A 60,948-nucleotide genomic window follows, 5' to 3' on the forward strand; every position below is an offset into this window, starting at 1 on the left:
TATAGAATATTATACAGACACGTTGCTGTTAAGCGAGTATGTAGTTTATTATCGTGCATCAATCAAATATATGGGAAAACAACAAGTTCTGAAATGACATAAAGCCCCGTGACAAAAATAATATGAATATGGTGCCAATACGGTCTGAGCTCCAGAATTATATATAATATTATATTTTGTTGTGTCGCTCGTGTCCGGTGCAATAATAATAAATAATAGTGCATCAGATCTGAACATATGAAAGTAATCTACTCTATTGTAATTCTGCTCTGTAGTCTACCGGAAGTTAAGTTTGGGCCACAAATCCTGTTTGTTTATGATGATGCCAAAGAAAATCATCTTTATTTATTGCTGTTTCGTTCAACACGTTTGTGTGTGTAATCTTATTCTGGGTGCAGCAAATAATGTAAAACACACACATTCTTATGCCTCGTTTGTTTCATCATCAAATGAGTGAAAGTAATGTGAATGCAAATATGTATATTTGGTTTGTAAATGGAATTTTGCAGTTTACTAATTACTTCTTTTTATGTTTTCTTTATTGCAGAATATGTGGATCCTGTCAGTTGTATTGTCTTTGCTAGAGAGCAGTTGGGAGGGAAGCAGAAAAGGGACCAAACACAATTAGCTCCTATTTGTCCTTTAGGACAAACTATATAAATGAGAATTTTAACATAATCATTACTTGAGGCATTCAAAAGACAAGTTTAGATGAAACAACATACATGATCTTTTCCCTTGGACCTTTCAATGACATATTCATTAACTAAAAGAGAATAAAACTAAGCAAAGCTAATTTATCCATCTACATTTGTCAATGCCAGAGTATCGTCAGTTTGAATTGGATCAGGTGGAAAGTCCATGTCTCGATCTCCAACAGATGTGTGCTCTCGTCTCTTCTCTGTGAAATAGGTTTCCACCCGCTACACCGCTTAGAATGTTCGAACGACGTGCACCGGAGTGATTTTCTTCTCTGTGTCTTAATAACAGGATATTCAGGATGATTCATGTAAACAGAACTAAACTTTAAGTGAACCTTCACCCTCCTTGACGTATATCGGTGCTCAGAGTGCAGGCACTGCCCTTTCGCACTCGTCCCACCTCACCGAGGTTTAGGAACACTACCAGTCTAGGCTGTTTGCGGGTAACCCGTGATTGCGGGTAACCCAGTCCCTCACTTAACTGGACAGAATTTTTAGCATTTTTCTGATTAAACGGAATGCCTCTCCCAACATTGTTTGTTGCACATACAATACAGCGTTCACAAAAATATTTTGGGAGTAATTAGTAAAGCCTATAACATGCCAATGTTTCCTATTTCTGTTACCATCCCTCCTTTTTTGTCAACAGTTTGTGTAAATGGTTTCATTGGGTCAGGGATGCCTAGTGTGGGTGTGGTCTGTAATGTCTGTTCCAGTCGTTCAAATGCAGCATTTGCAGTCTCAAGCAGCCTTTCCACTGCACACGACATACGGTAAGGTCAGTACGGTAAAGTGACAGAATGTGCAATATGACGTCAACATGGGAGAGAAGCTAATTCTCACGGTCTTGGAAAACCCAATACTGTAGGATACATCTCTAGAATCATACAGAGATGTTAACAGAAAAAAATGAAGCATGGAAGCAAGTTGGCGAGATTGTCGTCTTTCAGGTGTGTTGTATTTGCAAAATGTGCTAAATGTTTGCAAACTTAATTAGCATCTAGCCTAGTTTTTCCATGCAGTTGCATTATTCCCATATTTTAAAAACAATGACCATTTACATTAATTTTGAAATTTAAAGATCACATGTACGTTTAGTAGTATGAAATGACATCAGTTCCCTTCTGAAAATTAACCATGGTGGTATTGTGGTAAAAGTGTAGTAGCCATGGTGTTATTGTGGTAAAAGTGTAGTAGCCATAGTGTTATTGTGGTAAAAGTGTAGTAGCCATGGTGTTATTGTGGTAACCATGGTGTTATTGTGGTAAAAGTGTAGTAGCCATGGTGTTATTGTGGTAAAAGTGTAGTAGCCATGGTGGTATTGTGGTAAAAGTGTAGTAGCCATGGTGGTATTGTGGTAAAAGTGTAGTAGCCATGGTGGTATTGTGGTAAAAGTGTAGTAGCCATGGTGGTATTGTGGTAAAAGTGTAGTAGCCATGGTGATATTGTGGTAAAAGTGTAGTAGCCATGGTGTTATTGTGGTAAAAGTGTAGTAGCCATGGTGTTATTGTGGTAAAAGTGTAGTAGCCATGGTGTTATTGTGGTAAAAGTGTAGTAGCCATGGTGTTATTGTGGTAAAAGTGTAGTAACCATGGTGTTGTGGTAAAAGTGTAGTAGCCATGGTGTTATTGTGGTAAAAGTGTAGTAGCCATGGTGTTATTGTGGTAAAAGTGTAGTAGCCATGGTGTTATTGTGGTAAAAGTGTAGTAACCATGGTGTTATTGTGGTAAAAGTGTAGTAGCCATGGTGGTATTGTGGTAAAAGTGTAGTAGCCATGGTGTTATTGTGGTAAAAGTGTAGTAGCCATGGTGTTATTGTGGTAAAAGTGTAGTAACCATGGTGGTATTGTGGTAAAAGTGTAGTAGCCATGGTGGTATTGTGGTAAAAGTGTAGTAACCATGGTGGTATTGTGGTAAAAGTGTAGTAACCATGGTGGTATTGTGGTAAAAGTGTAGAGAGCAAAAGCAAGAGCCTGTATTCTCTCTCCATTTATCATGGTGAATGAATGAATGAATGAATGAATGAAGGAGTAAATATAAACAATCAATACAACAATAAATCCAGAAAGACCGCGAATAATTTTTGAGGAAACATGGACACAACATTAAAAAATAATACAATATAAATATGAATAATTTAATACTTTTTTTTATCAATAACAATGTATTTAAAACAAAGATTGTTTTTGATAAAGTTTAAAAATTACTAAAGTTAAGAATTTTTGAAAAGTATTATTATCACCTCATGCACACGAACCTGATTGGACAACATTGGAATACATCACATCTGGTCGGCATATCGGATGCGGTGTAGTCACACAAGTTAAAAATTTTTAACGGATCCGAAAATTACGGATCCGCAGATGGTGGGCACCACACGCAGCACCTTTGCAACTCTCCATAGGAAATGACTTCCGGTTTATCACCCATTGTTTGTCGTGTGCAGTGGAAAGGCGGCTTCAGTCCACGTCAATTTGCTGTGTGCTTGTAGGCCTTGTCCGTGAGCAATTGCGCTCAGCGGTGCCTTTAAAACAGCATAATCGGGTAAGAACATCCTACAGTATGAACACATGCACAAAAAAAAAATGTTTTTTTTTGTAACTGATCTTGGAATTTTCTGAATTGCCTCTATTCTACTTGACTCGAGTCGTTAACCTTCTGCGGAAATTAAATATCCTAGGAACTTCACTTGTTGAACCAATTTCAGATTTGATAGGTGTATTTTCTTTACTGGAAATAATAGGGTTCACACAGTAGACATCTCACATGGTACGATAACTCCAGCTTTAATTAGGGAGTTGAACACCGGTGTTATACCTGCTAGCGCTTTTGATTTTAGGGATTGTTGAGCCTTTATTTTTTATTTAAATAGATTTTTAACAGGTTTCTAGAGTAATGGTCAATGAAGGGCAATTTTTAATCGGGACTACATTATATTTTCCATCTGCCCACAACTCTTGGCACCTTTTGTAATCATGTATCTGAAGATTCTAATTTACACAGGGTCCAGTCTGTAATTATGGCCCTGCACCAACACATTGCTTCAATTTTACACCATGGTTTGGGATCTGATAAGTCATCAGGACAATCTGTGCTCACTCCATATCAAACGTTTCAACATCAGTACATCTGGTTTATCTAACTTCTATAACACTCCTTCTCATAGCTCTCATCTGGTTCACATCTGTGTATGTGTTCAGTGCAGTGTAAAGTTTCTGGTTTTATGTGGTCTGTGTGAGAAGAAGAGATGAGAATTTTTGCTCTTCCTACAAGAGTGTGTGTGACGTCAGTAAAAGAAAAATCACAGTTTCCATTTGTATCATAGAGCAGAGATCTGGGATAATGTTTTAAAAAAAAGCAGGAGTCATCTCCCCATTCTATCTTAAGGCCTAGTGATGTGCTGATTAGGTTTAAGTTTAATTTGGACATCAAATTTCGACCCAACAGATTTATTTTTAATGCTCAGAAATCAAAAAAGAGAATTCAAATTGTTTGTGTAGTTATGGTTTTGCACCTTCAGGGCACTGAGAATGTCTCATTGACTGACATTCCTGATGTTCCCGTAGTAAACAGAGCGATTGCTCATTCTAGGTGAAATAGAAAATTCACACAATCGTATCACAGAGTGTCCTGCTCCCGAGTCAACTAGAAACTGTATCGGTATTTGTTCGACATTTCTTTAAACCTGGCCTCATTATATTTAGCATAACTTTCATTCACAGGTGTAGTAGAAAACTCAGATTCTTTGCTAGACATTGCATTAGTAAAAGGTGGAAATGGAAAAGATAGCTTAAGCTTTTCTTCCTTGCATTGCATAAAAGCGTCAGACTTACCCTGGGTGCTCACCCATCCCAAACCCGTCCAAACCTCAGGCCTCTTGATACTTAAAACTTCTAGAGTTAGAGTGAATGGTCTGAAAGTAACACTAATAATATTGGAAAACTGACAAGAATATGTTAAGAAAATTTTATCAGTATTTGCTAATATTTACTGATGGGTCTAAAGACTCAAATAACAATCATGTGGGAGTGGGAGTGTATATACCAGAGTTTAATGAAAATATATGTAAATAAATTAATGACAGGCTATCTATGTGCACTGAAGTTGTAGCTATAATTCTAGGTTTACAGTGTGTAGAAGAAGTAAAAAATCAGAGTAATTATATGTTCTGACTCTAAGGCAGCACTTTATAGCTTGAAGTCAACTGAAACAGCAAGAGATGACCTATTAAACGAAATACTCGTGATAATACTAAGAATAGAAAGACTTGGAATTGATGTACAATTTTGTTGGGCCCTGGCTCATGTTGGTGTAGAGGGCAATGAGATAGCAGATCTAACTGCTTTAATACCCTAAAAACAAAGAATGAGGAAAATTTCATTTGGGAAAGGTGAGGCCGTCATTAATAAAAACAGCAATACAGGAAACATGGCAGAAAAAATGGGATATAGATAACAAAGAGAGACTATTATAATATACAAAATGCAATCAAGCTCAAGGCAATTAAAGGGAAATGTAGAAGAGAAGAAGCGATTCTACAAAGATTAAGACTAGGACACACAGGATTAAAATCAACCATATTTTTAATGGGAAAATGCACAGCATTTTTTGCAGTCAGATCTGCTATCTAAATAAATGTTAAGCATGCAAGGTTCCAGAAAATGTGGAACCTGCCATAATGATGTGTAAAAAAATATAACCTAAAAAGGGAAATATTTAAAGATATATTAAATTGGGAAAAGAATGGAGTTTGAAAGGGATATTAGGGATGGGTGAAAAATGTGACAATGTAATAAATAATTGTTTATTTTTCTAAAAGAATCAGGAATATACCATTGAATATAGATTTTTTTTATGTTGTAAGTACATGAAGCCCTGATGTTACATATCCTGGTACAGTAGGTGACGGTATGAACCTAAATTAGTTGGTTGTGACCCGCCAATAAACCGAGAAAGAAGAAGAAAGAAGAAGACTTTTATACAGCATAGATATGTTATACAACAGCTTTAATCATTTGATTGCAGGACCGGTTTGGTGAACAACTTCTGCTTACGTATTTTGAAGGCTTGGCCGGTGAGATTGTGTTTCTATTATATGCGACTGGCTTGTTGTGTAGTGCTGTATTTTATTTTTATTTTAAAAGCGTTTGTTTATATTCGGTAAGGTAACATGGACACAAAAACCGCGACGCTTCTCGTCGGACTTGAGGTCAAAATTAGCGGAGTGACGGTAAAAAAAGGGACGAGTAATTTCACTGCAAACTGAATACCACCTGACAGATGCAAAAAGCATTTCACTGCATGTCATACTTTGTATGTATTTGTATGTGACATACAATTTGATTTGATTTTAATCATATTAATGGTGTGATTTGTTAATGCTGCTTGCTATTCACGTTTTCATGAGTTTTTGTTGGCTGAATCATTGGTGAAGGTGTGTGTGTGTGTGTGTGTGTGTGTGTGTGTGTGTGTGTGTGTGTGTGTGTGTGTGTGTGTGTGTGTGTGTGTGTGTGTGTGTGTGTGCAGGGAGAGTTCGCAGTGCAACAGTGAAAACTATCAATGCTACCAAGTCGACAGTACATGTGGAGTGGACTAGAGGAAAAGAGGTTGGTCAATGACATCGGCTACATCATCACATCATCACTGCTGTTTGTTTGTTGTGTGCACCTGCTTTGGAAAGAGTTGTGCTTGTGGTCTTCATGGTGGTTGTGTGTGCGCACTAGGTTAACTTCAGTGACATCATTCATCTAAATGCTGACCTCCTCGAAAAGCTAAAGATATCAGAACAAGCAGGACCTTCCAACCTTGCACTGTCACCTAAAGCAGAACGAGTGGGTTTTTGTTTTTTTTTGCTTGATTTCATACCACTGATGACACTATTTTCACTGCAGTGGATGCAAAATGTCTACATCCCCTTGTTAAAATTGCAGACTATTGTCATGTACTATTATTTTTGACTTTTAAAGTGTTTTAGCAACCAACGAAATGGGGCAAAAAGGCAGAAACTGCACAAGTGTGCACAATATTTAATGTATTATGTGACTTGTTCATTCTGAGTACAAACACATCTGGTCGTCTTTTCAAAAGTAATCATCATGCACCTGTCATCAGTGAAGTGATTCTAATTGGCCCTACATAAGGATCAGTCATGAGTTCCCTCCAACATGCTGAAGTGATGAAATTTCACTCTAGAGTGGATATGGGTACAAAAGAACTTCCAGAACATTAGATTTGCTCAGGAATTACCCAAAGGCTGTCTTTTACAAGTTAAGTGAGAAAATTCCATAACACTGTGACATCACCCAAGCACAGGACATGAGGAGAAGAAAACTTCATTGAAGTTGCAAAGAGGCTTATAGCAACATTAAAGGAGCTGCAGGAAATCTTTCAAGTACTGGTCAGATGTCGCAAAATGTTTTCTGTACTGATGAGACCAAGGTAGACCCTTGTGGGCATATTTGGGCTATTAAAGAAAGAAAGAAAATGTCTAATTATTCAAATAATGGTATTCTTGATGAAGCCTGGTGGTGGCAGTAATGGGAGCCTGTGGAGAAAGTTCCATTTTCTTTAAGTGAGCCTGTAAGTACTTTAGCAGAGCATGATACCAAAATACCATTCACTATTAGGACCACCAATGCGTTCATGTTTTTCATAAGAATTTGTTTGTTTAAGGTTGAGCTCCCCAGAAGCTGTGTGTGTTCGCAAGCAGCAGCGGGCGGTTCTTTCCTCACGACTGTGTAGGCTACGTTCAGATAAGTGATTGGCACTTTAATGTCATATAATTGAAATATGCAGCATTGTGTGTCAATATTGCATGTTATTAAGCGTTATTAGTTTAATTGAGGAAGGGGTCAAATTAGCTAATATTTTCCCCAATTTAACAATACAGTTTAATGTAGCCTCATAGGGGTCCGCTGGTTTGCCGTTTTAAATTCTGATGTTTCTGCCTATAAATCAACAGTATGAACACAAAGTATTGTATGTCGTGTAATATTGTGGATTCAGGCGACGCAGTCTGACGTCGGTGTTAAGGTTTGTCAAAAAACCCTAATTTGTGTAACTTACACAATCATTTAACTAATCATAGTAATAATAATTACTAAGAATTACTACATTATATTAATATGTGTGGATTATTGCATGTATATTTTTATTTAAATCTGAAATGATATTCAATCAAGACTTTTCCCTTTTTAAAATTAAATTGTAAGCATTCGGCTATTGAAAGTGTTGTCACGATACCAAAATTATGACTTTCGATATGATACATGAAAATACCTTGTTAACATGACCTTATAATGAACTGCACTTCCACAGCATATTAATGTGTTAATGTTCATTTCAACATTTACTAATAAGATACACCCTGTTCACACTGCAGGTAAAAGTGGTCCAAATCTGATTTTTTTGGTGTCAAGTAACCAGGTCAGACTTCTTCAGGAGTAGTGTGAACACTCAAATCTTGCCCAGATCTGATTTTTTAAAATCAGATTTAGACCACTTCCATATGTGGTTATGAATCAGAACCAAATCAGATTTTTTTCCGCAGTGTGAACAACCAAGGCGGATTTGATGCGACTTTTACGTCAATCTACATCGACATTTGTCACAAGTATGCGCCGGCAAGTACGCACACAAACGTGACTACAAATACAAAATGTTGAAGAGTGATGGAGCAAGTCAGTAGAGGGAGAGTGAGGTGTTAGACCTAATTAGTATATGGGGAGAAACTTAAATACAGGCAAAACTAGAAGGATCATACCGTAACCGCTATGTGTATGAAAAGATAGCAAACGAAATGGAAGAACAAGGAAGGACACAGAGAACGGGGCTGCAGTGCCAAAGGAAGGTGAAGAGCCTTAAAGCCAAATTTAAAGAAGTGAATGATTCCAATAACCAAAGCGGTCGTGGTCGCATCACCTGCCCATTTTATAACGAGCTTAGCCATGTTATGGCTGATAAACCCAGCTGTCAGCCGTTGGAGCTGCTGGATAGCTACAAAGCAGACAAAGAGGAGCCTGAAACTCTGAGGAGTTCGGCGGATAGCCTGGATATTGATGGCGTGACAGGTAAGTTTTCAGTCTTAGTCTAAAGTTACCCATATAGAAAATTTTGAGTGGAAACACACTTTAATCTAAAATAAATGTTAGAAATGTCGCAAAGAAGTTTTACATCTGGAGACTTAAAGTTGGCATGTTTATTTAGCGGAAAATTACGTTAACAGAATAAACGAGCCAGTCAGCTATAGCTGCTCCCGCTTTTCTTTCAAATTCAGATACGAACCCCAACCTGTCATAACCTGTGGGTGCTATGACCGAATTCTTATTTCATGATTTGAGTAATTTAATAGTTGTTTTAAATACAATTGTATGAGCACAATATAGTTTATAGTTTATTTTGTCTTTGTTATTAAAATAAGCAAAGATGCAAATAATAAGCAATATGACAATTACTATAACAAGAAAAATACAAATCAAATAAACAGTGCTTCAAATTTTTCATACTTTTATGTTAAGTTAGTTTAGCCATGACGAAACAAAGTGAACTAAACCTGTCTCTTCACTGTATGTTATATGATGTGCTTATAATTTATATAATTTTAATTATATAATATTTGAAATTATGCCTGATATCATTATGTAGGCTGCCTGCTTTTAACCCTGCTTCCTTTTTTTTTTTTTACAACAGATTGCTTTTGTTTTTTTTTCTTACAGATTTATTCGGTGAGACTTTTCCCTTCAAATTATCATCATGGATATTGCAAGTAAATGTAAACCAAATAACCTTAGAAGGAGGGCAGTTAAAAGAGTAACTGACTTATTTGTCTCCCTTGGTTGCATTCAAGATCGTGAAGACTAATTACACTCAGATCATTTATCTACCAGGCATGTGTCAGATTCTTAAGAGCCATGTGCCGAGTCATCATCAGAGGTGGATTCTGATGATAACCAATCTGATGATGGGAATTTAGTGAGTGATGATTTGGTTGCTTCACTGGCAGGCTGGGCTGTAAATTTTGGAATCTCTCTGATTGCTTTGTCTGCCCTTTTGACCATACTTAGGGTGCATCTCCCTTTCCTTCCTAAAGATGGTAGAACTCTGCTTAGAACAAAAACCTCTTACAAGACTCAAAGTATAGCTGGTGGAGATTTTCATTACTTTTTTTTTATTATTAAATTCACTAAAGACAGCATTTGAAAACATGTGGTCCAAAGTTCCTGACCAACACATTTTTAGACTGCAGTTAAACTTTGATGGCATTCCACTATTTAATAGCAACTCTGTACAGTTTTTGGCCAATACTTGGTATTCTTCAAGACTGTAAAGTAAAGAGGCCCTTCGTTTGTTCTGTGGTAGCTCTAAACCAAAATCTTTGAACGATTTTTTTTTCTGTGATTTTTATTACACTGAGTTGAACCTAACATTAATATATGCTTTAAAACATGAATTTTGGTGTAAAAAAATAAAAAGTCTAAGACTCTTTGAATGGGGGGCATGGTGGCTTAGTGGTTAGCACGTTCACCTCACACCTCCAGGGTCGGGGTTCGATTCCCGCTTCCGCCCTAGTGTGTGAGTGTGTGAGTGAATGAGAGAGTGTGTGTGTGCCCTGCAGTGGGTTGGCACTCCGTACAGGGTGTATCCTGCCTCGATGCCCGATGACACCCGAGATAGGCACAGGCTCCCCGTGACCCGAGAAGTTCGGATAAGCGGTAGAAAATGAGTGAATGAGTGAGACTCTTTGAATGTTATTTGTATTATTAATATTTCTTCTTAATGTTTTCAACTGAATTCCACTTAAATTATTAAGTATAACTGAGTAACTATAATTATTTATTCTGAAATGTATTCTTTAATGTTTACTCTTAAAGCTGTAATTAGTTAAACACTTGTCGAAAGTAAATTGTTTTGATTACATTTGTTGTTGAGTGTTTCACCTTTGAGTTAATAAGACACTTACATGTGGGGCACATATGGGCCGTTTTATTTTAACGGAACTCAACCATGCTAAAATTGCATATAAGGCTCACATATGGGCCACATTAAATTGTATTATTTGGCTCATGTTTGGTGGAGTTATGGCATTCCTTTGGTTCAGTTCTGGCAAAAAAAGAGGTGTGCCATATTTGGGCCACATAAAATTACATTTGGCTCATGCTTGGTGTACTTATGGCACTGCTTTGGTTCAGTTTTGGCAAAGGAGATGTAGGCCATATTTGGGCTGGCAAACACGAACTAATCTGGGCCAAAGCTCAGCTGTTTATCTGGCCCAAACCTGGCCCAAAGGAAATTTGCTGACTGGGGAGGAACACCCGTGCAGACAAAACCAAGTTCAAACAGTCCCAGAAACACCAAAAACAGTTTCCAGATGCTCGAGTTACAGATTGTGGTTAACAGTGTCAAAAGGACACAGGAGGATCAGAATAGAAAGAGAACCAGAGACAACCATTATCTGAGGCTAATAACCGATCATTGGTGAGCTTGACCAAGGCTGTCTCAGTACCATGAGATTTTCTAAAACCAGACTGAAGAGGTTTGAAAAGATTATTTACTGTGAGATGACTATGTAGCTGCAAAGCCACAAGACGTTCCAGAATTTTGGAATTCTGTTCCAGAATTTTGGAATTCTGTCTTCTTAGAACGCAGGTCATCATTGTACCAAGAGGCAGAACAAGCAAAAGAGACACTGCGAGACTTTAAGGGAGCAAAAAGGTCCAAATTAGATGCCAGAAGAGTGTTCAGTTTTAGGATCTTATCTTCAAGAAGAGCCAAATGAAGATCACTAAGAGAGGGAACAACAGAGCTAGCAAAATCTGCCAGATTTATCGATTTCCATTTATGGAAATTAACAGTATGTGAAGGTGACGTACTAAGAAGATGCAGTTCCAAATTAAAGAAAATTGAAATTTAGCAGCAGGTGGAGGAGAGGTTTTATGAAAATCTGCAGGTGTGTAGTTTCACACTGCTTACTCCATGCACATACATTCACCAGCTGTTTTGTTGTACACCACATACACCTTAGAGGTGTGTAACAACTTTCCACGTTTTGGTTTATGTACCTGTCATATACCATTCGCTGCCTTTCTGGGCAGCAGTAAAATTTGCCAGAGCAATGGAGCACAAATCATATGATGTTATAAGTGGTCTACCGGGCATACATGGAGAGACGTCTTCATACGTCTTTTTGGGCTCTCAAGTTTTGAGGACAGGCAAGAGTGACATCTCCAACAACATTTTAATGCATCCATGGCAGGAATATCAAACATGACATGATTTTGAAAGTGACCTATAACATTGACGATGCAATACACTAATTTATTTAGTGCTAATAGACTTATTTATACTATTTGGAGAGATATGTTTAATTTGACAAAATGTCAGTCATAGTGTGATAACGAAAACATGAATAGGCCTAGACCAGTGGTTCTCAAACTTTTTCATTGTGTGCCCCCCACCCAGAAATATTATGACAAAAAATATTCAGAAAACTTAATATTTGAATTAAACAAAACATATTAAACTATACAATATAGTGCTATTGGTTAGTAGCCTTTTTTTCTGAGGTTTAATTACACAGAATTTATGATAAATTCATTATTATATAAAATGTCATAAAGCCGGGACCCCCTGGCACCATCTCAGGGCCCCCAGTTTGAGAAGAACTGGCCTAGACTACATGTTCTGAGCAGGTGTTGTCAGTGAACCGTTAAAGACACTCATGAAAAACTGATGCTGATTATCTGGGAAACTTTCTCTAACAGCAGTCAAAATGTCATTGCTTGTGTCAAACAAGTTGTGAATTTATTGTAACATTGAGCACAGAGTAAGTATTAAAGTGATGCTCTCTGTGGGTGAACGAGCATGATGCTGAACAATTCCAGGATATGTTTTTTTCTTCCATTGGTTGTTGCGTTAAATCTTACCCAGATACGATAGTGCTAGTTTCTGACTGGCTATTGTGTAGCCTCTTTTTTGATTGGCTGATAAGTGTCAGGCTGATTTGATTTAGCCAGCTATTTTGTCAAATACTGACACAGGTCCACACTACAGCATTTAACACTGTTCTGTTATACTAGTTTGAGTCTGTTTTGTTTACAGTAAACAAGTAAAGTAAGATTAAATACTGTCGAAAATTACAAAGCATGTGTGAAATGTTTTTCATTAAATAAAACTATGTTCTTGGTACAATTTATGGCTAAATTTCATTTTTCTGTAATGTCTATTCAATGTATACATGAACAAAACTATATTAAAAAAATAGTAAATAGGCTACATTTATAAACTGTAATTACATATATATTTTTATATAGTTTTATTGTTACTGGATAAAAATGATGGTTTTCAAGTTTTGAATGAATTCATGTTTTATTAATATTAATAACAATCTGGGTGAACAATCTGCAGATCGCTAATAGCTCCATATAGCTCACATAGCCTCTTTAGCATTAGAACTGGGTGGAATGTAAACCTCGACAATGTAAACTGTGGTAAATAAAATGGCCTGCATCTAACAGTCACAAACTCCACTGATGATGAGCAGTAATTATAAACAAGCACAGAGTTATTACACCATTCTGTGTTGATGTAAACGCACACATACACACCACCGCGAGTCTTACCGCACAGAGCTGCCTTTCTGTCGGCTCTAAATGAAGGGATCCTGTCCAGCTGAATGGCGGCGTCCGGAGCTCTGTCTCTGAGCCACGTCTCTGTGAAAACAAACACACATCAGTTATTAAACTCTCGCCGTGTAGCGCGTTCAAGTCAGATGTAGTCCAGTTTATTGTCCAAAGAGCAAACATTGAAGAGTAGAAGGGACTGGAGAGCCGGCCGGCTAGGGTTTGTTTTTAGACCAGTGGTTCTCAAACGTTTTCTTCGTGCGGCCCCCTAGTGCATCCTTACAGTGCATCCCTACTTGGCCCCCCTACAGTGCATCCCTTCAGTGCATCCTTACAGTGCATCCCTACAGTGCATCCCTACAGTGCATCCTTACAGTGCATCCTTACTAGGGTTGGGAACCGAGAACCGGTTCTTATTCAGAACCGGTTCTGTTTTTCAACAGGAACCGGAACCGCGCGGAATTTTTAAGCTTCGGTTCCAAACGCGGTTCCAATGTGATGACGGGCAAATCGCTGGGAGCGGTCACTTTAAATAGCCATGTTTTACCTCGTGAATATTAATTTACTTTAAATATTTAATATTTAATTTTATTTAAATATTAGTTTACACTGTTTACAGTCACACAACCAAATTAATGCAGCTTAGCACAGAAATCAGTCACTCGCGCTGCTGTGCTGAGGTAAGCTTTGTGTTAAACATGTCTAAAAAAAAGTCTAAAGTGTGGATTCATTTCCAAATCTACAACAATGAAGCAAATCTACCCCCTCTGAGAGGGTTTTCTCCACAGCTGGAGATGCAATAAGCCAGGAAAGGTTTTCGTCTTCTCCCAGAGAAAGCAGACATGTTAATTTTTCATTAGAAAAATTGCTAACTGTTTTGCCAAGTTGTAATTCTGGATGTTAAATTTGATGTTGTATTTATTTAATTTTAAATTGATATGAATTTAAATGCTCTGTTTAAAATATTTAAAGAGTGATTAACACAAATGTAATTAAGTATTGTGCATTATTTTTCACATTTCTTTTATTATGAAATCGGAATCAGAACCGGGAATCATAAGGCAGAACTGGAACCGGAATCGAAGCCGGAATCGGAAAATTTCTTTTGATACCCAACCCTAATCCTTACAGTGCATCCCTTTAGTGCATACCAACTCCCCACCCCCCACCCCAAGAAAAATTATGACTTAAAACATTCCAAAATAAACAGTTAGTAGCCTTATTTTTCTGAGATTTAATTACACAGAATTTATGATAAATTCATTATTTTATAAAATGTCATAAAGCCGGGGCCCCCTGGCACCATCTCAGGGCCTCCAGTTTGAGAAGCACTGGCCTGGACTACTTGTTCTGAGCAGGTGTTTTCAGTGATGAACAGGCTGTAAAACTGTTGGCTAAGTTACAGACACTCATGAAAAACTACTGCTGATTATCTGGGAAACTTTCTCTAACAGCAATCAAAATGTCTTTAATTACCTTTTTTGTATAGTTTTATTGTTACTGGCTAAAAATGATGGTTTTCACATTTTGAATTTATTCATGTTTTGTTAATATTAACCCTTGTGCGACCTGGGGTCTATTTGACTCATCTGGAATGTTTAATGTGTCATAACTTGGGTTTCCTTCCACATATTTGCCTGAAATTTACCAGGTTTGTTCCAAATTATGAACTTTGCAAGTAAAATTAATTTTGTCTATTTTCGTTGAACTGTGTTCATAAAATAAATACATTCCTCCTCAAGTCCTCCCGAGTCAATTTGACTCGGCCACATTTAGTGGGGCAATAGGTCATACTTTTGCCCTTCTCAGCGCAATGAACATACATACAGACACAAAAATGCACACACAAAATGTCCAATAACACATGCACCCAAAACACACACTCACACACCACACACATGCACACATGCACACACACACACACACACACACACACACAAATTTGGCATTGCATTTCATTAGGCCTCCAGAAAAAAAAAAGCCACACATTTGTAAATATTTCACACTTTTGATATGCCTTTGCCTAGCAGAGGGCAGAATATGATCTACCGAAATGATGCTACACACACACACACACACACACACACACACACACACACACACACACACACATGTTGTGTTTTCATATTCGAATCATATTATGCCATGTTTTTGAGTGGTTTGTGTGTGTGTGTGGGTGTGGGTGTGTGTTTGTGTAGCCCGTTTTTGGGTGATCAGATGGCATCTGGTAGACAAAATAGACATAACAAGTGTAAAATATTCACAAATATAAGCTAATCACACAGAATGGTGATCATTGTACAATTTTTGATTTGTAAGCATTCAAGTCAATTTGACCTGGAAAAAAAAAGGTTTTATTATTTACTGACATTAAAAATGGTCAAAATGGTTTCAAAACAATCTCCTGGCTTTGAAATATACCAGCGTGTAATTGTGCATTAACTTTTGTGCCTCTATAGTGAAAATAATTCAAAATTTCAGTTGTTTTTTTTTTTTAACTAGAAAATGAGCCATTTTTGCATATGAATGAGATTTATTATACCAAATATTATTAAAAAATTTGGAAAATATATGTTAATATGTTTTAAACGAGTTAGACAAAAAAAGGTGGAAAAAAAAGGCTATCATATATACTTCATTTTTTATAAGCAGTCAAAACCGACAAGGTCAACTTGACTCGGTGCTCCTAATTTGTATAGGAATTCAGACGAGGTCTGCAGGAGGGTTAATAAAGGCAGACACATATTTATAGAGCAATCCAGTCTATCTAATGTTGGTCCACCATTAGATTTAATATATTTCTGTAGTTTTGTACAGAATACTAGTTTTTAATGAGGGATCTGAAAGGTTTGCAGACCAAATGACCCACTAATAAACAGGTCCAGAGTCAGTTTGCTATCTGGGAAAGTCCACATGCTGGAGGAATTAAGGCAGCACTGACTTGAGATTTGCATGCTTGAAATGAACAATCTGCAGATCGCTAATAGCTCCATATAGTTCACATCGCGCCTCGTTAGCATTGGCGCCTCGTTAGCATTGGCGCCACGTTAGCATTGGCGCCACGTTAGCATTGGCGCCTCGTTAGCATTGGCGCCACGTTAGCATTCGCGCCTCGTTAGCATTAGCGCTTCTTTAGCATCATAGATATATACATTGTCTTATACCGCTGTCTTTGGTGTCCATGCACTGGAAATTATCGGGCTAAATCCGTGGAAAAAAACCCTTAAAAACGTAAATAGCACCATATTGAATCCGGAGTGGCCATGTGTGCTAATGCCGCGCCGCCATCTTGGAAAGGATCATTTAAAATCCTCACTTTCATTTAAATAACCATCCCTGTGTAATATATTTTTCCATTGTGTCTCTTAAGGGTTTGTTATCTGCACTTCATACCTTCTGCTCTGTGCCGTGTGCTGTTGTTTCTTGCACACAAAAAAAACTCTACGGTAAAATAAAAACATGTTCCCACACGCGCCCCCTGGCTTCATCTGTAAGTCCAAATATAGCAATCAATAGGCAGGGTTGCAAATGTACTCCCAGAATGGTGGACAGAAAAAAAAAGCATGTGACTCAGGTGACATTGTGAGTTGGAGCATCTGTAACATTTGTCTTCGACATCTGTGTAAATTTGAGATAATCTATATTTAGAAAAATGCACCCTATAAATGACCTGATAAACTGGATCAGTGCGACCTTAAACTGGGTAGGTGCAAGATGAGCACATGAAATATTACCAAAGCCATTCTCAACACTATCCCACCACCAACACTATCCCACCACCAACACTATCCCACCACCCATCCCCAAACTGAAGTCCCAGTTCTCCTTCCCAAGCAGCCTTTGTTTTGGAGGTACTTTGGTCACAAAAATCCAGAATATGTTTATAGATCTCAGAGACAGCACCTTTTCACTGATGGAGAGGTGGTGCAGAGGGAAAACCAGGAAAACATTTTTGAAAAAAATGCCTAACTTGAAAATATCTAAAGAGGTGGCTGGTGGGTAGCCCATACAATGATGACAAATGAGCAAAACTGTTAAAAAAATTCTCTCTGAGTACAAGCCAAGAAGACAGTGTATACATACACTATAAATACAACAGAACATACAAAGAAGTTTTAAGTGGAAGAGAAGAGTATATAAGAGCAGATATAGAGGATGAGGAAGAACATGATTCGGCTTCTAACTTACACCATGTTAAATGAGGTGACTCAACCCAGCACCATATCTTATGAGTATGTGCTCCCCAGTAATAAAACTGAAAATTTGGTAGTGCCAGACCACTGCTAGTCTTTCATTTCTGGAGTAATGACTTACGCACCCTGCGAGATGTCCCAAACCAAATGAAAGCATTAATCGTTTTATCTAATGAGTCAAAGAAGTGTTTAGGTGGGGTTTAAATGTTAGGAATAAGTAAATAAATTTATAGGCAGAACATTTTAATAACATTAATCTTCTCAATCAGAGACAAAGACAAACTATTCCATCTACAGTATGAAGGTCAGACTTAATTTTAGTTATGAGTGGAATAAAGTTTGCAGAAAAAAGACCTGAAAATTTACGTGTCACATTAATATCCGAGCTAACTAATTTCAGTGGGACTGACTTTGAAGGGCATGTCCAGATGCTTAAGTTATTTAATTTATATCCAGAAAAGGAGCTGAATATATCAAGATTGGACAAGATACCAGGCAGAGCAGATACAGGGTCAGATACATAGAGCAATAATTCATCTGCATACAATGATAGTCTGTGTTCGATGCCGTTCCTAGTGATGCCTTTAAATAAAGTAGATGATCATAATGAAATGGCCAATGGTTCAATGGCCAAGGCAAATAAAGAGAGAGGGCAAATTGAGGTGATGTATAAAGTAATTTCACCCAACTTATACATTTATTACCAAAACCAAATTTTTTTTAATACAGCAAATAAATACTGCAACTCTACCCTATCAAATGCTTTTTCGGCATCCATTAAAATCACAATCTCATGTACCGTCTTGGAATGTACTGTATGAATAATATTTAAAAGAGTGTGAGTATTAAAAAATAAATGACGTCCCTTAATAAAACTGTTTCGCTTTAGTGCAGAGACATTATTGATGATAAGAACTAACCAGAAGTTACTACTTTTTCTTTTTTAAATGTTCTTATGTAATGAGAAGTTACGAGTGCCTGTGTTCAAGAGTTTAAAAGATTTTAGAGATTTTCAGAGATTCACATTTTATCATTAGAAAAAAAAATCAAGTCAATACTCAAATATATTTTTTCAGTGTTCACAAATTCAAATTTTATCTTATTAATTTTATTTTATTTTAAGAAGTTTATCGTCCGGGTTACTTGCTAGGTAAAGACAATCGAGCCTGGAGCATGTTGTACTGTTTTGTGTCTCCTGATATTAAATACACCCACAAAGTTTTCCAAAAAGTTCCACTGTTCTGTCCCCTTCTGTAAATGTCTCAAGACATGTTGTAATGACTATTGTTGTTTACATAAATACATGTTGTTTAAGTTCATGTAGATATAAAAATATGGTTAACATGTAATGTTCCTGTTGGTCAGAGAGCAATGTGGATGTGAACAAGCTGTGACATGCAGCTTCTTATAAACTTATAAACTCTGTATATGTCCAAGAGGCGCACAGTGTTTGTTCTTTTCTTGTTTGGTATTCAGAATGGTGTGGCGTCTTCAGAAATGACAGACAGACAGACGGACAGACAGACAGACAGACAGACAGACAGACAGACAGACAGACAGAGAGAGAGAGAGAGAGAGAGAGAGAGAGAGAGAGAGAGAGAGAGAGAGAGAGAGGTATGATTGGTGGCCGTAATTTATTGAATCCGTGCAGTTATACCTTCACTGTTCAGCTTTATGACTGGATTGAATTCAGCTTCACTTGTAGAAATGAAAGATTCTAGATGTTAGTAAAACATTGTGTGGAAATAATGAATGATTCTGAAAGAATGATTTGTTACACCATGTATGTGGAAAAGTGATGAGTATAAAACTCTTTGTCTATCAGAGGGGAATGTTGTTGTTTTGCTGGACAAAGAAGGCTGAGAGATTTATAATCATACAGTTAAAAAAGAATTTAAAAACATACAGTTACATACATATGAATCATTTCACTGACCAATCAGGTAGCACTTACACTATGAATATTAATGAAGCTCCCTCTGCTGTACATTACTTTAGACATTTGCTTATTAGTGCTGATAAAGAGATTTTAACCTGAGATTTTTATTTCTAAATAAAATATGAATCTGATTGTGTTTGTGTTTGATGAAGTTTTAAGCAGAAACAGAGTTTTGTTTGTTTTTATCTACACAGACATCAGCAGCTGAACTTTATACATTTTATTGATCAAAGTGAATTCTGCAGTAAAACTCAGAGTAAACTGTAAATGATCTTTATTTATATGTGATTTGTAATGACAAAGTTCCACAATCATAATGTCACATAATCATAAATAACAGACTGTAGGATTACAATTAAAACCAGGTATTAAAATTATATGTACAGCATTTTAAAAGGAAATATGTATTTTGAAAATTCACAAAATATAAGATTATTTATTCTTATTCTCAACATTTAATAGGTGATTGATTTTGTTTGGTGAAAATTCATTCGGTTTTAAATACAGGAGAGATGATCAGTGGTGCTGAATTTTTACCTTCATTATTTAAATCAGGGCTGAAGTATGGATAGAGTTTCTCAGTGAAAGACTGATCAGTGAAAGAGTAGATATGAGATCTGGACTTCACATCATAAAAGGAGACCAGACCCTCCTCATAATCCACAAACACCCCCACAACCTCCACCTTCTCTCTCAGTGTGATGAGGACAGGGGGACCAGGACAAGCCTTATACTGATCCTTATTCCTCAGGATCACTGTCCATAATCCATCCTGAGGAGTCAGTATCATCTCCCCCTTCCTGTTAATGTTCCCTCTCACGACTCCTAATGTCCATTCAGTTTTCCCTCTGACCTGCACCTCATAATAAAATCTCCCTGAGGAGAAACTCTGCTTTCCCAGAACACAGATACATGGATTAAGCCTCTGTTGTGTATCAGGGAGATTCTGTTGTGTGTCTCCATATGTCACTTGTTTTCCATCAGCAGACAGGATGAGATCAGGATGAGCTGTATCAGGATCCAGAGTCACATCCACTGAGAGAAACACACAGTGTGTGATGTGAGTAAACAGGTAAAAATATTAAATCATCATCCAGTGGATCAGATTCATTATTAATTTATAAAAGGATTTGTAGAAGATTTTTTAAAAGCTTTCTTTAAAAATGAAAATCCCATCATCTTATCTAGCATCCAATCAATCTACTGATTCCATCCATCCATTCATGTCTAATCTATCTGTTGTCCACACATAGACACACCCACACATAGACACCCACACATTCTCACACAACATATATTCTCTCTCTCACATGCACCCACACAAACACACACCACATATTCTCAAACACACACACACACACACACTCTCTCTCTCTCTCTCTCTCTCTCTCTCTCTCTCTCTCTCTCTCTCTCTCTCTCTCTCTCTCTCTCTCTCTCTCTCTCTCTTTCTGTGCTACATGAAGCTCTCTCTGTCATTAGTGTGAACATGTGGAGGTTTTCCTGATTCTGATGAGAAATATAGAAATGATCACTCAGGAAAGAAACAGAAAGAGTCACAGATCATGAGAGAAACATTTGAGGAAAATCTTGATCCCGATGGACAAAATAGTTCAGTTAAAAAAGGTATAAAGTTAATCTCTGTACAAACATACATCTGTTCCTGCATTATTTTATTAGTGAAATGTAAGAAGATGATCAGTGTTTCTAAAGTAGAAAAGGGTGTAAGGGCTTTAGTGCATGACAGTAATAAGGAGCTATAGTGAGGAGGATAATGAGACACTTTAATACTCCTTTTATCTGGAGAGATCTACAGATGACAATAAGTGTGATGATGCAGTGGTGTAATGCTGATATGTACATTTTAATATGAGAGGAAATCAGAAAGCTCACTGTACCTGCATACTGCTGAATCCTCTTCAGTTCTGTGGAAACTAATTACAACAAAACATCACTGTCATTAGATTTCAGATCAGTTATTGGTTGATTTTATTTAGGTTTTGCAAAACATATATCTAAAACATCTATTTTAGTGTATTATTAGTGACTTTTTTTTTAATCAAATCTAACATACAAAATAATTTCTCACCTCTTTTCTTCTTGAAGTAATCTGCAACCTCTCTCAGTGTTGTATTAATCTTCAGTTCAGGTCTCTTGTTGAATTTCTGATTACATAATGGACAGAGACAGTGTTGACTCTTGTCCCAGCACCATGTAAGGCAGCTGTTACAGAAGTTGTGTCCACATGGAGTGGTGACTGGATCAGTTAACACATACACACAGATCGGACACAGCAGCAGATCTTCAGACAGGAGACTGCTGAAATCATGAGAAACTAGAAAAGAAAATGTTACACATTGTCGATAAATGGTGTAAATGGAGAAAACTGCATCTGTAGTTTAGGTGTGAAAATCACAGACCAGAATGTCTACAAGTTTTCTTAAACTGTGTAAAGGCACTTGTTGGGGTGTCAGTTACTGTTAGTGTAAAAATGTTATTTTTGTAGAATAGATTCATGAATGTTCAGTGAAAAATGGTTGCCATCTGACATCACTGATTGAAGCTCAGCTCTGTTTGGAAGATGAGAGGATGCAGAGTGAATTTAAACAGCATTGTCCTGCTTGACATGTATGGGTGGTTGGGTGGGTTTGTATTTACTGTTTAGTGATTGTACTTTGAGCTTTGTTTGATATTTTGTTATTTCTTCTCTGTAACAGGAAGTTTTTCTTTTAGTTAATATTAGTTAATATCATAGTAATATAAGTTATAATATTATATTATAATAAATTATAATATTATAATAAAGTTAATATTTGTTACACTTTTTCATTCTTTATTTGTTGAGTTCTATTGTTTATTTGTAAAGGGGTTAGTAGGGAAGGGGTGCCATTTCTTTTTGATCTTGTTTTCTCCTGTTTATGTTAGTATTAGATTTAGTGTATTGTGTATTTTGTTGTAATCTGTTTTTTTATTTTCTTGTGTAGCGTATTTATTTTCTCCCTAAATTAGTTAGATGGGTTCTGTTTATTGTTTTGTCCTGATCCCCCTCTTGAAGTCTTCAAACCCTCCTGCACTTCATGTTTGTGAATAAATGAGCTTTGTTCATTTTGACTTGGTTGTATAGTGACATTCTTTTTTGTGTGACAGGATTGGGGTTGAGTTGTTGATCCTCACAGTTGACACACACCATCTTTTATTCTGTTACTCATCCCTCCATCCCCAGACTCCTTTTGTTCCCTGGGAAAGTAACGACGTATCACTGCCAAGCAAAGTGACACATTTTTCAGCCTGTAGTTTCATGTTAATGTTCATTTACAGATTGTCTAGGTCATTAATCTTTTATAAGTCTTAGACTTTATCAATCTTTAAGAAGAATATTACATATAACACATTATTGTGATGTAATATTTTACTATGAAAGCTGTCTAACCTTCTGTGCACATGATTAGAAGTTATTTGTGACTAGAAATTGTTATTTCCAGACAGAACTTGTGTAAAATATTAGAGGGTCAGAAGGAGCTGGAGACGAGATGGTGAGACTCAAGCTCATAAACAACTTAGGCAGACCTTGGTAAGATCCTGATCAGGAGACCATCATGCGTTGTGCCAATGATTGGTGATGTTTTCCTTTCTTCTGTTTTCTGCCTATAAATCATGACTATATAACCTGTGTAATAAATGTTCTAGCAGCACAAATGTGCACAAATACATTGTGAAACATTTACTCTTACTCGTGCTTAACAGTGTGCTATTTGTATTTTCTCCTAAACTTCCACAACAATAATCAGTCACAGATTTTGCTAAATATATTATTTGGTACTTTCTTTAACAGTTTCTATGTATTTGTTATTATTTGTATATTTTCTTTTTTCATGATGCTTATTTTCAATTTTTAGTTTTTTTAATCATATAAATTTTAATCAATCGCCCTGATTAACAACTCACCATAATTATATTCACCGCTTCATATCTCTAAGTATCAGAACTTGTCAGTCATCACATTATCCGTGTATGTTACACACACTACTGCTGCTGCATATTGCACAAAAGCAAAATATTGCACAATACTGTTATTAGCACTACCATGCACTTCTCACACTTTATGTACATAACTGACCAGTCATATATTCTGTATTCATATTTAATTGTCTGCATTTTCTTGTATAGTCTGTATTATCTTGTATTGTATAATATAATGTTATTTATGTCTGTACTTTTGAAAGTCACAAACAGCTGGAACTAAATTCCTTGTGTGTGTCAACATCCACACTTGGCCAATAAACCTCATTCTGATTCTGATTCATTTTTCTGCCATTCAGTGTCAGTGAAATAAATTAATATACAAATATTATAATAGCAAACAAAACATTTCACTTTTATATATCTATGCAAATAAATACAAATTATAAAGAAAGAAATAAAACAATAATAAATAATATAATTCTAATGAGGTATTATTTATTTCTTAAATTTCATTACGTTTAATTATTGAATTATGTATTGAAATATGTAACTAATAAAGTAATAGAAATCTTCCATAGTTACAGGATCAGTGTTCGATAAATGTCTTTCTAAGATGTTTGTGTATTATAACACAACTCTTATTCTTGTTACATAAGGCAGTTAAGACAATTAAGCCATTCATCATTTTTATAACAATATAGATTATAATAGTGACAGTATTTCATTAAAACATGTAGAACATCTATAATTACTAAACATACAGGGAACTAATCATACATAAACTGTATAACTTACATGATTCTGGCTCTTCCATGCTCCTCGTTTTTCTGCCTTTTGTTTGTGATAAAGATTCAGCCATTTACTTCCTCCTGTGTTTTTAACCTTTACAGTAACATCATTCAGTCCACACATGTAATAGTATGAGGTTTTACTGATTAGTCTGTTTAACTCAGATAAGTTTGTAAATTTCAGATTGTGTTCAGGTTTCACCCAATGCTCACTGCTGTACTTCTACCACACACAAACACACACACACACACACACACACACACACACACACACACACACACACACACACACACACACACACACACACACAAAATTAATTAATAAAATACTGCAACCTTTGGCCATTTTTCAGTCTCAGTTGATCAATGTTCATTAAAGCCAAATATTTTGTATTCTGTATTCATATTTAATACTCACACTGTCTATGTTGTATCACATTGTCTGCATTTTCTTGCATCATCTGTATTATCTTGTCTTGTATAGTATAATGTTATTTATGTCTGTACTTTTGAGAGTCACAAACAGCTGGAACTAAATTCCTTGTGTGTGTCAACATAAACACACGGCCAATAAACCTGATTCTGATTCTGATTCATTTTTCTGCCATTCATTGTCAGTGAAATAAATTAATATACAAATATTAAAAGAGCAAACAAACCATTTCACTTTTATATATCTATGCAAATAAATACAAATTATAAAGAAAGAAATAAAACACTCTCACTCACTCACTCATTTTCTACCGCTTATCCGAACTACCTCGGGTCACAGGGAGCCTGTGCCTATCTCAGACGTCATTGGGCATCAAGGCAGGATACACCCTGGACAGAGTGCCAACCCATCGCAGGGCACACACACTCTTATTCACTCACACAACAACACACTACGGACAATTTTCCAGAGATGCCAATTTACCTAGCATGCATGTCTTTGGACCGGGGGAGGAAACCGGAGTACCCGGAGGAAACCCTGAGGCACGAGGAGAACATGCAAACTCCACACACACAAGGTGGGTGGGGTTAATAGGGAAGGGGTGCCATTTCATTTTGAGCTTAGTTCATTTTAACTTGGTTGTATAGTGACATTCTTTTTTTGTGACAGGATTGGGGTTGAGTTGTTGATCTTCAAAGTTGACACACACCACCTTTTATTCTGTTACTCATCCCTCCATCCCCAGACTCCTTTTGTTCCCTGGGAACATAACGAAGTTTTACTGCCGAGCAAAGTGACACATTTTTCAGCCTGTACTTTCATGTTAATGTTCATTTACAGATTCCTAGATTATTCTTTTATAAGTCTTAGACCTTTGGACATCAATGTGTATTTAAAATGTTGTGTTATACATTGTTTGGTGTTACATTATACATTTTGAAGTTATTTAGATACTTATAAAGTTTAAGTGTTGAAAGGATTTGTTAAATGAAGTTTGTAATAATTGTTATCAAAATTCAAGAAGAATATTACATATAAGACATTATTGTGACGTAATATTTTACTATGAAAGCTGTCTGTCCTTCTGTGCATGTGACTAGAAGTTAAATGCACTTTAAACACACTGAGTTTCACAGACAGGTAGGCACAGTTCAAATGTGCATCAAATTACTTTGCTTCTGCTGCCAAATAAAGGCCCTGTTAACCTCTAATGGCTAGACTTGCTGTCACACTTGTTTTTGTCTCTGGCTGGTAGGGTGAAGGAGCTGAAAGGAATGCCTAAGGGAATTGTGGAGAACACGAAGTTAACAGAGGAGTCACAGGAGGGCAGCAGTACCTTAGATGAGGAATGTGAGGCTTTGCAGATAATTCACTAGTACATACTGTAACAGAGACTTTTACATCTTTCAGAGGAAATCTTCTAGAAAGCCCCTATAGCAAATGGCAGAAACCATGTGCATTTTGTGATGTTTTTGGTAAACATGACCTTATTCAATTAGTTTCTGACCACTTTATTTTCAGGGGGCTATTCCTGCAGAATTTGATGTTATGGCCCAGTTCTCTGAGGTGGAGGAGAGGTTGTATGAAGATCTGCAGTTGTATAGTTTCACACTGCTTACTCCATGCACATACATTCACCAGCTGTTTTGATGTACACCACATGCGCCTTAAAAGTGTGTAACAACTTGGCACTTTTTGGTTGATGTGCCTGTCGTATGCCATTCGCTGCCTTTCAGGGCAGCAGTGAAATTGCCAGATCACGGAAGTACACATCATGATGTTAACTGTGCTATTTCTTGGTGGGGTTGAATCCTGGAGCTTATGACAGGGGCAATTTAAAGTTGTGTATTCCAGTGACTTTTGGAAGTGGATGAAAACTAGGATAAATGGTACCTCAGTGGAAAGCCAACTTTCTGCTCAGAAAGTTAAGAGTTCAAATCCCAGCTCTAGATACTTGGATAATGCCAAATACCACAGATGAAGAACTAAGAGGAATCCCATATGGACCTAGCAAGAGCACTATGCTGTTATTTATTTTGATAGGTTTAAATGGGTACTATATCTTGTATACCTAACCATATACCCATTCAAATACACAGAACTTGTTTATTTTCTAAAAATACTAAAATATTTATTTTCAACATTTCAGCCGTTTTTGCACATATTATACAACATTTCAGCCATTACGCACATACTATACAATTATTCATTCATTTGCTGTATTTTGCACAATTCTATATATTATCTCAAGGACCTGCTGCTAAGAAACTGTGTTCATTCTAATGTTACTGCACGAAATATTGTTTGAACGTTCAGTATTCACATATAGTATATACACTGGTCGGTGTATATATAGGCACTGTCTCTGTTACTGTTTATTGTCTTTTGTGTATTGCATTTTTTGTACGTTTTGTATTTTCTTGTAACCTTGTGTCTGCACTGTCTTTTGTTCTGCACTGTCTTGTCTTTCCTGTTTGTCTTGTCCTGCACTGTTTGTACCAGGTTGCACAGTTGCACTTTATGTGTCTAGGACTACTTACATGTCCTTAGCCCTGTCTTTGTTTTATGTAACACCATGATCCTGGAGAAACGTTGTCTCATTTCACTGTGTACTGCAACAGCTACAGGTATATATGGTTGAAATGACAATAAAAGCTTCTTGACTTGAAAATATTTCAGCTTCTTTTAATAGTAATGATACGAGTATTATGCAGAGTTTCACACAATTTGTTTCTGTTCACAAAACATTGGATAGTTGTAGTTTCATTTTACTATGCATTTGGTGTTGAGACTGCTATAAGAAGAAATATAACCACAATTTGATCATCTCTACACTGGCTAAGTTAAGTTTAGAAATGATTTAAAAATTGCTGCGATTTCCATACTAACTGACCTAACTAGTCTTCTAACCTGCTACAATTCTGCTCTCTAAGATCACAAAACTCAGGACTTCTGGTAGTTCCCAGAATATCTAAGTCTACTAAAGGCGGTAGAGCGTTTTCATGTTTAGCTCCCAAACTTTGGAATAGTCTTCCTGATTGTACTCAGGGCTCAGACACACTTTTCCAGTTTAAATGTAGATTAAAAACTCACCTCTTTAGTCAGGCGTACACATAATACATCCCATAATATTGTGCTCTTTTACATCAGACCAAATGCACATTATCATCAGTGCTTGCTAATATTATGAACAGCAGCTATGTTAATCCCTCTCCACTACTTCTCTCTTTCTACCTATTCCGAGGCATCCAGAAATTGTACCAGCTACGATTGTCTTTTGTGCGATGAAGATTTTGGACCTCCACTGAGATGAGGCATAGATCTACCATCTCCAGTTAGACTCTGCGATACTAAAGAGGAGATGTGAACGCCATGTGATCTTTGAAGACAACAACCTCCTCAATGATACACATTTGTCAGACCGTATATTTATAATCACTGTGTCACCGATATGAGGATGAGGTTCCCCTTTGGATCTGGTTCTCCTCAAGGTTTCTTCCATTACCATTCAAGGAAGTTTGTTCTCACCACAGTCACCTGAGTCACCTCAGACTTGCCTATTGGGGATAAATACAAATACATTTAAATTTATCTAATATTCATTCATTCATTCATTCATTCATTCATTCATTCATTTTCTACCGCTTATCCGAACTTCTTGGGTCACAAGGAGGCTGTGCCTATATCAGGTGTCATCGGGCATCGAGGCTTATCTAACATTAATATTGAATTTTTTATTCTATTAATCTTTATATTATACTTTATAATAACCTTTTGTTCTATGTTCATGTTCTGTAAAGCTGCTTTAAGACAATGTCAATTGTAAAAAGCGCTATACAAATACATTGTACTGAATTTAAATTTGAAAGAAATACAATCAATTTTCTTTTCTTCTACTTTTTTATCTTCTAATACACCTTCATGTTTAAACCCTAATTTCAATTTAAGAATGAAGGACAAGAAAGAGAGCGGATGTCTAGACTCTTTCACGTTCACATTTCATACTGCTGTATTTACAGGAAACGTGTGTATACTAGTAAATGGAATCTTGCAGCAGAAAGACAGTCACTGTTTAATCATAGTCTCGAATGTTCAACTCATTAAACTCATTGTCTTGCTGTGCATCCTGTTCCCCTCAGTCTCCACCTAAACTGATTAGATAAGATAAGATAAAATGTCATTGAAATTTATGGCCATGGTTCAGTGCCAGTAAATCTGCAGACAGGTTTTTATTCTCCAATGTCTATTGCAAGAGCTTTGGTTGATCATGTTTGTGTGGAGATTTGCATGTTCTCCCTATGGAACGTCTCTGGGCATTCTGGTGTTTTCCCACCTTCCAAAATTATTTCAGTAGGTGAATCCCGAGTGTATTTTCTACCCAGTGTGCCTTGGCTAGGCTCCAGATTCACTGTGCTCCCGAGCAGGATGAAGCAGTTACTGAAGATTTAGCTGATATAGCATTACCTAAATTATGAGTTTCATGTAAACGTACTGTAAAAGAAGCACTGAACCTCTTTTCCTGTTAATTGGTTTTGCAGCTAATTCTGGATTTTTAAGGCTCTCATTCCTATTGCAGGTTACTGGGATACAGCTCAGGACAGTGTTCTAGCTAGTTAATGGTAAGTCAGGAATCCTGATGGCCTAGACGTAACGTTTACTTCAAAAACAATTCAAGTCTATTATATTTCAGTGTAATCTGTACTGAGAAATGTTGAATAGATGGAAAATATGAGGAGCCATTGTTAAACATTCCTTTGACAGTAGTTCCTAAAATGTGATAACTGGCATTTATCAGAAACATGAACAAGTATTCTCAGATCTTTTCATAATTTGAATACTTTCGCAAACCTGTTCTTCTTTTTCATTCCTTTACTTGCTAACAGATGGGTTTCTATTTTCTAAAAGAAACTCCAGCAAGTTTACGAAGTTGCTTTTATTTAAAACAGTATCAATAATAATAATAATAATAATAATAATAATACAACAATAATATTATCTTGGTTAGGCTATTTCACATTTTTTTTAAATGACATGTAACACTACATATGTGCATATTAAATAAACGTAAGACAAAGTATAGCATACATTTAAATGATTTTAGATAAACAATAATGTGCTGTTAAGGGTTTATCACAATTATAAATAGCATATATATATAGAGAGAGAGAGATAGGCTAAACATCTGGCTCAGTGGCATTTAGCAAAAACTTAATAAACCGGTATAATGTCAGAAATGCTACTCAAAATATTGTTCCATTATTTCTTAACCATGATCTACGTTCTTTAGTAACAAAAAAGTAAAAAAACAAAAACAATAAGCAAGGCAAGAATGACTGAACAAACATGAAATCAGAAAACATGTAGTTTAAAATCATGCCTGTCTTCACATATGATAAAATGAGTAAATGTCATGTGAGGAATCAGCAGCCTCGTCCTTGTCCTTTCACTAAAAATAACCACAAAATATCTCTTAGTGAACTCCTGTTTATCAATACATGTTATCTTGGTTAAATGTACAGATTCTCATCACTTTCCAGTGGCTCTGGACTCAGAGGTTCTATAGTTTGATGGATTCTTACACCTGTATCCATCACCGCAATCCTGCATGGGAGATCTATCCCCATTTCCCTTGCAGGGGAAACATTCAGCTTTTCAAACAAAACTTCAAAACTTTCCTGGGCCTCACCAGACTCCTTCCAAATCAGCAATTCATATCTGCCAAATCTCAGCAATGCCTTTTCCTCCAGATCAGCCCGCTCCAAGTGACCCAGTTCATGCCCGTTTACTATGATCTTGCCTTTCAGGCTCATGTTCTGCACAGTAAAGCGTAGATCTACGCTACCAGGCTTGCGATATGCCTGGATGGAAAGCTGTTTTCGGGAGACACGGGTGTCATTCAGCACAAATGAGCACGATTGTCCATCACGGCCAATCCTAATGGGATCCTCACCATTGATCTTGTACGGTTGGTTCATACGCAGAAGGCTGTAGAGAGGTTGCACTGACTGGTCTGGGTGATACAGCTGAACATGGAGACAGGTCAGGTTTTCCTCTGTCACCATGGTTTGTGATACAGACTGCATTGTTCTGGGGATCTTTTCAAAGACTCTTTAGAAAGTTATCTACAGGACAGAAACCAACGTAAAACAATTAGAACACATGTAATTATGGTTCATCATAGTTGGTGTAAAATTGCATTTATAAAAACAAAATTTAAAAAAAAGAGTAATTTCTAACTATATATTACAGTATCTGTTAAAGTTTAATACATAAATACCGCTACTGTTGCTATGATAGTTTTGGATTAGCCTACCTTTTCACGCCAAAACACCTCCTGCGTCCGTATAACACTCATCAACTCAGCAAACTAACGGCGCTCTGGAACGCGCCCCGGGAGTGAATAGAAGGCTATTGCGTCATCTCCTATTGAAAAACCGCTCCACGTGATATGGAAAGTCCAGGGTTGCGCAATACCCTGTTTTTTTTAAATACTTTCAATATGAACTAGACTACTAGATGATCCAATTTATCCTAGGCATGTTGACCCTCAGTAATGGATTCGCCAAACTAATCTGCAATGCTGTAGTTATTTTTTTTTCTTTAAAAAAAACCCACTAATATATCAGACTTGTAAACAAAACCGTATGATGGTCACATGGGTGTCCTGCCTAAAAAAAAACATTACAGCAACATTTGCTATTTTGTCTGTTTTATTACTTTGACCTCATGTCACATTTTGACCAGAAAGCATTAACGGCCTTAAGCGTGCGAAAGTGATGTGCGCATGCGCGAACGGTTGTTAGGCTCTCTGTATAGATAACACTAAAGACCGTTAATATTAAGAGTTAGTTCACTTTAATCTGGTTTTCTTTTCCATGTAACTCACATATCGTGATCTTTCCGAGCATGTTTCCGTTTCAGTGCTCGTTTTATTAAAGTTCCCTTGTGGATTTGCAAACGACATTAAACCCTTGTTAAATAACCGACGCCATTTTGTAGGCGGTTACGTTCTCTAACAACACTAACAATGCCAACAACGCTAACAACACTAGCAATGCTAACAATGCTATGTATTCATAGGCCTACTTGTTATTGACTTCTTTAGGCTTAGGTTTGCCCAGTCACATATGCTACTTAACTATAAGAACACATTATGACGTGTAACAAAAATTATGACGTTAAACAGCAGGGATGATTTAAGATTGTATTCTAGAGAGAAATGACTAAATGAAAATTAGGTACATTTTCCCTACCAATGCTTTTATTCTAACTTATCTAATGCACTATAGTTCCCATTGACTTATGCCTGTAAAGCATTTTCTGAGAGCTACCATCATATATTTATTTAATTAGACCACTAGCTTTTGAAAAAGGCATCACATCCTTTTTTTCTGACACGCCTAATGTCTCATGATTCCAAAATAGCAATTTTACAGTTCCTGTTTTTTTTATGGCCTACGAGTTTATGGCCTGTTAACGTTTTGTATTAAAACTGTTAACCAGGAAATTATTTAAATTTCTTTTTTCCTGGAAACGATTGTTAATTTTTTTTAAGGATCAGTTTAGATAAAAGACTTTCCATGAAACAAGGAGTGGTGACTTATAAACCTTACACAATAATGATCAATATAGAATACTTTTCAGCATTTCCTCCTCATTGATTTGTAATTTAAATATAACCTGAAATCATCTACCCAACCTCCTCTCTAACAGTTGACACCGCTCATCTCTCCATCTGAACCCCTCCCTCCTGCGGAGACTCCGTATTTGTGCCGTAATGTTCATCAATTGTCACACGTCTTGTTTCACATACATTTTATCCAGTCAGTGAACCTTTAACTTTTACAGAGAAATCCTTGTAGCCATCTACCAGTTTCTGACATGAACTGGAAGAAAGTTTCTCTTTAATCCTCAGTGCAGAAGTCTTTCAGCTGATGGATATTAGAGGTGTTTCTTGCATGCACAGTCGGTTTCATATCACCACACTGAATTTCAGTAGGATTCAGATCGGGGCTATTAATGCCATTCCAGAATTATCCGTTTTTTAACTTTTTAGCAAGTCCTTAGTGGGGTTACTGGTATGGTTTAGCTTTGGATTCCATGATGATATGCTGGCCTAGCCCTGCTGCAGCAAAGTGTCCCCAAACCATAACACTTCCACCTCCATGTTTCACAGTTGGTATGAGGTTCTTTCACTGAAATGCTGTATTTGGTTTACACCAAACATGCCCTCTGTTATGGTGTCCAAACAATTCAATTTTAGACTCATCTGTCCAAAGCACATTATTTCAGAATTCTTGGCCTTTGTCTCTGTGTTCTTTGGCAACCTTCGGTCTTGCCCTCATGTTTTTCTGACAGCAAACGTTTCCTCCTTGCACACCCCACACACACAGCAAATTCTTTTAGATTGTAGAGTCATGCAATTTGACCTCAGCTGTAGCAAGAGCTTTTACGGTATTTGGAGACTATTTTACCCATATTGCAATTAGCTCTTGGGGTGATTTTGCTTGGAGGTCCTGACCTGGCCATGTTAGCAGTTGTTTTAAACATTCTCAATTTGTAAATGATTTTCTGGACAGTGGAATGGCTGATTACAAATTCGTTTAAGATCGGTTTATATCCCTTACCAGACTCATATGCATCAACAATCTTCTTTCTGATGCCTCAGAGAGCTCTTTGGTTCGCACTATGGTGATACCTCTCACTTCAACAATTAAGAGCAAACAAACTGAATGTCTGAGGTTTAAATAAGTCAAGCCTACTTCAAAATGCTCTGTAACAATGTTCAAATAATTTGCACCTGATGTGATACACCTGTAGTTGATTGTATCTATTTTAAGTACAAATAAATGTGGGGGTGTCCTTACTTTTTCCTCAGATACATTTTTTTAATTACACTTTACAGACTCTTGACTGCTGATCCTGTTTTACTCTAAAGGGAATTGATAAATAAATAACACATTCTGCACAGTTCAGAGAGTACAATGCAAAACACTGCACATTTTAGGGTATTTATAATTGTAGCCAAATGCAAATAACTTGGGTTTGAATGAATTGATTTTTAATTCCCTAAAAAGTTTATACATATATATTGACTTTTGTGGGTATACATTTTTGTTCCCAGTTCTTCAGTTATCATTAAGTCCAGTTTCACAGCTATACATCATAGAAATTCAGATCATATAAAGATCATCATGAGCTATGAGAACAAAAGGATATAAAAATAAAAGCTTATGACCATATCGCCTGAAATCAATTCAATAATTCTTTCCCTAGATCTCTTCCTTGAGGACCTTCCCTCCTTAGGACATTATTTACTGTAGAGTGTCACACAAATGAGGATGAGTTCCCTTCTGACTCTGGTTCCTCTCAAGGTTTCTTCCTTATGTCCTCTCAGGGAGTTTTTCCTTGCCGCCGTCTCCTCCGGCTTGCTCGTTAGGGACAGGGATAGATATATAGTATAATATTTTAAATTTTAAGTTAATATTTTTTTAAATTAATTGAAACTTTAATTGCATATATTCACTTATTTATTTTTATCCTTTTTTTCTTTTTATTATTATTATATATTAATTCATGGGAAATTAAAGTTAAAAGCGCTTTATAAATAAATTTAATTTTAAAAAATTTCTAAAAATTAAATTTCAGCCTTGTGTTGATATACAGTATAAAACTCATGTCAATGGGATAGCAGGAGCACAACCTTGTGGTACATTCATGTTAAAGCCCAGAACAGATACTACTGTACTAAATAGTACGGTACTGCCTGTGATACGCACTATTTCAACAGGTAGCTGTAGGCGCATGCTGATTGGCTGAGCGTGTGAGTGGGCGGGATTAAAACCAGCAGTTTAAGACGACAACTGTTCCTGTTTCCTCTCATTGTGGTGTGGAGGAAGTGGTAAGTTGTTTTTTAAGTCTAAACCGTCAATAATTGTTATTTATAGAAGTTATACTAGTTACACTACTACCTCCTAGTGCAGTTTCTGGTAATATCTCATAAAAAAAAAAACTTGAGCATATCAGTGTATTTTGTCTCTTCCAAGTTTGTTTTGAGCTTCAGTTTGCTGGCTAACTTTCGCTACCTGCAATATTGACAAGTTATTATTTTTTTAAAAGTGCGAAATTGCTGTTAAGTAAAACGATACGTAGAGTAGTTTAAGTTTTAATAGGTTCCCTACGAAGCCACTTTCAACATGTTAAAAAAGAAAAGAAAAATGTTTTTAGATAATTTCACAACCTCGGTTTCTCGGTTAGCATCCATGCTAACAGCCGCCGCCATTTTAAGTTGCTGCCTCGCGCTTTTCCGCCATTCATTGTACGCTAACGACCGTGTGACGAAACGAACCTTCTAACTCAAATCATCCGGATATAATCTACAATTGTGATGTTTCACCTTAACGCCTTCTTTGCTCGTCGCATTTCTGCACGTTTATATTACGCGCTCGACGTTTCTTTATGAAATGGTGCCCCGGTTGATTTTAGCATTAGCTACCTAGCCGTATGACGAAGGTTCTAGAAGCAGGTGGTGAATCCTGCATTAAGTCGGATTCATAACGTACTTCGTTCTGTCTGCTTTATTACTTACAGACGTTTGTTTTGGGTGCACAAGCTGGTTGAGTAACGTGTATTGGAGGTTTGATTAGGGGCCTATGTGGAAGCCTATTGGCTGCGTTTAGATGAACTTCAGCTCTACCATGAAGTTGTACGTTTACAGATATAACAAGTTCATTTGAATATAAAAAGTAAGGTAGAGAGCCTATAAACATATATTTTTTAATACTTGTCTAATTAATCCATATCCGTTTGCCAAAGTGTGTTTCAGGGTCTGCTTTCTGAAAACTCACCGAAACAATGGTGAAGATCTTCGTCGGGAACCTGCCACCTCAGGCAGAGAGCGATGAAATCAAAGCCCTGTTTGCTCAGTATGGAACCGTCACAGAGTGTGCCATCATCAAGAACTTTGCCTTCGTTCATATGGACGATCGCAAGAACGCTACAAAGGCCATACGGAGCCTTCATTTGTACAAGCTACACGGCACCCCCATTAACGTTGAGGCTAGTCACGGAAAAAACCAGGGCCCGGTGAAGCTGCACGTGGCCAATGTCGAGAAGGGTGCAGAAGATGAACTCCGAGCTCTGTTTGAAGAGTACGGAACAGTAACAGAGTGTTCTATTATAAAAAATTTTGCGTTTATACACATGAACAACTCTGATGAGGCCATGGATGCCATCAAGGGTTTGGACAACTCTGATTTCCAAGGTAATTCTCAACATGTGTGTTGAGTTCAGGTCCACGTGCGATGAGGCTCAATTAGATGTTTTATTGCAATTTTTTTGTAATAATCCAATTTCTTTATTTCCCAGGAAAAAGGATTCACGTCCAACTCTCTAAAAGCCGTCCGCGAGGAGATGAGGATGGTTATGGTCCCCCAGAAAGAGGGGGCTATTGGCCACCCCGTTTCCCTGGTGAACATGCGCAGCCATGCCCTCCTGGTTTTGGCCGAGGCCGCTTTGGGCCTCCTGGTTACCCCCCTGCCCCTCCTCCCCCTCCACCCAGACGGCCCCCCTTTCCAGGGGGTGGCTATGGTGGTGACCGTGATGGCAATGGGGTAGTGGATTATTATGAGAAATATCGAGCTCGTCCCTATGGCATGTCCTCATTTGAGGATCGCCGTATGGGCGGCATTCCACCACCCCCGCCACCCCCTTCAGGCATGATGAGGGAGCGAATTCCCCCTTCCAATCTCGACCCCTATGATCGACGCCCTCTCCCACCCCCGCCGTCTTCGTTTTACCGCGATCGTAGTCCCATCGGAAGAGCGCCGCCAGCCCCTCCAGCACCTGCTGGAAATGGCTATTCATACGAGCGCTCCCGTCTCTCCCCTCTTTCCATGTCACGGAACCCAATGTACAATGCGCCTCGTTCCAGGGACCCCTACAGTGAAAGGGTGCCTCCGCCACCACCTGCGCGCTATACATACTAAAGTGAATCTCTGCACTTGTGTACCCAAGGTGAGGCCTAAGGGGCTTAAAAGTGTTTTCCTAAAGCAAGATCCTTTCTTTCACTTAAACTTGCGTTGCGCGCTGTTGAATGATGCGTAACGTGCGGGGAATGCTTAACATGCGGCTGTAACAGCTAATGTGATTTAATGCTAAGGCTTAAGTGAACTGACCATGTGGTCTAGTTAAGACGCGTAAAAGTAAAACGAAAAGGCAACATTGTACATATGATAACAGTGGACTTGATCAGTGCAGTATCATAAAATGGTTCTTCTAGGCTTCTAGACTTGACTTATATGGTTTGCTCTCTTTTCAGGTGTAATTTATTCGACAAGATCGTCGTCGTTGTCTCCAGGTGCACATGATGCGATTCGCCCCTCGTCTGACGGAGCGCGTTTCGTTTGCCTGCGCCTCGCTTATCAGAAGAGTTCTAGTGCGGACTTCACGCTTTAAACTTAAAATGATTTTACCCGTTTCAGTTTCGTCCTCTTGGTTAAAATGTAATTTGCTCATTTGTTCGGCTTGTTTTTTACTGTATAGAGTTCAGTAGGTTATTGGACTGAAAGCATCAAACGGACAAGCTAAGTTTTTAGGTCTTGTCAAGCGATAACTCTTAAAGCTGTTATTTGTTCAAACTTGTGTACATTTTGTGACTTTTTTTTTTTTTTTTTTTTTTTGTGAGCTCAATACATTTTGTTTTATTTGAAACCCTTCCCTCTTTTGTTCAACCCTGTAACAACGTTTGAACAAGTGCCACGTCTTTAGAATTAATGGGTACACACGTGCGCCTTGCGATCTAAACATTTAATAGATCAGCAATAATTGCGACTACTGTTCAGTTGAGGTTTTTCCTTTTAGATTGAAATTTAGTCAGAATGGCATCCCCTCTACGATGATGTACTCTTTTTAGGGATCGTTTCTTTTTTAAAATAAAAAGTCTGACTCTGTTGCGTCGATTTGTTTTTGTCTTCCTCTTTTAAGCATAAATTAACTATTCCAGTGTGTCAGTTTGAAGAAAAATGCGTCACGTGAGCGTGCGTGGGAGAAATGCAACACTATTAGACCTCCCTGCTAGCTGTATGTTCGTATTGCAGCGGAAATGGCAATATCTCACTCTTGACGCCTTGTTAAGCGATACTCGCTATTAAATTGTGCCCTTCGTATCCCCGTCTAACTCTAAACCCTGTTTCCACATGCCTAACAGTCATGTCTAACATTCTCTCTTCTGAGTGCTGTACGCCTGAAGTGTGGTTAACTTGCTCATTGACAAAGTTTAAGCACTTTTAAAACACAAGCAGCTGTTAAAAGGCTTGAATGTTGACCGACCCAAACTCAGGTAAGTTGATTGTGGTGTATTTTAACACTCTTGCATGTCTTAGGTTATAAGTGGAAGAAGATACAAGAGAAAAGCAATAAGGTTATTATATACTGGGAGTTTTCAGGAAACATAATTCAATGCAAGTTCTTTTGCAGGGTGGGTTTAGTTTATTTTTAAATTCCTTTTACATATATAATTGTAAACTCAAGATGCCTGGTAATGGGTTTGGAAACCTGAACACACACACGTACTATAGTACTGTATAGCATTCGCCTAGATACTTTTTGTAATTTATGACCATACCAAAACTAGAAAAGCTGGCTGATCAGGTAACAGCAACTCAGGGCTGGCTATTATCTAGTACAGGGTAGTGCAAAGAGGAGGCTCCTCCTTACAGCTTAAGCCCTACATGTTTTATATATAAATATTTGTATTTTTATTTTTTTTAATGTGTTATTTAGGTGTAGGGAACTGTGAACAGTTTTGTGAATGTTTTCTTTTAGAACTGTTTGATAAATACATGCAGGTTACGTCTTTTGATATATTTTTCAGATGAATTCATGAAATTTCACAATAATAAAAAAAATAAATTCAAAAGAAGTTGTACTGTGCTTTTTTTTTATACCACAACATTTATCTTTTAAGAAGATTTTATTGTCATTTCAGCTATATACAGTGAAATGAGACAGTGCTAACACACACAATGTCTTAAAGTGTCACATAAGATGTATATTTAATAATAGCGTTTACAGCCTTCCAGTGGACTAATAAGAAAAAAACACCATATTTTTATAATTGAAAAAAAAGTAAGATAAATGTGATCTATAATCAAGTTGATTCTATTATTTTATCTAGTATTTATTTAAATAAATATTTTAAATTTATTTAAATAAATATTTAAATAAATAAACTCCCCACTATTTGACAGGATAATTCACTGATCGTGTTCTCAGAATAAACCAGCTTTTTGGTTTGTTTTGTTTTGTTGTGATTTTCACCGACGGATAAAAGCGCTGCTTGTGGGCGTGGTCTATAGCGGAAGTTCTTTGTCGATTTCCGGGCGACGCCATTTCGTGATTTATTCATTTGGCGGTTGCTTTCGTAGTAGGATCTACGGTAAGAGGTGTCTGTTTGTATCGAATGTATTTCTTCATTCCAAAACGCAAATGAGAAAACAAAACAAAAGTGTTTCTTCAATGCATAGAAGAATATTTGTGCTTGTTTCTGTTTTTATCGGTCGCCTCCTGGTTTAGTTCCGTCTCTCAGGAGCTAACTGTTAGCTAGCAACCGCTAACTTTTATAGCCTCAGGATGGTAACACGGTGCGTGATGTAAATAGTTTACAAAGGAAGGAAAACGGATGAGTGACTGACGGGAAACCTGCTTTTATACAGGGTTTAGTGCGTAAATCAGCGGTTTTAACTTTAAATAGTTTGCTAACGACGTAGAAATGGCCGGTTATTTACAAAGTGAGTGTGGAGAAGTTCAAACGTTTGAACACCGGATAAACACCGAAAACTACCGACTCCATAACGGCGTTAATAGCAAGGCTAGTACAACTTGTCCGTCGTGTTGGCTAGCTTTGGGCTTTAGATAGTTTACCGGTGGTGTTTTTTTTTTTAATCCATATGGCGTTAATCATAACATCGTTTGGTTTCAGTGACAGGTGACTGACTTCGAGTTCATTCGACTCGGGTTTAAATGAACACGTTAACAAGCTAACTAAACCTTATCGGTCAAACGAAACTTGTATAACGTCAATTTCGCAACTATACTTTCTACCCAGGGACAATAAATCGGCAGTAAAGATGGTTAAGATCTTTGTTGGCAACCTTTCATCGAGTGCGACCAAAGAAGACCTGCACAGTCTTTTCTCGCAATATGGCAAAGTTGCTGAGTGCGACGTGCTGAGAAACTTTGGCTTTGTGCACATGGATTCCCAAAAGGAAGCTGAGGAGGCTGTCCGTAAACTTCACCACCACGAACTGAACGGCCAGGCCATGAATGTGGAGATGAGTCGAGGGAAACCCAAAGGAACCACCAAGCTGCATGTAGGCAACATAAGCAGTGGCTGCACTAATCAGGAGCTGCGCGCCAAGTTTGAGGAGTTTGGCCCTGTGGTTGAGTGCGACATTGTGAAGGACTATGCCTTCGTACACATGGAGCAAAGGGAAGATGCGATGGAGGCCATCAATATGATGAACAACTCTACCTTTCAAGGTGAACTCTCACAGAAAGCGAAGACAGCCAGTGATATTCAGAGTTTAAACTTTCTCTTGTTTAGTCATTCTAGTTAAATAGCCATACAATTCTTCCATCTATCTAAAGGAGAAGCAATAGCTTAGCCGGTTGCAGTAACTTATTCTACTTTCTAACTAAGTAGTTAGAGCTTTTTGTTTTGTTTTGCTACATTCATGTAACGCTTCTGTGCGTGAGTAAACTTGATTAGTCCTTGATTAGGCTATGCAACATCCACAGTGAGTCTTTGGGTTTTGTTCATGCTCTTGGATGTGTTGGCAATAGCGAAAGTTTATTTTACAATGTCTTGCGTGTGTTCTCTTCCTCTCATAAGGCAAGGTGATAAATGTACAACTGTCCACCAGTCGCCTCCGCACTGTGCCTGGCATGGGAGAGATAACCGGCTGTTACGTCTGCGGAGAACCCGGTCACTGGTCCAAAGACTGCAGGCGCGGTCAGAACGGTAGCTATGGCGACGGTCACATGGGGGGAGTCCGTGGGGCCAGGGGTTTCCCTAGAGCAGGTCCTGCTTATGGCAGTGGAGGCCCTGCGGCATTCCCCACCCGGAGCTATCCAACAACAATGCCCCCTGTCACAACAATGAGCTACACCCCCACCTATGGGATTTCACGAGAGTATGCTGGGGAAACTCGGTACCTCAGCAAACCATTAAGTGTCTATCCAACCATCGAGAGGTCCACCTCTTATGAGCGTGACCGCTACAGCCTTGATTACTACGAAAAGTATCGGGCTCGGCCTTTTGCTTCTAGCTATCTTGAGGATAGACGTCTCTCCATTCCCCCTCCTCCCCCTCTCTCTTCTTCATCTCTCTCAAGGATGCGATTGGCTCCTTCCAGTTTCGACCTGTATGACCGACGCGCTCTACCGCCACCGTCCTCCGTGACCTCGGTGTACTACTCGCGGGACCGTAGCCCAATCCGAAGAGTCGGCGTCGGCTCTGAGGTCTACTCGTATGAGCGCTCGCGTCTTTCCCCGGTTACGAGGAGCAGCTCGTACAGTGTGTCGCGGGCCAGGGATACCCCCACTGACCGGGCTCGGTATGATTACTAAGCCGCGCGCATGCCAAGGTGAGCGAATGGGAGACGTGACTTAGCGTGGTTTTGTTCTGATCGCAAGGATGTATTGCGAAGCACATTACACTGACAGTTTTTAAGAGCAATTGAATATGATTATGTAATGCGTCAAGTGTTTAAAGTTGTAAAGGAAAAGATTTTCTCTCGGGTTATGTAGCTAAAGTCTGACGGGTGGTTTGAGAAATGTATCTTATCAATTTGTTTTGTATTTCCAGGCGCTTTGAAACAGCAGGACTTTCTTTTAGCGATCATTCCTTCCACCTTCCTCTGGTCGATAGAAATATTTCTGGAGGCATGATTGGATTGGATTTGAAGAAAGCAGGACTGAGAAGACATGCACCCATTATCACCCATTGAGTTGCTTTCAGCTTCTGAATGTTTAACTTCATCAGACTTATTAGAGCTGTAAAAATGGTCTTTTTTGCATTACCCATTGAGGATTATAAATTCTTATAATAATTTTTTTTTGTTCAAATCTTTAAGAATGTTTCTTGCATGTTTGTTTTTCAGTTGTTGCAGATTTCTTCTATATTTTAATGTTTTCCCACACACAGAGAAACATAGCTGCTTGCTTCTGACCTGATATGATCTATCATTTACTTACTTTTAGTGCGTGCTTTTTTTGGGGGTTCGAATTCAGTCAGTATCAATATTTACTTTTAGTTTGTTAGCAAGCGTTACATGTCACGTGATGACAATCTGTTTCAGTTCTTGACGTCACTATGTTTAGGTGTTTTTACAAGCTATGTGGAGAAAATGAAGCCCAAAACAAACATTCCTGTTACCTTTGTTCTTTGCATGTTCATCTCTCATAATGTGCACCCAAATAGGGAGCTTGAAGCATTAATGGCAAATCAAGTGAGATGATCAACTAACTGGAAGAGTCTGGATTTATTTTCCCTCTATGTGGGATTGGGAATGAGTTATTAGATCCAAAATGGAGTCAGTCATGAATTGGAAACAGTAAAGAGAGGATTGTTATCTCTTTGCACACTTGCTTTAAAGACATCCTGTTCTTTGCAGACTATTGGCAAAACGATATTTTGCATCGTTGCACGCCAACGTTGGATTATTCAGCAAACTGGTAATTGTGCAGAGTTTGCCCTGTGGTAGTGTGTGGTGAAAAGTTGATCAAGGACTACATGAGTAAAGATCGAGTAAATAAATATAAAGATGTGGTGCTGAGCTGTCACTCAAGGTTCAGTTCACCTTTATGACTGCTGGTGTGTGTAATTCCTGAATGTGCGCCTTGGTAACATCTTTCCAGAAGTCAAGTGTGTTTTATATCCTTTTTTTTCTTTCTTTTTTTCTTTTTTTTTTTAAAATAAACCAAGAGGTTCTGGTGACAAAAACATGCTGTGCATTTTTTTTTATGGTTGAACACACTAATCCTAGTTTCTTTAACTAACATCTTATATCCAGTTCAGTCTTCAGTTCATGCTAGCACAGTGGTTAAGGTGTTGGGCTACTGATTGGGAGGTCGTGAGTTATAATCCCAGGGCCACCATGCTGCCACTCCTGGGCCCATCAGCAAGGCTTTTGATCCTCAGTTGCTTAGCTGTATAAATGAGAGAAATGTAAGTCACACTGTATAAGGGTGTCTAAAAAATGCCATAAATGGTGACACACATACAGAATATTCAATTCAATTAACTATTGCCAAAGCAGGGAATTGATTAAATTAGTACTTGAACAGAAACAAATGAGCTTAATTGTTCAGTGCAAAGATTCACAATATACTCATTTTCACAGCGATTTAGGGGGAAAAGAAGACCAGATATACATTATTATTATGCATGTATAATTTTATAAATCTGTTATTTACTGGGAAAATACAAAATAACATTTTTAAAACAGTCATATTTTAATTCCTATAGTTCTTTGTTACTGTAACAGCATACGACAGACGCATTAAGTCTATGCAAATGCTCTGTAGTCTCCATCCACAGACCATTCAAACATTACTCACTCATTTTCTACCACTTATCCGAACTACCTCGGGTCACGGGGCATCATCTCAGGCATCATCGGGCACCAAGGCAGGATACACCCTGGACGGAGTCATTCAAACATTATACAAGTGGAAATAAGAGATGTGTTGTGAAGCTAAAACCATAAAGAATGAACCAAATCTTCAGACAAACCATGTACTCGTGGTGCTCACTTTATATGAGCAAACCGAAAGCAAAATACTATAGCACAGAGACATCCTAAACAATCACATGACCCCCAGATGGTGAGATGCCTGGGAGTCTTTCATCTGGAGTGCATGTAGTTTATATAAAATGTGAACATTATCAAATAATGAGCCTGTATGTATCCACAGTCCACTTTATTAGGAACACTTGTAGATTTATGCAGTTGATTGATCAGCTGCTTCAGTGACAACTGTACAATGCACACATCATGCTGATATCATGCTTCAGTTAATATTTATAACAAACCAATGAGGAAAAGTGTTGTCACTGTGCTTTTATTTGTGGTATGGATGTTGGTACCAGACAGGCTTGTCTGACTCTCAGCATTCAAACTCAACACATCAAATCTTAAGGTAGATTGGTTACAAAAGCTGAAAAACCCACTCCTGTCAGCCAAGAACAGATCTGAAGTCATCATCAGGTCAAACCAAACTGGATAGTTAAATATTAAAAAGAAAAATAACCTGGCCATTTTTCAGTGTCTGTGCGATAGCTTCAGATTATCATTCTCGGCTGAAAGGCGTGGAATGTTATGTGGAACCGCTGCTGTTGTAGCCCATCCACCTCAAGATTTGATGTGTTCTGCATACTGAGATGCTTTTCTGCTCGGCATGGCTGTAAAGAGTGAGTTGTCAGCTATGTATGCATGTATGTGTGTGTATGTACAGGTGCTGGTCATATAATTAGAATATCATCAAAAAGTTGATTTATTTCACTAATTCTATTCAAAAAGTGAAACTTGTATATAATATTCATTCATTACAAAAATACTGATATATTTCAAATGTTTATTTCTTTTAATTTTTATGATTATAACTGACAACTAAGGAAAATCCCAAAATCAGTATCTCAGAAAATTAGAATATTACTTAAGACCAATACAAAGAAAGGATTTTTAGCAATCTGGGCCAACTGAAAAGTATGAACATGAAAAGTATGAGCATGTACAGCACTCAATACTTAGTTTCCAAACTAACTAATTCCAAAAAAAAAAAAAAACTTTTTGATGATATTCCAATTATAAGACATCACCTGTATGTGTTTGTGTGTATATGTATGTATGTGTGCATGTATGTATATGTGTGTGTAATAAGGATGGGCGGTGTGTGTGTGTGTGTGTGTGTGTGTGTGTGTGTGTGTGTGTGTGTGTGTGTGTGTGTGTGTGTGTGTGTGTCCTCGCCATTTCAACCCAGACCGGCGGGCGATTTCTCCAAAACTCCTGTAAAGGTATGGCGCTAAATCAGAGTATTTCACTGCTGTAATATAACTCATTACTGTGCTCAGGTGTTGATCACGTGTTTATTCCCAATAACGCACTGATTGAGGTATCGGTTTCTCCTTATTTCGCCTAAGCTATATGTTAGCCGCGCTAGCTAGTTTACTTCATTTCAGCCTCCACTCGTCGTACTGCTACCTTGCGAGCTGTTATCCGATGTCATTGTGGTGATTGTAAGCAGATAATCAGGTAGTTAGATAATTAGTTATATTCCCGTCGCTATCATGTTCGCTTGGGCAATTTTCTGAACGTGGTACAGCTTCACGCTAGCTCCTGTTTCTGCCTTCACGTTGTTCTATTGTTCTCCAACCAAAAGCCCAGCCTCTAGATGTAGCTTATTTATCGCTCGTTTCTGCACGATTTCTGTCGAAATGTTTTACGCCTGAATGCTTCTAGTATCCATGATGATGATGATTATGATCATCATCATCATGGGAGGAAGATGAGGGGGGTGGGGGTGGGGGGTATTAAGAATATTGAAAGTCTTCCAAGAAACTTTTAAGCACCTTTTGTGATTCTTGGAGTAGGAAATATTTAGCTCTTAGTGTCCCTGTCATTTTATTTCACTTTGTGCTTGCTTCACCGTACAGGCAGCAGCTGTGATTTTTCACGCAACAGAATGGTGAAAATCTTCGTAGGGAACCTTTCCCCAAACACGACTACAGACGAGCTTCGGTCCTTGTTCTCCCAGTATGGTAAAATATCAGAGTGTGACATCGTGAAGAACTTCGGCTTCGTCCACATGGAGAACAAAGCCGAGGCAGAGGAAGCCATCCGCGGCCTTCACCATTATATGCTCAACGGTTTGGCCATGAATGTGGAGATGAGCCGAGGGAAACCCAAAGCCTCCACGAAGCTCCATGTAGGCAATATAAGTAGTAGTTGTACCAACCAGGAGCTGCGTGCCAAGTTTGAGGAGTTTGGCCCAGTGGTTGAGTGTGACATAGTAAAAGATTATGCCTTCGTACACATGGAGCGAGTGGAAGATGCGATGGAGGCCATTCGAGGCTTAGACAACACGGCATTTCAAGGTGAAGAAGCAAAAATAAGCTAAGATTTTTGCCTGTCCATGGAGGCCTGTCATGACTCGAAATTTTTAAGCATTTTAAATTGCCACATTAACATTTTTGTACTATTTGTAGTTTGAAGCAGGTTGGTAAGTACATGCATAATATCTGAGTCTATATAATTTTTGACATTTGAGTCCCCATTTCAGTGGATATTGCCCTTAAGGCCAAAGATACTTCCCCATTGTCATCTTTGTTCAAAAGTTATCTGCAAAGGTCTATAGTTGCATGCTTCCCACAATCTTAAGGTATTTCATAGAGGTGTGTAGTGGAGAATTTAATTTGATGACATTATTTTTAAAACTCCTTCATAAATTGTATGGCCACATTTCAGCTGTTGATTCAACAAAATTCTGATTTTAACCCAGTCCTAAATTATGCATACAACCCATATTCTGTTTGTTTGGCTAGGATTTTGTTAAGAAGCATCGTGGAAATTGTCTTCCGTCTTTCTTTTTCCTAAGGCAAACTGATGAGCGTGAAGCTTTCGACTAGCCGCCTGCGTACAGCACCGGGAATGGGAGAGAGAACGGGTTGTTATCGGTGCGGGCAGGAAGGCCACTGGTCCAAAGAGTGCCCACTGGACCAGAACGGCTCGTACCGCGAGAGCCAGGGCTCAGAGGGATATGGCGCTCCCCGGTTCGGTGCGAGTGGCGATCGCGGTTTCCAACAGGGCTTCAATGGCGATCCGAGCTTTGGCAGCAACTATGGGCCTGTGCAAAGCTTCTCACGTGGTGCTGGTTATGGGGGTCCTGGGTATGGCAGGGGAATGTGCATGGGCTCGAGCACAAGCACGGGTACTGGCTATAACGGTGCGATGAGTTTCGGTGTTGCGGCGGGATACGGCGTGGGCGCGACGTACGGCAGTGAGGCGGCATACGGCAGTGGTGTCGGCTACGGCAGCGCGGTGCCCGGGTTCCCTGCGCGGCGAGCGTCCTACGATGAACGGGATCCGTACGGGGTGGTGGACTACTACGAAAAATATCGTGCGCGTCCCTATGGAGGCAGTTATTTTGACGACAGACAAGCTGTCCCGCTTCCCGGCCCTCCTCCTCCCCCTGCGTCCTCGGCCATAAGCACTGAGCGCATGCCCTCGTCTAGCCTTGACCTCTATGAGCGAAACCCCCTCGCTCCTCCTCAGGCTCCGGGTTCTTCGTACTACGGGCGTGATAGGAGCCCGATCCGAAGGCTCCCTCTCGAGGTGGAAGGATACGCGTATGATCGCGCGCATGTCGCCTCCATCTCTGCGCTTCCTCGGAGCTCTGCGTATGACATGCCGCGGGATCCTTACACCGACCGGGCACGCTACGCGTATTAAACTAACATCTGTGCGCGATTCACATGTGTGCACAACACAGACTATACATTACAGTGGACGTTGAGAATGCTAGTGATGTTTCTGGACGCGTGTGTAGCATTCTGTACTGAGTAGTAGTCATGCTATCATGTGAAAAAATGATTTTTGTTCTTGTTTAAGCTTACTCGCACGTGCAGTCATAATCCTAGCAGGAAATCTTCGAGTTATCTAATGATTAACTGTTTGTGTTGTGATGCATCTTGTTTTCTTTTTTGCAGGTATTCTTCAGTCATGCCTCCACAGACACACATTGTCATCACTTTTAACATTACAGTGAATACTATGGTGCTTGAGTGTGGTGGAGCAGATTAGGTGCTTTATTCTAGTAGTTTGTTCAGTATTTCATGTAGGTGTTCTCACCGTAGCATTTCACTAACATTTTCAGCCTGGTTTTAGTTGGTTGGCCTTTTTTTTGTTGTTGTTGCTGTTGTTCATCTTCTGAGGAGCTAACACAATGCCTAAATCGATCCTGAATCCTGTCTGAGTAGATGGGACGATTACACAGATTTACACATTTGGAATTCGGTAAACTTTTATGTTCTACTGTTATTGTTTACTGTTAGGAATGTAGAAATACTAATTAAGGAATAATATCTAATCCTCAACTTGGTGGGTTTTTAAAACTTGTTTTCTCTTTTGACATTACACCATTTTTAATATAGATGCTGACTAATTTACTTTAAATCTATCCTAAATAAAAATTGGAGCAAATCTGTAGATTTTGAACCCAACCAGTAAATAATTTTTTGATCTGAAAGGTTCATGATGAGCATTCATACATTTGTGATTTCTTTGTGTTGATTGTCATTATTTTTGTATGTATCTAAATCCAAAAAAACTTCCCAAAAAAAGGTTTTGGTAATTTCTCAGAATGCATTGATTAGTTTTTTTTAATATCGGTTTTGTTCTCTCTGTGCTTCTACATTTTTTAGCATGAATAACCATCATGAAATCCAGACACTAGAACAGTTTGCACAGATTGATACAAAATTCAGCTTTAGGTTTGAATCTGTTTGAGACCCCTTGGTAAATTTATATCTCTGCACTATGTAAAATTTAACAGCTACAAAGTGTGCTGTGATGTTTTTAAAATGAACCAGTTTTGTGTAATGAAACACTTCCATTGGAAAGGTCATGGGTCACGGCAACAGAAGTAATAGCAGCGGTTGCACTGACGATAGGATTTAACCTTGTGATATGTATTGCAACTTATTCCTTAATAAAGGCACTGTATGCAAATGTGTCCTTGTTTTTTTTATTTATATATATATATATATGCTTATGCATGGTTTAACAAAACTCACATTTTATTTTATTAAACAATGCAGGTGAGTAAAAATGCTAATTTAAGTCTAATTCACAGGTTCAAAGTGAAATTCTGAAGAGGGAAAAAAAAGACAAAGATTAAAGCACCCTTTTACAAACAAATGGAGATCAGGAGGAAAACTGATTATTCCTGTTTACAGCCTGCTGTGTTCTGTATTATTACTTGTTCTATTGCTTTTAAGTTGTAAAGCTCTTCTAAAAAAAATCAGATCATTTGCATTTCAATATTTGGACCTGAACATGAAGCTTACTGTTCTTATGTGTCCCGGTGGTTAAGGTGTTTGACTACTGATTGGAAGGTCATTGGTTTGAATCCCAGGTCCACCAAGTTGCCACTGCAGGGCCCCTAAGCAAGGCCCTTAACCCTCAATTGCTCAGGTGTAAGTCACTCTAGATAAGATAAATGCTGTAAATGTGTCTGTGCTTCGTCAGGTCACTTTTATTGTCACATCACCACAGCACATGTGCCTTAGTGAGTGAAATTCTTAGGAGCAAACTCCAGAAATTGCAGAAACAATTAACATACAGATAATGAAATTAACGGGTGAAAATATGCTCATACGCTTAGTCAGTACAATATGTGTGTACAATATGTACAATTAACATACAGATAATGAAATCAACAGGTGCAATATGCTCATACATATATTCAGTACACACAGTGTGCTTATCAGACATACAGTAGCACTACACATTATATGCAATATATATATATATATATGAATGATAAGGTACAACAGATTGTACAGATACAGAAGTGTCATGGATGTGCATCGTATGATATCCAGTGGTAACAGATAGATTATTGTATTAAATGTGATTAAAAAGTGATTAGTTCACCTGAGACTCATCACCTCTACACCTGACCCATCACCTGTTCAACAAGCAGCACCGCACTGTCTCATTCACTCATCCAAACACACGTCTCACCTATTCACACTAATGACCAGCTATGGTGTGCTAAATTTGGATTAATTTACACTGCAATTTACAAAACACAGTCAGCTTTTAATGCATACCTAAAAGAGCCAACTTTTGCTTAATAATATATGTAATACTAAAACATATACAACAGTCTGCAACAAGCAAACATGACAATTTGTGCTGGTATAATAGTATCAGATGAAGCAGGGTCCAGTTAAGCATGCACCCTCGCTTTACACACAGTGCACACTGTAGTAAAGGCGGCTTCGCGCGTGCTCAGCGTCAGATATTTTTGAGTGCTGATTCATCCAATTGCAGTTAGAATACAAAAATAAAGGCGGGCGACGCGACGAATTTTTCGTCCAATACAATTTTAAAACGTAATGATTGGCACCCATTTTGACCAATGAGGAGGCGTCTAGGTCGACCCCGAATGTTCTTTGTCCACCTTAACGGCGCCATCTTGGCCAACCGGACCGTGATACAGTGAAGGTTGTCTAGCATTCTGTGTGTTCTAGTTTATTTTCGAGAAGACGCCAGTCTTATGAATTTACCAGTAGAATAAATTTGACGGATTAGAGGAAGATAAATAGATACGGAAATGGCAACGGGAGCAAACGCAACCCCGCTGGGGAAGCTGCACCCGAGTATCGGCGCTAAACGGGGCTTCGACTCGGGGCCCGGTGCTGGTTTAATGCCTCCGCCGGGGCCTCCAGCCTCTTTTCCGCTCCAGAACTTTCCCCAGATGCCGGGTGCCGCTTTCCCAGGATTTCCCGGGGCTGCTGGTTCATTACCAAACCCGCAACTCGGCCTTCCTCAATCTCAATTAGGTAAAGTATAATCATCATCATCATCATCTGCTACTGCTGAAATAACGTTAGCATTAGCTATTGTGTAGCCTTTAGCGCGCGCGTGGCCTTTTCCGCAGAACCTTCTGGAAGTTCATGTGGAAGGCGCGAGGAACAAAAATCTTTGCAGAAATAATAAAAAAAAAAGAGATGAAATTAACACGTCGGTTAATAGATTAAAGTATTCGCTGACTCGCTTTACCAAGCCAGGGCCAGGTTGTGTTGCTGCAGCTCTGCTAACACATGGCTCAGAGATTGCCGTGCAGCCCCATTCACCTTGATCTCAGGTCTTATAGGAGATGTCTTGGCTTTGTTCGGTTTATTTACATATTTTGTGTATATTCCATACAGTACTTTATTCCACCTTGTATTCACACACAGGCTTCATAAATAATATCTGCTTAATAAAACTGTTAACACTTAACTTAATAACACCACTGTTTGTGTGTGTTGCTGTTTGAACGAAGTATTTTTAAGTATTATTAAGAAATATTATTATTATTATTATTATTAATTTATACATATCTGCATATATGGATCGATATCTATCTATCAGTATAGATTTAAAATGAGTTCATCCACCATATTGTAATTGCGCAATATGCAAGCTGTAGTTATGAGTAGACGTGTCCCTATAAACCAGCTGCATTTGTTGTTTTTTTCCTCATTTAATTGACCCACTTTATACTTAGCATTGTAGTAAATACTATAAAGTATGCCAACTGTACCTAAAGGTTATGTTCTTGTTTAGGTACTCATTAGATATGCCATCAGGTAAACCATTACTGATTTCAACCCTTTTTTCATATTGCATTGATGGATCCTGCTGCCGTATGGCCAGACCATATTCAGGTTGTCTCCATAGAGCTCTTTGACTCCATAGGTTCTGAATCAGTATATTGTGTACACATGTAAAAATCCCCGCGCATGACGTACTCGAAGTGTAAACCATCATTATATTTTCTGTTCTTTCTCTGTTGCAGATCCTTGTCACATAAGAGCTATGATAATGAGCCACTTGCATTTATTTATAGATAGATGGATAGATATACTTTTGATCCTTGGGGAAACTCGAGTAGACAAAGGTGCCTGAGAGTTTAGAAAATAGGATGTCGTTTCCAGTAAGGGAACCTAGTGAGCATTGATGCTTCCTGTTTTTCCCTGTTTGGGATTGAAGACACCTTTGCTTTGGCAGAAGATTATCAGCACACCACTGCATTTACATGTGGTCTCTTTGGCATCAGGGCAAATCTATCCGCACTAGCATGAGGGTTTTAAACATGTCTGTGTAACTGTGGAGTTGAGAAGATCCCATCCACAACATCCTGTGGTTATAAACTGGTCTTGAGGGATTAGAAGGATGATTTTATGCAAATTATACAACTCAGACATCATACGTAGGTGGTGGTCCTGTAGCTATACATTTACAATGATGAATGGGATATATACAAGTTTACACTACTGATGGGGTACAGGTGACAATTGTCTTGTAGATCTAATATTTACCTGGAAAAATGTATTTACTTTGTCTTTTCTATAATCTGATGTGTTAATGCTCGTTATGGTGCTGTTTGTTGACACCCCAACACCCGTCCTTGACAGATATGAGTCTGAAGAAGAGGAAAAAAAGTCGCTGGAGCAGTGAGACCCCGGATCAGAAGACCATTATCCCAGGAATGCCCACAGTTATCCCTCCCGGCCTTAGTCGTGAACAAGAGCGAGCTTATATAGGTAATTGAGATTAAATTTTTTCCTCTGAATGTCTGTCTGAGTTTAATCTGTACTGTTGAACAGCCTGCAGAGTTTATACTCTGTACATTCCTACAGCTCCCTTTTCAGTTCATTTCTTTTCAGTACAAAATGTTCTGTATCCATTGCTTCATAACAATTTGCACATCATTCAGAGGATGTGGTTGTTTGAATTGATACATGTTGTTCAGACATTAATGAACATGCATGCCAGAACACTGCTGGCGTAGTGCGATGCAGTCCAGTTCTACAGATTTGCAGTGATGTTCTTTAATGTCTGGGCATATTTTAAAAATGAGTACATGGTCACTTTTAAATGGACTCTCATTATGTTCAGGGTCTTCTCAAATCTTACAAACTGTGCAGTGTTCTGCACTATGATTTGGTTATTTGTGATATTGTCATAGTGGCCACAGTGTCTCTGATGTTGCTGCTTGTTGTGAGTCGTCTGGCTGTAGGATATCATTGCTGCTCATGTTAACCATGGACAATGTTTTAACCAGATTCTGATTGGCTGCAGAGCAGGCAAAGTGGGGCTAACATGAATTGCAGTCATCATCACGTGTGTGTGTGTGTGTGTGTGTACACTGTAATAAGTTTGGTGTCTCCATTTCTGTCAGGTGCTTGCTCTAAGGTAGCATGTGGTTTAGTTATATTCCAAGTCGCATGTGACTAATCTTATACTTTGTCCCTTCTCAAGTATTTCCTCAACCCATTCCACCTGGAAATGTTTAATGCATGGGTTTTGCAGTACAGACCTCCTTAGGCAGGTTCAGTCATAATGGCCCAATTATTCCAGTTTAACCATGGCTAGTTTTGATCATCATTTCAGCAAACATGGCCGGAAAAACACTTACTATGTGAAACGTTAACTGTACAATAGCATTAATTTCACTTCTGATCACATGGGCCTATTGATAGTAGTATGTTACAAGTATTAAAATACAACGTTTGATCCCTCTAGAAGTCCGCTTGTATTCCAGATTTTGTAGAATTTGTGTAGATATGTTCACTTGAAATTTCCTTCTCTGCAGGCCTGTAGGTTAGCACATACACTCTGTCATTGCCTATTTCCATTAATGACATCAGCAATGTTAACGCAGCCTAAGACTTTATCCTCAGCCTAACTTCCTCCCTGTGCTTTCTTTTTTTAGTAACCATGCAAATCTGGTGCATTCACGATAAAACTGGCATGCTATCAGTGAAATTTAAGTGTTGTTCTGTGGCACAGATGACTAAACTTTAGGAATGATTACTTGTTAGTTTTCAGAGAAACTACACTTTACTCTGGCAGACTTCCTATTTGTGGCACCACACGTTAGAATAAACACCAAAAATTATGAAATAAGCAGCAAAAAGGAAAGCTGTGTGACTCTAGATGTGACTGAATGGTGGCATTCAGTGGAAGCCTGCCTCAGTGAACACTTTCTCATGAAATGTTTTGTGAAATAATTGTGAATTTAAATTGAAACCCTTCCCCCCAAATGTAAATTTTAACCGTCTATTTTTTTCTTCAGTTGTATGTATTATGTATAAACTGCTACTGCTGTGTGTCTAAGGAAAGTTGCTTTCATTACAGGCTCCCTAGGAGCATAGGATTTATTATTCCTAGTACAAATCTGTATGTCTGCTCTTTCCAGATAATAGGAAGGGTTTCAGACCAATTTGAAAGTCTTGATCATGTTAATCATATTGTTTCTTTTTATGACTTGTAATCAGACTGCCACTGAGAAATTAAATGCTCTCTTTGTTTGGGGTGTTTTTTCTGCTAACCACATTTTTCTCCATCCTTGTTTTTTGTTTTCTTTCCTAACCTGATTTCTTCCAGTCCAACTGCAGATCGAAGACCTGACTCGTAAACTGCGTACAGGAGACCTGGGAATCCCTGTTAATCCTGAGGACAGGTCGGAATAACCATTTAAACCCAACAACAGTAACACCTTCTTTACCTCTTTTTATCTGTTCTCAATTATCAAGTTAAATCTTAAACAAAAAGACTTCATGTTTATACAGGATACACATAAGGAAAGTAATTCGTTTGTCTTTAGAAATGTAGCCACGGTAGTGTTTTATGCAAGTTCTCAGTTTGGTAATTGTCCAGGGATTATGTTAGGGGATATCATGTCTTTGCTTCTCCCTTTTTTTTAAAATAAAAAAAATTTTTTTAATTAATTTATTTTATCTTTAAGTTAACAAATAGCATTTTAAAAACATTCCCACTCTTTGCACTTTTATTACGAATGTAAACCGCTACAGTTGGATTTTTATTTCCCCCCCCTCTTTTCAGTCGATCATTTTAACTGGATAGGCAAAGGCATGATGGATGCTTGGCTCTTGGGTAATTCTTCCCAAAAATAATCTTCGTACTTGCCAGTTAGTGACATGCTGAGAGAATTTAGTTTATCCAAATGTACACCTTCCAGTATATAGAATATTTTACCACCAGATGTGTATAATGGTTTAAGAATTACAATATATGTAACGTTTCTCTATACTGGAAAGCAGTATCACATTAAAATATCAGCAGGGAAAATATGAAAATGCTGGAGATGGTTTGGGGGAATTCACCTGTGAAGCTAAGCAATTAGTATTAAAGGAAAGGAAGCATGTCATGCTTTGACACTGCAAATGAACCAAATTCTTTACGTTATCTTTTCTATTGTCGTTTACTTCTTCGCGTTAGAGCAAGAAACTTGGCTAGCTTTTCATTCAAATGTCTCAAATTAGATCAAATGTCTAGTTTTGTCTTTTTGTTTTTCCGTTTTAAACTCCTCGACCCCCTTTAGTAATTTAATTTGTTCAAAAAATAATTTTCAGTTTAAAATGTTTTCCCGGTTCTTTACGTTTTTATATTATTTTGCGTGCTTCCTTTGCTTTAAACAATCCATGGAGGTAAAACTATTCCAGTTCTGACTGATGCCGTGTTAGTAATAGCAAGTATCTATATTTTCTTTTCGGTAATATAGATTTCTGCAGTTCTATAGGGTAGTATTTTATATTTAATTTCAATGTGTAATCATAGGTGTGCTATTTTTAGATGATGTAACAGTTTACTGTATTGCTTTTTTTATGCATCGAATTTGAGCTTAAAATATGTCCCGATGAAGCACTTAATTCTGGTGGTGGCGGCTATCTAATATCATGTGCATCATCAAATGTTAAAAAAATCCACTAATCTTTTGGCTGATTCCCACCAGACGAATGGTGTACAGTATAATATCTTTGATTTGTTGTATATTTGCCGTGTTACAATGCAGTTGTATGCTTGAAATTGTTGTGTAACTGCATTAAGGAATTAGACTTAATGTCTGAATATGTGACTAAGAAAAATAATCAGTTGCAGTTGTATGTTTTACCTTTTTAGTCATATAGCTGAACATTTTAAAATACATATATATATATATATATATTGTCTCTTTTTTAGGTAAAGCCCCTCCTAAAAGCCATAGCTTAGTTTTACATATTTTAAACCGCTCTCCTCTTCAGTTTTGATTTGCTGAATTTTGTGAAGGTCATTAATGATTTTCCATAAAGGGAATTACACTATGATGTCCAGGAATTTTCACAGTATGCCAGATTTCTTCTCTGGAAGACCGCTCTTGGAGAACACTGTTCTTTCTGGTGTAACCATAACCCTAATGACCATGATGGCTTGCGCATAGTTTGCATAAGCCTCTAACTTTAAAGCTGGAATTTAATGTTGCTCAAGCGAGAGTCTCTCTATGCTAGCCAGCTATCTCTTCCTCCCATAGTCTCTTCAGCATGATCCTAATCAAAAGTTTCCACAGCACGGCCAAAAACAAGGTTTGTTTGAGAAGATCTGCTCACTCCAGGATTTAGGAACACACCCCCACGTCCGTTACACTAAAAAGGGTCTTTCAGGTTGCCAGCGCTGGACTTTGCAAGCCAAAAGAGAGACTTGTTTTTTTTTTCTTCCTTTTTTGTTGATTCATTTTTTTTGCGCTGTCTCTCATGAACTTATTAACGTCGTCTCTTTTTTTTTTTTTTTTTTTTTTTTTTTTGAGACCTTTCACAAAGGTTTATTGTCTAATCATAATTTATTTTCTCTAACCCAAATTCCCCTCTCGTAACCTTTTTCAAGCACAGACCTTCATAACACAGCATGACAGGTTTTCAGCAACATCCATGGGTAAGGTAACAATTGGAGCCGAAGCTAGGATGCTCTTCTCAGGGGTGTGAAGTCTGCTACAGGCATCCAAAGACTTCCTGTGCCAGAGCACTACCAACTTCAATGTGAAGGGGTAGTTCAGTTTCCACAGAGAGACAATGATCACAAATTGTGATGGTTGCCCCATTTGTCCAAAATGGACATTGATTTCATTTTTTTTTTTGCCCCTGTTCTAGGTAAAACTAAGATCTATTTTGATGTTTGGGTGTCCCAGACAAACCTCATATGCTGTCATCTATAAAATTTAGAGCATCATTATATTCCTGATCTTTTCCAGTAAGGGGAAAAAAAACAAAACTCTCTACCAAGGGTTACAGATTTTTCCCCATTAGTATGATCTGTTGTGGTGTGACACTGGGGCATCCTATGCACGTTTATTTTTTAACTTTAAATTAGGGTTTTGTAGGTTTAGGGAAACGAGTGTTATTTGCAATTCCTTAAAAAAAAAAAACAACAACTTGGAGATAAATTGTATTTACATTTTCTGCCTGTATTCATTTTTCTCCAGCAGGTCTCCGTCTCCTGAGCCGATCTATAACAGCGAGGGGAAGCGGTTGAACACACGTGAGTACCGCACCCGCAAAAAAATGGAAGAGGAGAGACATTCACTCATCACTGAGATGGTTGGGCTGAACCCAGAGTTTAAGCCCCCTGCTGACTATAAGTAAGTATTTCTGACCTCTTGATTGGTGGTAAGAATCAAGATTGAATGAATTAGCTTTTGAGCTATTGTCACATGTTGAAGGAAATTAATTACTAAGTTTATCTTTTGTCCCCAGGCCTCCAGCCACCAGAGTCAGTGATAAAGTGATGATTCCACAAGATGAGTATCCAGAAATCAACTTTGTTGGACTTCTCATTGGACCACGGTATGTGTCATTCATAGATCAGTGCTAATGCTGTGAGGGTGTCGACTACAATTATAAGTTTATTTATACAAAACCATAGGTCTTGTTGACTGCCTTTGTAATTCTTGCTCTACGGTACACAGTGGCAACACGCTCAAGAACATTGAGAAAGAGTGCTGTGCTAAGATCATGATCCGTGGGAAGGGTTCTGTTAAGGAGGGCAAAGTGGGCCGTAAAGACGGACAGATGCTCCCAGGAGAGGACGAGCCTCTACATGCCTTGGTCACTGCCAACACCATGGATAACGTTAAGAAGGCTGTAGAGCAGGTTGGTTATGACTGTAGGACACAATGTTAGTGATTTGGATTTTCAGTTGTTTGTGAAGCTTATGGCGCTTTTTTGGGTTCTGTCTAGATCCGTAATATCCTGAAGCAGGGTATTGAGACCCCAGAGGATCAGAATGACCTGAGAAAGATGCAGCTAAGGGAGCTGGCACGACTCAATGGCACTCTGAGAGAGGATGATAACAGGTAACAGCTTAACAAGCACAATACAAACTCTTGAAAGCCTGTTCTTTTTTTAATTTTTTTATACTATATAAAGCTTCCCAGATATAGTTACTTAGCCTGCATTAAAATGAATTGAGAGATTTTAAACTTAAACTTCACATGACTGCAGCAGCTTAGCAGATATAGCTAGAGATAGATGGATATAATGTGTGTTTACCAGCAAATTATCATGACCTTTTCTTTCCTTCCTTCCTAAGGATCCTGCGTCCATGGCAAAATTCAGAGCCTCGTAGCATTACCAACACTACTCTGTGCACAAAGTGTGGAGGAGCTGGACATATTGCATCTGACTGCAAGTTTACAAGGTAACAGGACAAACATGCTCGACTCCTTACTGAAGAGTTTGTCTGCTACATTGTGTGCATGTGTTTATATAGTGGATATATAATAGTGTATATGTAGTAACTGCTCAGTATTGTATCCAGTTTGACAACATTGTGTAGTCAACAATGAATTTCATCCTGTTATAGTACTTATACCCCGAGGCAAGGCGATCCACCCCAGTCAGCTCAGGATAAGGCCCGTATGGATAAAGAGTATCTGTCTTTAATGGCTGAACTGGGAGAGGCTCCAATTCCCGCATCCAGTGGTGGACACAGCAACAACCCACCCAGTGGCCCCCGTGGAACTGGACCCAACTCTAACCAGCCACCTCCAGTGAGTAAACCATTGCAGTTCTGCTGTTTCTGCCTTTAGACATCAGATACACCTCTGATCCCTAAAAAAAGACCACATATCTTTTTGAGCAGTACTGCTCACAGCCATTTTATTTAAAAAAAAATTTTTTTTTAATAAATTGGTTTAAAAAAAAATTGTATGATTTTGGTTAATGCTGTTCTGACCGGCAAACACTCATTCATCCCATATTTTCCTTACTTTCACTAATCTCTCATCTAGAACCGTCCTCCCTGGATGAACTCGGGCCCTTCAGATAACAGGAACTATCATGGCATGCATGGCGGTCCAGGTGGTCATGGAGGTCCCCACAACTTCCCACCCCCAATGCCCAACATGGGTGGGCCACCCATGCCTCCCAACCCTAACGGCATGCCCCCTCCGTGGATGCAGCCACCCCCTCCACCAATGGGCCAGGGTCCAACTCCTCATGGACACCCTATGGGTGAGTTGTAACAAGTAGAATTGCACATTAGGAGAATGTAAATCTGATTTCTGCATTTCACATAGAGTCTAGATACATAAGGTCATGAAAAAGTTAACTTAAACATGAAAATTATTTCGCTTTCCAGGTTTGTTACCACCTCCTATGGGCATGATGCCACCTCCTCCACCTCCACCCAATAATCAACCACCCCCACCCCCATCAGGGCCTCTGCCGCCTTGGCAACAGCAGGCCCCACCCCCTCCGCCCACCAGTAGCATGGCAACCAGTGCCCCACTGCCATGGCAGCAAAGTAAGTGGATACCATAGACTATATATATTAGACTAGTGTTTTACAACATATTTTAAGTCTGTTCAATCATTTTCTGTTTATTGCAGACACCACAACCACATCCACCCCAGCTACAGGTAACCTTCCTCCATGGCAGCAACCCCAGCCAGCAGCAAGCTCTGCTGCCCAACCTCCTCCTCCTATGGGAAACCCCTCCATGGTGCCCCCTCCTCCTGGAGTTCAGCCCCCACTGCCCCCTGGTGCCCCCCCTCCTCCACCACCCCCACCCCCTGGCTCAGCAGGCATGATGTATGCACCCCCTCCACCTCCTCCACCCATGGACCCCAACTTTGTTACCATGATGGGAATCCCAGGAATGCCTCCATTTGGCATGCCACCTGCCCCCCCTCCCCCACCACCCCAAAATTAAATACCCCACATTGACCACATGATATAAGCTGGAGGACAACATGACTTGGTTCTGCTTGATGTATGTTGTAATACTGGAGAGAAAAAAGGCTAGTGTGGTTGAAATGTGTACATTTGCCTAACTTAATTTGCTTCTACTTTTAAAATTTTAGTGTTTGCTCAGTTGATAGATGTTCTGTTTGTTTGTTTTTTTGGGTGTGTTTGTAGGGCCTTCTTTTCACTAGTTGTGCTAAATGACATTCCAGACCACAGTAATTAAACCGTAATAATGTAAAGTATCATTGTTTTTTGCTTATTGCAAAAGCAGATGATTTCCTCTATAATGAATCAGAATTGGTTTTGCCTTTTTTTTTCTTTTTTTTTTTTTTTTTTGATGGATTCAGTTTAAAAAAAAATTTGTCTGAATATTTTTGTAATGCTAACTTCAGCTAAATAAAAGTTGAAATGGCCTCACATTTACATAGTAACAAATACAGGTGGGAAGACTCTTCATTTATGTTGCGCTTCTGCAATTCCAGGTTTGTTGGGTTTTAGTTTTACAACTTTTTAGAATGCGTCCGTTTTAAATTGTGCATAAAAGGACCTGATGCTACTTCAATCTGTTTAGCTTCATTTGTATTCTTGACTGCTTCTGCAAGAAAACTATCCCACTCTTGTGCTCCACTTTTCTCAGTCTAGTGTCCTTTGTGGGGCTCCACTCAGCCCTAATGAGCTTAGTCTGTCAGGATTACGATAAAAGATGCAATGAAATAGTTTAACAGGTCTTCAGTTGTTTTAATTTTTTTTAAGTTCAGAACTCAACTGAGACTGGGAGATTTATTTCAGACTAACAGATGTGTGAAACTTGTCCATTGGGTTTGTTTAACGTCTACTGATACAGTTGTCTAATTTTTATTTTACTTTTTCCCCCTTTTGCTTTGTGTGCAACTGTCCAGTCCTGAAGTGCTCAACTATTTTTTATTGTATGTACAGTTCAAAATGGACAAAGTGAATATGTTCAGTTCCTGTACTTTTAAAATAAAGGGGATTATACATTTCTATTAAGATAACACCATGTTGAGCTCGCTTTTTCTTTCTTTTTCTTTTTTTAAAGGGTAATATATTAGTGCAAATATCTTAAATATGCTAAGACGCATGGTTTTCCGGTGAACTTCTCTGTCCTGCTTTTTGTCATGGATCTCATCAGGAATGTTCCTCTTATGGAAGTGTTACTATATAAAGCTCTCCTGTAGCACATGTGGTCAGACACAATTACAAAACCGTTTATAACTCAGTGGTGTTGAATTCTTGAATATAATGGTCGTGTTTAAATTTCTTAGGTCATAGGTTTATTTTAATGCGATTATTCTAATGTGTTATTGTTTCTATAGTAACATCTGACCCATTCGTATTTATATGGTAGACAATCCGCATACAACAGTCTAATAATAACTGGGTTAAGAATCTGGTGGCTGGCAAAACATTTATATGGTGAATCTTTATGTAAATAAATGTT

General features: G+C 38.3%; 6 protein-coding genes across 14 annotated transcripts; 4 read left to right on the forward strand and 2 right to left on the reverse strand.

Annotated features, from left to right (window-relative positions):
- Positions 1-19,231: 19,231 nt before the first annotated feature.
- LOC113663203 (E3 ubiquitin-protein ligase TRIM39-like) lies at positions 19,232-24,916 on the reverse strand. Of its 6 annotated transcripts, none has more exons than XM_047816286.1 (5): positions 24,616-24,916; positions 24,205-24,420; positions 21,536-21,781; positions 21,345-21,371; positions 19,232-20,484 (listed from the first exon to the last, which is right to left on the reverse strand). In XM_047816286.1, the coding sequence occupies exons 2-5, from the start codon at positions 24,266-24,268 to the stop codon at positions 19,937-19,939; spliced, it is 885 nt and encodes a 294-aa protein (XP_047672242.1). In that variant the 5' UTR covers positions 24,269-24,420; positions 24,616-24,916; the 3' UTR covers positions 19,232-19,936. The 6 variants fall into 6 exon arrangements, with proteins under 6 accessions (XP_047672242.1, XP_047672234.1, XP_047672239.1 ...); XM_047816278.1 differs by having other exon boundaries at positions 21,345-21,380; positions 24,616-24,776; XM_047816283.1 differs by having other exon boundaries at positions 21,345-21,380; positions 24,205-24,291; positions 24,618-24,771.
- Positions 24,917-30,006: 5,090 nt separating this feature from the next.
- Positions 30,007-31,605, reverse strand: tifa (TRAF interacting protein with forkhead associated domain). Its single transcript, XM_027178428.2, has 2 exons — positions 30,944-31,605; positions 30,007-30,752 (listed from the first exon to the last, which is right to left on the reverse strand). The coding sequence occupies exon 2, from the start codon at positions 30,711-30,713 to the stop codon at positions 30,138-30,140; it is 576 nt and encodes a 191-aa protein (XP_027034229.1). The 5' UTR covers positions 30,714-30,752; positions 30,944-31,605; the 3' UTR covers positions 30,007-30,137.
- A 2,775-nt stretch (positions 31,606-34,380) lies between these two features.
- Positions 34,381-37,580, forward strand: rbm4.3 (RNA binding motif protein 4.3). Its single transcript, XM_027178405.2, has 4 exons — positions 34,381-34,531; positions 35,446-35,893; positions 35,998-36,645; positions 36,950-37,580. Exons 2-3 carry the CDS (start codon positions 35,485-35,487, stop codon positions 36,615-36,617), a joined length of 1,029 nt encoding a protein of 342 aa, XP_027034206.1. The 5' UTR covers positions 34,381-34,531; positions 35,446-35,484; the 3' UTR covers positions 36,618-36,645; positions 36,950-37,580.
- A 1,381-nt stretch (positions 37,581-38,961) lies between these two features.
- Positions 38,962-42,636, forward strand: LOC113663190 (RNA-binding protein 4.1-like). The gene is made up of 4 exons (XM_027178397.2): positions 38,962-39,067; positions 39,737-40,170; positions 40,523-41,276; positions 41,498-42,636. Exons 2-3 carry the CDS (start codon positions 39,759-39,761, stop codon positions 41,257-41,259), a joined length of 1,149 nt encoding a protein of 382 aa, XP_027034198.1. The 5' UTR covers positions 38,962-39,067; positions 39,737-39,758; the 3' UTR covers positions 41,260-41,276; positions 41,498-42,636.
- A 1,952-nt stretch (positions 42,637-44,588) lies between these two features.
- rbm4.1 (RNA binding motif protein 4.1) lies at positions 44,589-48,423 on the forward strand. Of its 3 annotated transcripts, none has more exons than XM_027178395.2 (3): positions 44,589-44,707; positions 45,347-45,787; positions 46,288-48,423. In XM_027178395.2, the coding sequence occupies exons 2-3, from the start codon at positions 45,376-45,378 to the stop codon at positions 47,139-47,141; spliced, it is 1,266 nt and encodes a 421-aa protein (XP_027034196.1). In that variant the 5' UTR covers positions 44,589-44,707; positions 45,347-45,375; the 3' UTR covers positions 47,142-48,423. The 3 variants fall into 3 exon arrangements, with proteins under 3 accessions (XP_027034196.1, XP_047672153.1, XP_047672132.1); XM_047816197.1 differs by lacking the exon at positions 44,589-44,707 and adding an exon at positions 44,714-44,945 and having other exon boundaries at positions 47,399-48,423; XM_047816176.1 differs by lacking the exon at positions 44,589-44,707 and adding an exon at positions 44,720-44,945.
- Positions 48,424-49,865: 1,442 nt separating this feature from the next.
- sf1 (splicing factor 1) lies at positions 49,866-60,502 on the forward strand. Of its 2 annotated transcripts, none has more exons than XM_027178354.2 (12): positions 49,866-50,260; positions 51,881-52,009; positions 53,856-53,931; positions 56,728-56,880; positions 56,996-57,085; positions 57,208-57,391; positions 57,479-57,594; positions 57,831-57,938; positions 58,104-58,290; positions 58,531-58,753; positions 58,881-59,045; positions 59,132-60,502. In XM_027178354.2, the coding sequence occupies exons 1-12, from the start codon at positions 50,032-50,034 to the stop codon at positions 59,452-59,454; spliced, it is 1,983 nt and encodes a 660-aa protein (XP_027034155.2). In that variant the 5' UTR covers positions 49,866-50,031; the 3' UTR covers positions 59,455-60,502. The 2 variants fall into 2 exon arrangements, with proteins under 2 accessions (XP_027034155.2, XP_027034154.2); XM_027178353.2 differs by having other exon boundaries at positions 49,867-50,260; positions 56,725-56,880.
- The last annotated feature ends 446 nt before the right edge of the window (positions 60,503-60,948 follow it).

This window comes from Tachysurus fulvidraco, chromosome 1 (genome assembly GCF_022655615.1).
Source record: "Tachysurus fulvidraco isolate hzauxx_2018 chromosome 1, HZAU_PFXX_2.0, whole genome shotgun sequence".
In the NCBI taxonomy this organism is placed as follows: Eukaryota; Metazoa; Chordata; class Actinopteri; order Siluriformes; family Bagridae; genus Tachysurus; species Tachysurus fulvidraco.

Bases quoted from the DNA above. Each gene is read 5' to 3' on its own strand.
- rbm4.1 (XM_027178395.2), top strand. From the start codon at position 45,376: ATGGTGAAAATCTTCGTAGGGAACCTTTCCCCAAACACGACTACAGAC. The intron at 45,788-46,287 runs GTGAAGAAGCAA...CTTTTTCCTAAG, and splicing joins AGACAACACGGCATTTCAAG to GCAAACTGATGAGCGTGAAG.
- tifa (XM_027178428.2), bottom strand. From the start codon at position 30,713: ATGCAGTCTGTATCACAAACCATGGTGACAGAGGAAAACCTGACCTGT.
- sf1 (XM_027178353.2), top strand. From the start codon at position 50,032: ATGGCAACGGGAGCAAACGCAACCCCGCTGGGGAAGCTGCACCCGAGT. The intron at 57,595-57,830 runs GTAACAGCTTAA...TTCCTTCCTAAG, and splicing joins CTGAGAGAGGATGATAACAG to GATCCTGCGTCCATGGCAAA. The intron at 57,939-58,103 runs GTAACAGGACAA...ATCCTGTTATAG, and splicing joins TCTGACTGCAAGTTTACAAG to TACTTATACCCCGAGGCAAG.
- LOC113663190 (XM_027178397.2), top strand. From the start codon at position 39,759: ATGGTTAAGATCTTTGTTGGCAACCTTTCATCGAGTGCGACCAAAGAA. The intron at 40,171-40,522 runs GTGAACTCTCAC...TCCTCTCATAAG, and splicing joins GAACAACTCTACCTTTCAAG to GCAAGGTGATAAATGTACAA.
- rbm4.3 (XM_027178405.2), top strand. From the start codon at position 35,485: ATGGTGAAGATCTTCGTCGGGAACCTGCCACCTCAGGCAGAGAGCGAT. The intron at 35,894-35,997 runs GTAATTCTCAAC...TTTATTTCCCAG, and splicing joins GGACAACTCTGATTTCCAAG to GAAAAAGGATTCACGTCCAA.
- LOC113663203 (XM_047816278.1), bottom strand. From the start codon at position 24,268: ATGGCTGAATCTTTATCACAAACAAAAGGCAGAAAAACGAGGAGCATG. The intron at 21,782-24,204 runs GTAAGTTATACA...TTTCTTTTCTAG, and splicing joins CATGGAAGAGCCAGAATCAT to TTTCTCATGATTTCAGCAGT. The intron at 21,381-21,535 runs GTGAGAAATTAT...TGTTGTAATTAG, and splicing joins TTACTTCAAGAAGAAAAGAG to TTTCCACAGAACTGAAGAGG.